At 47.6% G+C, this 59,772-nt stretch overlaps 2 protein-coding genes across 5 annotated transcripts; both read right to left on the bottom strand.

Annotated features, from left to right (window-relative positions):
* Window positions 1-321: 321 nt before the first annotated feature.
* On the bottom strand, window positions 322-22,837 carry PAQR6 (progestin and adipoQ receptor family member 6). 4 transcript variants are annotated; one of them, XM_083478149.1, is made up of 8 exons: window positions 22,568-22,837; window positions 13,103-13,311; window positions 11,888-12,015; window positions 11,183-11,388; window positions 10,925-11,051; window positions 7,802-7,898; window positions 7,084-7,228; window positions 322-6,168 (listed from the first exon to the last, which is right to left on the bottom strand). In XM_083478149.1, the coding sequence occupies exons 2-8, from the start codon at window positions 13,151-13,153 to the stop codon at window positions 5,897-5,899; spliced, it is 1,026 nt and encodes a 341-aa protein (XP_083334275.1). In that variant the 5' UTR covers window positions 13,154-13,311; window positions 22,568-22,837; the 3' UTR covers window positions 322-5,896. The 4 variants fall into 4 exon arrangements, with proteins under 4 accessions (XP_083334275.1, XP_083334277.1, XP_083334276.1 ...); XM_083478151.1 differs by lacking the exon at window positions 22,568-22,837 and adding an exon at window positions 22,322-22,496; XM_083478150.1 differs by lacking the exon at window positions 22,568-22,837 and adding an exon at window positions 21,038-21,615.
* A 3,419-nt stretch (window positions 22,838-26,256) lies between these two features.
* On the bottom strand, window positions 26,257-59,164 carry SMG5 (SMG5 nonsense mediated mRNA decay factor). Its single transcript, XM_083478097.1, has 22 exons — window positions 58,827-59,164; window positions 54,023-54,121; window positions 52,748-52,871; window positions 50,985-51,141; window positions 48,673-48,762; window positions 48,023-48,112; window positions 46,534-46,612; window positions 44,033-44,158; window positions 42,814-42,882; window positions 41,927-42,135; window positions 40,930-41,067; window positions 39,153-39,872; window positions 38,191-38,360; window positions 37,311-37,386; window positions 35,952-36,127; window positions 35,316-35,474; window positions 34,430-34,489; window positions 33,248-33,407; window positions 32,738-32,828; window positions 31,678-31,752; window positions 31,415-31,553; window positions 26,257-30,929 (listed from the first exon to the last, which is right to left on the bottom strand). Exons 1-22 carry the CDS (start codon window positions 58,910-58,912, stop codon window positions 30,846-30,848), a joined length of 3,177 nt encoding a protein of 1,058 aa, XP_083334223.1. The 5' UTR covers window positions 58,913-59,164; the 3' UTR covers window positions 26,257-30,845.
* Window positions 59,165-59,772: the final 608 nt, after the last annotated feature.

Genomic DNA, 59,772 nt, shown 5'->3' with positions numbered 1-59,772 from the left:
ATTTTCAGGGACACTATTAAAGCCTCCCCCCCCCCTATTTTTTGCTGTACATACAGGTGTCACCGCTTGGAAACTGAGGTACATGCAGCACTGGTGGCAGAGTGGGATCCGCAATGTTGGCATCAAACTGCCAGCTGACACTCCCCCCCCCCCGCTATTTTAATTTGTATTTACCCTTTCTAGGGGAAAGCCAGTCTGTTAAAAAACCAAACCAGTTGTCATCTGTTTGTAATATCTGATTTACTTGTTTGTAGTATTATGCTCCATCTTGGAAGCACCTAAATATCTTAATCAAAGAACAGAACAGCAGACAAGCAGGGCATTGTTGGTTTCAGAGTTTATCGTTCTGTCATTCCAGTTTTGAATTAAAGCTGTTTTATTTCAAATACAGGTATTATTATTATTATTATTTAAAAAAACAAAACAGAAAACCAAGAGACAGCATCATTCAGTTAAGGTAGCAAAACATTTTATACAGCTTTTCCATAAAAAGTGGTTTCTCTTGGACAGGGAATAAATATGTAATTTTGGCATCTCTCGTTTCTGCGGAATTCAGGATTTTCCTAGCAGCAAGCACAGATTTGTTAAGGTTACGTGAACAAGGAGAGGTCAATAAAATATTTCAAAACACATTCAAAACACAGTAAAAGGCACATGTCAGCGAAGACTAAGGTTTCGGGACATCCCCTATCCTCAAAGGAAACATTTTTTTAAAAATTGCTATTTCTCCCCACCTCTCCTCTTTCATGACTGGCAGAATTTCTGTCTGCTGCATGCATCTAAGGCACAGGAACTTTGCCAGGAATAAGGGTGGCAACCCTCAGGCACTTTTCCCTTGCACAGCAGGCTGAAATCCAACAGGTGATGCACCTGGTGAATTTCTGTCCATTGCATGCATCTAAAGGCACAGGAATGGCAGCCCTCAGGCACAGTCTAGGAGCAGAAAAGAACACCCAGATGAGCAATCTGAAGCCTCTTCAAGAACAAATAATATTAATTAAGCTTTCCCTCCCTACTTGCACTCTGCCCAGTACAACAGACCACCCCCTCCAAAGCAAACATATATGTGTTTTTAATGTTAATACAAAAAGAGGGTGGGGGACATTTAAATGTTAACCCACCAAAGCAGCAATGTTTATGAAAAGCTTTGTGAAAAACAGAAAGCAAGAACAATGACTAATGTTGTAAACATAAACAGAACTGGTTTTTTTTAAAAAAGGGTGAGTGTGGCTGTCAAAAAGTAGAGCCCTTTTAGTCCAGTTGTTCCTGGGCCTCCCCCTCCTACTGAGACATTAACAGCGCAAAGCTCTGCATGTTTACTCAGAAGTAAGGCCCACTGACCTCAGCTCCCTAGTAAACAGTGTAGGCACAATCAGGCACCAGCAAAGCACTCTCTCACACACGAAACAACCAGAAGAATTGTAGAGGGGACCCCAAGAGTTATATAGTCCTCCCCCATGCCATTTTTATTTTGAATTACGTAGTGGCAGCACCTTTTCAGTGCTCAGGGCCTCTAAAGGTCTCAATCTGGTGCTCCTCGTAAGGGCTGGAGCCTGTTTTGATCATTCCTTAATGCAGGGCTTCAGCTTGCAATATTCAAGCAAGTAGTAACTGGACATCTCTGGGAAGCAGGGGCGGAGGAAGGGAGTAAGGTGGGGGCGGTATGCTGGGCGGCATTCACCACGGAGCCGGCAGCATGCCCGAGCAACGTATCTCTCCTGGGAGTGATGTGGTTGCTTGGGCACCTGCAGGCTCCGTGCTGCCCCAAATGGTCCGCCCGCTGCCTCCCCCCCAGCTGTAGGGCAGCTGAGTGGGAAGAGGCAGACAGACTCTGGAGGCCCCGCGGAGCGTCCTGCCCCGGCTCACCCCAGGCGCCCGATTGACTTGCTCTGCCGCTGCTGGGAAAGAGAGGTGACCAAGAGTAATCTGTTACTGGCCTTTTTTGTTTGCCATTGAACTTACAAGGGTTCAATGAACTTTCTTTCCGAGGTCCTAGCGGGCTTGCGCTCTTATCTCTGTCTGATTTGGGTAGTTTGTTTTACAGAATAAAAGAGAAGGCCTCACTTATCACAATTAAGGAGTTGCTCTCTGCTTATCACTCAAGGAGGCACAGAGAGTTCTAGAAAGAGATCTCTTCCTCTGCCTGGCTTCTCTCCCAACCACAGAACTGCTCCACACCATTAGCAGTGGCATTGCTGTTAAGGCAACATAAGAGCATAACAAGAGCTTGCTGGATCAGGCCCATCTAGCCATAGAATCATAGAATTGTAGAGTTGGAAGGGACCCCAAGGGTCATCTAGTCCAGGCTCCTTCAGTGCAGTATCCTGTTCTCACAGTGGCCAACCAGATGCTTGTGGTGAAATTGGGAAGAAGGACCTGAACACAAAAGCAACTCTCTCTATTCCTGTGGCTTTCACCCCTGCCTGCTGCCATCCACAAAAACTGTGCTTGTTGAGTTTGCATGCTACCTACCGTATTTTTCGCTCTATAAGACGCACTTTTTCCCTCCTAAAAAGCAAGGGGAAATGTGTGTGCGTCTTATGGAGCGAATGCAGGCTGCGCAGCTATCCCAGAAGCCAGAACAGCAAGAGGGATTGCTGCTTTCACTGTGCAGCGATCCTTCTTGCTGTTCTGGCTTCTGAGATTCAGAATATTTCTTTTTCTTGTTTTCCTCCTCTAAAAACTAGGTGCATCTTATGGTCTGGTGCGTCTTATGGAGCGAAAAATACGGTAATTGTTAGTTAGCAGCAAAGTGGATAATGGAAGGCTTTGGACAATTTATACCATTACCAGCCCAAAGCCACAAATGCTTATTCTGATCAATCTAGAAAATTCTATTCACGGTCACTCAAGTTCAGCCTGCAAATGTCCATCGCCCAGGTTGGTTGAACTGGGTGTAATGCAAGGAACAAGCTAAGTGAAGACAGGGCCCCGCTTTCCATATTGGATACCACAACTATTTGCTCCAACGCTAGATCCTTCTTAAAAACACCTCCAGGAAACCGTATTAAAACTCCATCTCCATCATCAGGACCCTCATGCCTCTCAGCCACCCCGGCTCTGATAGTTAACAGTCAAACAATTAGCGCCATCAGCTAATGAGCCACTGGCCTTATCCAGGCTCCACCCTCTTCAAGAACACACTAAAAACAGCCTCAAACACTCAAAAGTATATCGCCCACTACATCCTTTGGACTTTCATTTTTCTGGGAACATCTGGACAGAATTTCCTATCAGGTCTGGGAATGTCCAGACACAATGTCCCACCAGGGTTGTGTTCCTTATAAGCTGGCTAGGACAGCTAAGGATCTGCAATTCTACATCCTCAGATTTGCAAGTCTGGAGTTTCCTTGGTTTGGATCTCATTCCTCGTACAAAATATGGGACATCTTGGGGTTTCTGTAGCGAAAGGAATGAGTTTGCAGAGACTACTTTCCTCTAGTCGTGATCCTGGACCAGCCACAAGCTAAGCATTGTGGCCTTCAGATTCTGCTGGTCTTGGCAACATCTCCATCTTTCATCCCTACTGATGGGCAGCCTGGAAAGACAGGAACAGAAGCGAGTCTTGGCCTCATCCAGCTACCCATCTTGCCTCATGAATCAGATCCACGTCAACGCCACTCAGCCAAATGTTTCCTCAACTTGCGCTTAAAGATCTCTAGCGATGGAGAGACCACAGTACTTTGAGTTCAGCAGTCTCCAACCTTCTCAGACCCAGAACCCATCTTTAGCCCAGACATACATTGGGAGACCCCACTTCTTAATTATTAGTATTTAAAAAATAATAATTGTATATTGTAGCTTTCCCCTCAATCTTCCGCCTGCTGACTGTTTTGGACTACAACTCCCATAAGCCCCTGCCAGCAACTGGTTATCACGATTGTGCTGCTGGTGCAACCCAACTAGGTCTGTAGGTCATCCCAACCCACTAGTTGCAAAACAGGCGTCTTAGACAATGGTTTCCAAAGTGGATGGTACACCCCCTTTGTGGGGGGTGGGGTAGGGGGATTACTTGGGGGGGGCTAAGAAACAAGCATGTGGCAGAGGGTGCTGGAGGTATAAATGACTATCAGACTGTGAAAAGCTGGTCTCCCTGGAAATGTTTAGTTCGGGTTGGCAGTTATTTTAATTTGGGTATAACTGTAAACTGTTTACTATTGTTGCTATTATTGTTATTATTGGTTTCTATTGATTTATTGGTTTGTTTGTTGCCTGTATAGTATATTCTGTTTGATTATATATGCTGTAAGCCGCCCAGAATGGCTGGGCGGGATATAAATTAAATGATGATGATTTTGTTGTTGTTGTTGTTGTTGATTCAAATGAACTACGTAAATAGTTTCAATAGGATTTTGAATAAATACGCAATTAATAGCTGCTGCTCTGATTTTTATTGTGTTATGATCTTCCTTCATGGGCTGTGCAAACTGCTATTCTGAAGGATATTTTTAATGGAGGGGGGGGCCCTCTGGGGATGAGTTTATAGAGCCAAGGGGGCATGGACCAAATATGTTTGGGAACCGCTGGCTTAATCCATCGCAGTTGTGCACCTTTATGGATCGTCCCAGCATCCAACCGTCTTTTGCAATCTGAGCCCTTTCTTTGTCTAATCTTGCTTACAGGAGGCACAGAGAATTCTCATCCTGCTGTTGCTCTCCTTTCTTACAGCAAATGGATTTAGGCTGGGCCCTTCTTGCGTATCTCCTCTCTCTTGACAGGGCTTTCCCAGGGGAACTTCCCAATAATTAGTTAACAATTAATGAGTGCAACTTGGGGTGGGGAGAGATGCCTTTCGGGTTTTTGTGCAATCCAAAAGAAAGGCACACACGCTTAGTTCTCTTGTGGGCGGTGCAATTCTCTGGCGCCAAGTGTGGAGAGAGTCCTCTCTTTCTGGGGTTTTGGCCCACAGAGGATGCCTCCACCCTCTTGTGTCACATGAGAATCACAGGATCGTAGAATCGGAAGGGACCTTCTCATCTAGTTCGTGTCCCTGCAACGCAGGAGCCAAGCCACAGCTGGAGAATCTGAGACAGAATGCAAGAAGTTTGAGGAAAGTCGCTCAAGAAAACTGGGTTGGCGGTAGACGAATAGAAAGGAGGGCCTTCCTCGTACGATTCAGGATTGATGGATGGAATTTGTTGCCCTAAGGTGTGGTGATAGTGTGGGCGGTTTAAAAGGGGGAGAGAGAAATGGATGCAGAGCAGGTCTAGGCTCCATGTTCTGAGGAAGCCTCCCTCAGAATACAGGGTGCCTTCACCCTCTCCCTGGAGGTATCTGCTTGCCATCATTGGAGACAAGAGTTATGTAAGAACATCAGAGGAGGCCTGGAGCTGGATCAGGTTGAAGGCCCATTCTAGCCCAGCATCCTGTCCTCAAAATGGCCGACCAGATACCCACAACAGGAAGCCCATGAGCAGTACTCTCAGTGCAACAGCAACTCTCCTGAGGAGAACATCTGAAGAGAAAGGACGTGGTGCCCAGATATTTAGAATTTAGCACCCCTGGAAGCAGAGCTGAATGGAAAGTGGAAATCAGGCTCTGTGTAGGAGGAGAGAGAGCCAGCAATGGCCGTCCCGGCAGAAACCCAAGTCCACTTCTCTGACATACTGTGGGGGGAAGCATTCAGTTGTGGGTCTCCACACTGCACACCCACGAACAGTTGAGTCCCAACCAAATGTTTAAAGTGCTCAAACTTAGAAGGAACATTCAAAAGGCCCCCCCCCCCTTCTGACGCAGGCGCCACGTTCCTCTGGAACACAGAACACTGAGGTATAAAGTGCGACAGTGGAGAAAACGCTCACCCCAGGGGCTCCCAAAGGAGTTGCCGCCTGAGGGAGGTGGAACGAAGGTCCCTCAGAGAAACCAAAGCCACAGAGCACCGCCAGAGAGGGCGCCATCACTGCTCCTTGGGCCGCTCCACCTCGGGGACGTTGCTCTGCAGAATCAGCGTCGTGCCGGAGGACCGGAGCAGGGCCATGGTGAAGGCAGCCACGAGTGCGAGGTTGCCCAGTAGGGCAGCTCCAAGGATGGCAAAAGTCCGGGTGAAGGTGGCCGCCGGGGCGTGAGCGCTCAGCCAGGCCCGGCGTGAATGCAAGTCCCATAAAACAGATTCCAGTTGGAAATGGGTGCCCACGACAGCGCAGATGTGGAAGAGCTGGTGGCTGTGTCCTGTGGCGGGAGGAAGGGAGGTGGGAGAGAGAAGAGATGGGGCGATAAGAGAAGCTCAAGAGAGAGAAAATGGTGGTAACCTAATAATAATAATAATAATAATAATAATAATAGTTTATTTATACCCTGCCCTCCCCGGCCAGAGCCGGGCTCAGGGCGGCTAACACCAATAAAATCATAATAGGGGAAAAAGAAAAAAATTAAAATACAGGTTAAAATGCAGCCTCATTTTAAAAGAAGCCAGTAAATCAATACCATAAGGGGAGAGAAACATAAGGGTCAGACTGAGTCCAAACCAAAGGCCAGGCGGAACAGCTCTGTCTTGCAGGCCCTGTGGAAAGATGTCAAGTCTCGCAGGGTCCTAGTCTCTTGTGACAGAGCGTTCCACCAAATTGGGGCCAGTACTGAAAAGGCCCTGGCCCTAGTTGAGACCAATCTAACCACTTTGCGACCTGGGACCTTCAAAATGTTGTCATTTGTGGACCTTAAGGTCCTCCGTGGGGAGGAAGAAGAAGAGCCAGGGCTGGATGAAGCCAGTGGCCCACCCAGTCTGTTCTCACAGTGGCCAGCCAGATGCCTTTATCAGTCAAGCCCAAGAGCACTCTCTCCTCCTGTGGTTTCTGGCAAGTGGTATTCAGAAGCATCTCCTGCTTCTGACTTTGGACTTGATTAAGGTAAAGGTAAAGGACCCCTGGACAGTTATGCCCAGTCAAAGGTGACTATGGGGTTGCGGCGTTCATCTCGCTTTCAGGCCGAGGGAGCCAGCGTTTGTCCACAGACCGCAGTGGTACCTATTTATCTATTTGCACTGGTGTGCTTTCGAACTGCTAGGTTGGCAGGAGCTGGGACAGAGCAACCCCATTGCAGGGATTCAATTATCTCCACCCCGGCCCACCCCATCCCCCCTTCTCTTACCAATGTAATCGAAGCGCCCAGGGGCCAGGCGCTCCGGCAGGTGGGAAGCGAAGAGGAAGCCAGTGAGGGCTGCGAAAATAAGGTGGTAGAAGTAACCAGGGACGGAGTCATTCCAGGCACAGTCTTCGCCAAAGCAGAACAAGAGCTGAAAGGTAAGGAAGTGTCATGAGTCAGCCAGGAAGGGTGGCCCTGGAGGGGAGGAACAGCAACACCATGCCACAGGGCAAAGCCACCTGTTTTAGGGGACAGCATGAGGAGCAAAGCCACCTGCTTCCTGTGGCACCATGAGGAGAGGAAAGAAATGAAGGCAGGAATTTGCATCTGCATGGCACAGCAAGACTTGGGTGTGGGGAGGCTCACCCCAAAAACTATCAGGACTAATCTGGATTATTGGTATGCAATTGCAAAGGTAGGGGAAACTGCACATTCAGTCCTTAGAGGCCAAAGTGAAAAAATATATGAAAGCAAGAACAGCCCTGCAGGATTAGGCCAATGGCCCTTCTAGTCCAGCATCCTGTTCTCACAGTGGCCAACCAGGGAACCCAGCAAACAGGAGCTGAGCATAAGAGCCACACTCTCCCCTCCTGCGGTTCCAGCATCTGCTGTTCAGATGCAGTGTCGCCTCTGACTGGGAGGGCAGAGCCTAGCCCTTGTGGTTAGCAGCCATTTACAACCCTCCCCCCCCCCCGTGGCTACATTGCCCCCACCGTCATCCTACCCTGTAGAACAATGGAATGTTGTCGAAGAGGAATGGGTAAGCGAAGGCTGTAGTCCTCAAGATCTTGCACAAAGAAGGACACTCCAGTTCCAGGAATCTAGACCAGGAGACCAAAGGGGGGGGGGAGTTCCAATTAAAAGGTGGTGAAAACAGCCTATGAAGGGAAAAAGTCAGGGTAGGGTGGAGTAACAGTTCTGGCGGTTCCCTCACTGTGAAAAGCCAAGTTACAGGGAACCAGGCAGAGGGCCTTCTCGGTAGTGGCACCCACCCTGTGGAACACCCTCCCACCTGATGTCGAAGAGAAGAACAACTACCAGACTTTTAGAAGAGATCTGAAGGCAGCCCTGTTTAGGGAAGCTTTTAATGTTTAACAGACCTCTGTATTTTAATATTTTGTTGGAAGCCTCCCAGAGTGGCTGGGGAAACCCAGCCAGATGGGCGGGGTATAAATTATTATTATTATTATTATTATTATTATTATCAGTTTTGAATCTCTTGCTTGAAACGGAGCATCTAGATTGGGCTTTTAAACAGCCCCCTGGCACTTCATCTACAACAACCTTGTAAGAGGGCAGCTGCCCAGTTGGCACTGGCCTCGTGACGGGGGACTTTTCAGTGGTAGTTCCCCCAGCGGCGTAGCTAGCTGCTCGGGCGCCCCCTGCATCTGGGGGCAGGGCAAGCCGCCCATGGGGGTGGAGCAAGCCGCCCATGGGGCGGGGCAAACCAGGGCAGAGCATGCTGTGCGGAGCCTCCACAGGACGCAAGTCCCACGCTGCTGTTTCGGTCAGTGTGGAGCCTGAAGGTGCCCAAGCCACTGTGCCCGCCTGCCCCCCCCCCCAGTTACCCGTCTGAGTTCCCCAGGTGCGGAATGTCCTTCCCAGCACGATGTGTCTGTCTCCATCACTCAGTGCGGCGTAGTTGCTGGAGTGTTGGACCAGGATCTGGGAAACCAGGGTTCGAATCCCCCACTCCGCTATAAAGTTAATTGAGTGGTCTTGGGACAGTCACTAACTCTCAGCCTAGCCTACCTCACAGGGTAGTTGTTGTGGAGATTAAATGAGAGGGAGAACCATGAAAGCCACCTTGAGCTCCGTGGGGAAAAAGGTGGGAGGGAGGGAGGGAGGGAGGGAGGGAGGGAGGGAGGGAGGGAGGGAGGGAGATAAATAAATAAATAAATAAATAAATAAATGTTATGTACTGAGTTGAATAGGATCCAAAATGCAGCAGTCTGATTTGTCCTAGAACAATAGGATCCAAAATGCAGCAGCCTGATTGGTCCTAGAACAATAGGATTCAGAATGCAACAGTCTGATTGGTCCTAGAACAATGCAGCAGTATGATTGGTCCGCAGGAGCCACCCAATCCAGCTCCAGGTGGAAGTGAACCCACAACCTGATTAGCCTACAGGAGAATCCCGGAATTAGCCAATCACATGCAGCCCATTGTGTAAATAATGTATATAAAGCAGATATTGTGGGGGAACTTCCATTCCTCCTCACCACTATGAGCTGAATAAAGAGCATGAAATCCACTCTCAACTCAGAGTATATTTCAATAAATAAATAACATTAAAAGCTTCTCAAAACAGGACTGCCTTCACAAACAATGAATGAATAAATAAATATAACTTGCAAGAGGAATTTGAAAACATTCCTGTTTGCCTTGACACTTGGTGGCTGAAAGATACTGCTCCTAGCAACCTCAAGATCAGCGGGCAGAAGGATGTTTTCAAATGTAATTGCTTGTAATGGTTTCATATTGTAATTGCTTTAAGAACATCTTGATCTGTTTTAGAAAGCTTTGGCTTTGTTTTTTAAATTGTGTATCTGTTTGCTACCTGGGGCTCCTTGAGAGGTGTAGTTGTTTATTATTATTATTATTATTGTTATTATTTTTAATCTACATTCTGAAGATAGGCATTGATTAAGAAAATGGAGGCCTGCAGCCACGCAGCAAACTCAGGGCCAGGACGACTTAGGCTGCCACTTAACCTAAAAGTAAACCCCACTGAAGTCAATGGGGCTCACTTCTGAGCAGACGTGTGTAGGGGTCTTCTATAAACCTCAGTGCGTTTGCACAGGAGTAAGCTCTGGGACCTCTGCGGTCATAGAGCCATTGAATTGTAGATATGGAAGAAACCCATGGTCATCTAGTCCAGCCCCCTGCAATTGTGTGAGTCAAAAGGCCCTCTTAGCCACAAACTCGCTGGAGGAATCCTAACCCCAGCACTTTCAGTCCTAGAACTCCACCCTCACCTGAAATCAGGGTGGATGGGTTGCACTTCTGCAGCTCAGATATGAGGCCAGGGACTTGTAATGTCCACCTTAATGGACCCTTGCCCCAGGACCCTTGCCCCAGGCTTCTTTCACCTGGTGATTTATTGTTTATTTATTTTGCATTCTTTCCTTCTTTTTTAACAGCAAAGGGACCCCCCCCCCCATCCCAGGTATATGGTTGGTGGTAGGACAGGACATCTCCATTTCCCCTTGTTCTCTTCCCATCCACCCCCACCTGCCACAAATCCCTCCTGTCATATAACCGGAAACTTCTGTGTTTTTAAATCTACATACAAAACTATTTGCGGTTGAAGGTTATTTAATGATCTGGTGGCAGGTGAATCTACAGACATCCTGCGAGGATGATTTAGCAAAGTTCTTGGTTTGAGCTGAAGTGGTTTTGGGGAAAGAGTGACGCTTTTTGACTCATATTTGCTAGCAAACATCAACTGCATAGTCTCACTCCCTGTTTGATTTTTGACAAGGTTCCGAATTATAGAAAGCGCTGGATCTGAAGCCATAGTTGGCCCACGGTTGCCTTGCTGGCAATAAGAGCTTTAAAATAAACTGAGCTCCAAAATGCAGCCTTTTTTGAAATCTGATATGCCACAACTTCACATCTGTGCAAGATACGCTGTTTTCATTTCAGCTCTGACCTCGGCACGGCACAAAAGCCTTACCCAGTGCTTTTTTTCCTCTGGGGGCACCCAAGGCTATGAAATAACAGCACCTTCTCCCCACCCCCACAAATGTTTAAAGTGTGGCAATAACAGAACAAACTTCATGGTGAGGAACGGCTCCTTCTTTTTCCTTAAAAAAATAAAATAAAAGCACTGGCCTTACTTACCGGGAGTAACAAGACAGGCTGGTGCAGATAAAGGAATTCAGGGCCGCCAGGGGGACAAAGCAGTGGTGCAAAGGGCCATCTACCCAGACGTCAGGCATTGCGTAGGCTCCGTACGTGATAGCGCAGCCTATAATAAACAGAGAAGAAACTTGCGCAACCTCTGTTGGAAAATTCAAGACGGATTAAAGGGAGTCCTAAATGCAGCACATAGTTAACCTACGGAACTCCCTCCCACCAGCAACTTGAAAGCTGCCTCACCCAGACTGTAGAGGCTGAGCGCTCCGTAGTCCAAGAAGTAGCAGATGTGCCTGGCATGGGTGGACATGGTGCTGAACGTGTGGGCACAGCTGGAGGTGAAGGGGTAGAGGCACACCAGCACCATGTAGGCCAGGAAAGGCCAGCTGTAGGTGTCACGCCAGAAGTCCAGGCTGTGGGAGAGCATCAGGAAGCGCCACAGAAAATACCTGCAAGGGGCAAAGGGCATCCAGGAGAAGGACAACGGGACAGAGGTTCCCAAACCTTTCCAGCCCATAGTCCCCTTGGTTCCATAAACACGTCCCCAGTGACCTTATCTAAAAAGCATTGATCAGAATAGTAGTTTGCACAACCCAGTAAGGAAGGTAACAACACAATGAAATCCGAAACAGGAACAATTAAACTGCATCCTTTATTCAAAATCCAAGTGAAACTATTTAATCGGTTCAACAAAATTGATGAAGTTGATCCTGTGGTACCAGCTTTCCAAAGTCATTTACAGACCCTCCAAGCGTCCCTGTTTTCCAAGGACAGTCCTGGATTTACAAAAGCCATCCTGGTTTCTGATTCGATCCCGAATGTCCTGTTTTTCCTTAGGATGTCCCTATTTTCATCAGAGAAATGTTGGAAGGTATGGAGTTATGTGACCCGCAAGCCAAGGAGATAAGTAACTACACAGAACGCGGCTGAAAGACGCTGCAGACTTACCACGTCGGCAAAAAATGTGTCCAAATGTTGATGGTTTCGTTGTTCAGCTGAAAAGAGCTGAGGACGCAATCCAAGGCAGAGCTTTTGGGGTGACGGTAGCCAGAGATGATCCCATCTTCCCAGAAGATCTACAGGACAGGATTTGCCCAATGAGACACTTTTGAGTTGCCAAGACAGAAATTTAGCAGAAGTGAGGCCTGCATGAAAAGCTTTATTGAAGTGTCGCGTCACTACAACTCCACCTGCAGCAACAGACTCTCCTTAACTTTAGTTCTGTTAGTTCAGAAGTAGGGAACCTTTGGCCCTCCAGATGTTGCTGAACTACAACTCCCATCAGCCCTAGCAAGCATGGTCAGTGTGGAAGGGTGATGGGAGTTGTAGTTCAGCAGCATTTGGGAGGTCAAAGGTCACCAGTGTGACCACCAGGACCCCCTTTGGCACCCACAAAAGGTTTCAGTAGATATCCCCTCAAAAATCCACAACTGCTTCTGTTTCCTCCTCCTCCCCCTATATAAGCTCACATTTCTTTGGGTGCCAAGAATGGATGCCCTCCCTCCCTTCCGTTCTGAACAGAGGAGAGGTACAAAGAGCTTGTCTCTAAGAGTCAAGGTGGCAGTGACTGCTGTAGGGGTCTTTCTCCCCGCTGACAGGAGGGCACAGCCACGCCATGTTGTGGTCCTCCTGCCTCTCTTTCTGCTCATTCAAATGTAGCAGCCATAATGCTACGGCCCCACGGCAGCCATTTTGTGTTATGCCACTCCTGCAGAGCGGCCATTTTGTGGCTGGCGCCCACGGCATACTCTCCAAATTCCTAATGGGCCCCACTGGCTCCAAAGACTCTCATTTTATATCTTCCCCATTTCACATTTTAACAAAACACCCCTGGCCAATAACGACCTTCTATCCCATTCCCAGAGTCTATAAGCAGAGAAACGACCCAAACAGGAGGCTTTCAACTTGTTAGGCTGCGTTCGCATGTAACGTGAAAATGCTTAGAGAGTTCATGCTCTTTTAAGCGCGACTTGGAACAGCCAGCCTTCAAACAGAGGACCACCCTGTGGCAGAAATTCAACTGGTGCAGTTTCCTTGACTGATTAGCCACCCTGTTGTGTGTTGATTTTAAGAGACCCTCCTGGACAGAACCATGCATAGTGGGATTGGGGTTGGGGGGAGATGGCCCCTACATCGTAAAAACTGGAAGGATAATTTACTCACACGAGGTACTTGGTGGACCCTGAAGATCTGAGGCAGCTTTATTGTAAGCATTTCCAGTCACAGCGCACGGGATTCTCTTGGAGATGTGTTTTTAAAGGCAACTCTGCTTGTGGGAAGAGATTTTGCCAAGTGGTCCTGGGCAGCTGCAGTCCACAACCCCCTTCCTCCAGGTAGCTCTGGAGATGGGGAAGGGGGTCAACATTTGTGTCCTAAAAATGACAAAGGAAAAAGGAGGATGGGTCCGGGGGATATACGTATGTCCAGTAGCACCTTAGAGACCAACTAAGTTTGTTCTTGGTATAAGCTTTAGTGTGCTTGCACACTTCTTCAGATACACAGAATCAATTTTCAACTGCGTCAGACCAACATGGCTACCTACCTGAATATATTTATACACAACAACTTTAACCTTCCCCAACATAAAAATAAAAAAGGCTCTTTTGAACCTTTGGACCTCCTCCCCTCCCTCCATGGGTTCCATTAAAAAAAAATCTTTTTTCTTTTTTCTCCTGCATCTTTTACCATTATCCATCTATTATATAATCAGAGTTACCAAAATTCATTTCACATTACAAGTGTCATTGTATCCCTGCTAATGATTTTAACAGTCTACAGTGGTCTTTTAGGTATATTAAGAAGTTGTCGATAAATCAATAAATAAAACAAAATAAACCAACATCATAAAATGAATAAGCAGCCACAAATAAAACAGGGAGAAGAAGCAGAAATAGAATCATTAGAATCGTAGGGTTGGGAGGGACCCCCAAGGGTCATCCAATCCAACCCCCTGCAATGCACAGCTAAAGGATCCCTGACAGGTGGCCATCCACCCTCTGTTTAAAAATCTCCAATGAAGCAGAGTCCACCGCCTTCCGAGGGAGTCCCTTTCACTGGTGAACAGCTTATATAAAGTGCCGCCACCATCAAGGGGCAGAGAATTGTGTCCAGACCTGTCAATCTGAATGCAAAAACGGCAGCAGCCTGATGCACCTCAGAATGGGGGGGGGGGTGATTCCAGAAGGCTGTGGGACCCCCTTCCCTTCCAGCTCCAGGGACTGCCAAACTCACTCTGCCAGGGGAGCACCTAGAGGCCTTCCAGCTGTTCCTATTTTCTGGCAATTCAGCACCTGGGAGAGCTTCAAAAGCACTTCTTAGGCATTATCTTGCTGCAACACGACCCCCCAGCCAGCAAACGTCAGAAAGCCAAGCCCAGGGGAATAGTTGTTTACGAGGTCATGACGGAGACCAAGGGTTCTCTGAGGGTTTCCTGATTCACAGAACAGGAATACTGATATACCGGTATGTCTCTCCCTTGCAAGCAATTTGTCTAGTTTAGAGATATTTTGGTCAGGGTTTGCTGCTGGGTGTGTCAGTCTTCGTCCCCCATTCAGCGCAATGGCCAGAAGCTTCTGAAGTGTGTGTTCATGTGTTAGGTCGCAATGGCCCACAAATGAGTCCTTAACTCATCATTTTCTAAGCTTCATAAAACTTTTCAAGTCACATTGGATCTGTTTCTCCTTTATTGTGCGACCGCTGCAGATCACACACATGCAGAAACAGAGGTCACCCAGTGGTTGACGGAGCATTCGAACTCTGGTCTCCAAGGCCACACTCTGAAAAGCCTTCGTCTATTTTTCTGTCCATCCAAAGAAAGGGATGCTTGGCAGGGTGGGAGATTTCTCATAACTCTTAACTGCACTACAGCACACTCTCTAAAAACAACAACAACAAAAACCCCAACAACAACCAGCAAATACATTTGCAGTGTTGCACTCCACCCCAATCTCTGAGCAGGGCGAGATTCCAGGGGTTCCAGGCAGCTTCGTGTTGTTTCCTTTTGGTAATGAGGCACAGCAGAGACTGTGGTGTCTTTATGCTATATGGTTTATTTACACATACATACAACCTGAGCCTACGATGGAGGGGTTCACAGTATTATCACCCCCCAAAAGGAGCTTGTTTCTCCCATAGCTACAGCCCTGGATTCAAACAAAAATCAAACATTGCTTTGCCTCCCAGTTTGCTTCTTTCCCCCTAGGCACACATCACCCCAACTTTCAACTCTCGCTACGCCTTTCTAACTCCCTGTGAGTTGAGGGATTTGCCATCTCACACAGAAGCTCTTTCCTTTTGCTCCCTTTAATGCCCCATCATCCAGGAGCTACCCTGGCTTAAATTTTGACTCTTGCTGGATCCAGGGATTAGCAGGGTCTCAGCGTACAGCCTACCTCCCCACCCCAGCTAATAACAATAGCAAGACTAAAACTCTAACAGGTGGACACTTCTGGTAAAGACCCATTTTTCCTGCTGGGAAAACCTGCCAGAACAGCAATATCTTTGACTGTTTCCTGAAAGTGTGGGGTGCTGTTCCACAGGACAGGCGTAGCCACCCTAGAAGTTTGGAACTTGCAAGAGAGACTCTCTGGCAGACAGCAGTGATCTATTGTGTGCAGAAGGGGGTAGCATCCAAAATAGGGTTGTTGACAGGGGCAGGATGTCCTGGTCTGATCACACCAGCAACAAAACAGCTTCTGGTCCATTTGCAGGCCCAATTCTGTGTATGAGCTTCAATTTTTGACACCCTAACAGCATGGAATTGGTTGGTTTTACTGCTTTTATCTCTGCTGCGGCACAATTTAGACAGGAAATCCATTTATACCATATTGTGCTTTAAACTCTGTCATGTGTGTGTCCCCCTGGAGAAGCTCAGAGTTATGGGGAGGCGGAGAAATATTGGAAATGAATAACTGAAGCCAGATGCATCATGCAAGAACACACCATAAAACCACAAGATGTGATAAAACAGAGACAGGCTCATCAGATGATTATTTAGTCATAGTACTTGAGTTGTTGCACAAAGGTCTCCTAGTGACTTACAGTGTGTTTAAAAACATGAACATCAATGCATTATAATGCTGACACATTCACACATGCAGTTCAGAAAAATATATACAAAACATCACTCTTTTCATCTGCCATAGCAGCAGGAAGTTTTGGCCACCCACAAACAGCATAGGACACAGAGTCACAGCATACATTTAAATCTCAAATAATTATGGGAACTGAAGTTTGTTGAGGGTACTAAGAATTGTAGGTCTGTGAGGGGAACTACAGTTCCCAGGATTCTCTGGGGGGAAATCATGCACTTTCAACGTGTGGCTCTGCCCAAAAGCATCATCATTGGAGTCTACCAAAAATCTGGCGGGGAGTGGGGGGGGGGGAGAAAGTTTTTTTATCTGGCTCTGAAAAAATGCCAGTGAAGGCCCAAGGCTTACCTTGCTAGCAGAGAGCAGACCCTCCAAGTGTTCCTATTTTCCAGGGATGTCCCTGATTTAGAGAAGCCGTTCCAGTTTCTGACTGGATCCCAGAATGTCCTGCTTTTCCTTAAGACGTCCCTATTTTCATTAGAGCCATGTTGGAGGGTATGGAGTTATCCAACCCCTGAGCCATCTGAAGGCAATCCTGTATAGGGAAGGTTTTTTTTGTTTTGTTTTGTTTTAAAGGTTTAATATTCTATTGTGTTTTTATATATTTTGGAAGCTGCCCAGATTGCTGGGGCAACCCAATAAGATGTGTGGGGTATAAATAGTAAAATTATCATTATGGAATGGGACGTCCCTATTTTCATCGGAGAAATGTTGGAGGGTTATGGGAGAGCATTCCACAGATGGGGAGGGGCCCCTGAAAAAGCCCTCTCCCTTGCCATCCCCTTCCAGGCCTCCCTCAAAGATTGGACCCAGTGATAAAACAGAAAAATCAGACAGAAAAACAATAGGCATCTGCTAAAACAAAAGCCTGCTAGATTTTTTTAAAAAAAGCTTGAGCCAGCAAAGAACAGCAAGAGAAGAACGCAACCAACCTCATGAGGCAAGGAGTTCCACAGTTCTGGTCCATGTAAAGCGCTGACCATCTCTATTTTGACAATGAGGGGGGGGGGGGAGAGGAGTGGGACATGGGAGTTGTCCCCCAGTTCTCCCTCCAGAATCTTTTCCCTTTCAACCAAGGAGACCTTTCATTCACAGGGGTGGGGGAAGAAATCTCTCTCTCCCCCCCATTTTCCCCCAAACTAGAAATCAAGTTCTCTTTTGTTCCTTCGCACAAGGCCACCATTGACAGCTGAAGGCCCTCTGAGTCACATGGTTGACCACAGAGGAGTCAAGGCAAAACGATGAAGGCTTTCGGCAGGGATGGAAATAAAAGATTAATTACTTCTTTGTAACCAACCCAGACAAAAAAGATTCTGAGGAAAAACCCGCCGGAAAGATGGGAGGGCACCCAAAGCTCAGAGGTCAGAAGAGGTTCCCTCCCCCACCATCTCATTATCCATTTTTCCAGTTTGGCAAAATGTTGCATCCAATAAAAATCACCAGTTGTGCTTCCCCGTCACCCCATCATCCCAAACACTCCTCCTCTTCTTCCACCCTAGCCCTGCCTCTCTCCCTTCCTTTCTGTCCAGTGTGTGCCAACCAGCACTGGGCTCCCTTCTTGCTGAAAAAGACCCAAGCCAAGGCTGAATTCTTGGGAGATAAAATCACCCTTTCCATCGTTCTAGCAATGTTTTTTTGAAGCGCGGTCTCGAAGGCGTGATGGGTTTGGGAGCTGGGAGCAGAAGGGAAAATGAACATAAAGAGATCCCTGCTGGATCAGGCCAGTGGCTCACCTAGTCCAGCACCCTGTTCTCACAGTGGCCAACTAGATGCCTGTCTAGCAGGATTTGGGCACAAGAGGACTTTCCTTTCCTGTGGTTTCCAGCAACTGGGATTCAGAAGCACTCCTGCCTCTGACTGTGGAGGACAGCCATGAATTTGTCCAGTCCTCTCTTAAAGCCATCCAAGCTGGTAGCTGTCGCTGCCTCCTGTGGCAGGGAGTTCCATAGTTTAACTATTTTCTCTGTTCTGAATCTTCCAATGTTCCAGTTCATTGGATTTCCACAAATTCTATTGTTATGAGAGAGGGAGAAAACCCTTTCTTCTATCCTCTTTCTCCATGCCAAGCATAATTCTATAAACTTCTACCATGTCACCTCCTGCTCGCCTTTTCTCTATACTACAAAGTCCCAAAGGCTGCAACTATTCCTCACAAGAAGGGAGTCGCTTCATCCCCTCAATCATTTTGCTTGGCCATTTCTGAACCTTCTTCCAACTCTACAAGATCCTTTTTGAGGTGAGGAGGCCAGAATTGCACACAATATTCCAAATGCGGTCACACCATAGATTTCTATAACAGCATTATGATACTGGCAAATTTTGCTTTCAATTCCTTTTCTAATGATCCCTAGCATGGAATCTGTCTTTTCTACAACCGCGGCACATTGGGTCAACATCTTCACTGAGCTGTCCACTATGACCCCAAGGTCTCATTCCTGGTCAGTCCCCACCAGTTTAGATCCCATGAGTGCATATTTGAAATTAAGATTATTTTTTTTGCCACAACATGCATCACTACCATTCACCCACTTTGGGGAGGTCCTTTTGGAGCTCTTCGCTGTGGGATATTGCAGTCAAATATAACTAGAAAGCTTAGGGCTAGTTAACGCATGAAGGGGTTAAGACCATGGAACTGTATTCCTAGACTCAGGTCATACCGCTTCACCTCCATTGAAGAAGGAAGTGAAGCTTCCTTTGTTTACTCTCTTGTACTATGTGAAGCTCACCAGGCAACGTGTATGAGCTTGACCGCTTCAAGCCCAGACCACATGCTCAGAAGTACTGTATTTTTTGGTATTTTACAACCCAATAACTTTCTACCTGTGTTCTTATTGCTGCCGCATGGAATAGCGTATGAATGTGACCTTTGGAGTTTGTAAGTAAAGCATTTAAACTTGCTAAATAGTTCAAAAGCAGCTGGAGACCCAAGTCTGGGAAACACTGGTTTAGGTAAAGCCCATCCAGACTGTGGGAGAAGTGGCATGTGCTTTATTTCTGTTTACCTACTGTTGATTCGCCCTACTTCACAAACCAGAAGTATATAAATTTTGTTAAATAAATAGTCCCCACTAGTAGTGCTCAAGGCCTGAGACCCCTCCCCACACATCGCATCCAGTGGTGCCATGCACTTAAAGAACCCCAACAAAATTATCCCCAAGCCCTAACACCCCTGTGGAAAACAGCAGTTGCTTTGAAACCCAACAATGAGCTTCATTTTTCTCCTGGATTTACCCAATACACGCATCTGCCACAGGCAAGGTTTTAAGGAGGTATTTGGCAATTAAAAAAACAAACAAACCTTGAAAAATATAATAAAGCCGGCTTTCTCAGGCAGCAAAAGCTTTTTTAGCGCTTAAGAGATTTTCCATATTCGAAAGCACTTAGCAGACATTAGCTAATTGAAGCCACCCGCTTTCCTTTGAAGAACAAAACAAATCCCCTTCCTACAAGGTAATCATTGCAAATGATGCTGTGGGCTCCAAATTCTGCATTGGTAAGAAGGGCCTGCTGGATCAGGCCAATGGCCCAGCTATTGCAGCATCCTTTTCTCACAGCAGCTAACAAGATGCTTGTAGGAAACTCACAAGCAGGACCCAGGCAGAAGAGTCCTCTCCCCTCCGGCTTCCAGGCTTCAAGAAGCATTTCTGCCTCCAACTGTGGAAGCAGAGCTAGCCACTGTGGCTGGCAGCCATTGATAGCCCTCTCCAGTGCTTTATTCCCCTTAAAAAATGTTTAGGGGTACTCTCATTTTGACTAAAGAAAATCACCATTTTATACTTCAAATTGGGAAAAATAAATACCGTGGTACCTCTGGTTACAAACCTTATTCGTTCCGGGCGTCCATTCTTAACCTGAAACCGTTCTTAACCTAAGGCACCACTTTAGCTAATGGGGCCTCCCGCTGCCACCACACAATTTCTCTTCTCATCCTGAAGCAAAGTTCTTAACCTGAGGTACTATTTCTTGGTTAGCGGAGTCTGTAACCTGAAGTATCTGTAACCCGAGGTATCACCTGTACCGTCATTTAAACAGAAACATAAGATAGCTGGTTAGAGCATTGTGTTGATGATGCCAAGGTTGCAAGGTTGGATAAAATTGGATGTCATTTTGAATCAAGATGGCAGAGGAAGCTATTTGGTTTCTTAGAATTCCACTGGGTATGAGGCTTTGTGTGTGTGTGTGTGTGTGTGTGTGTGTGTGTGTGTGTGTGTGTGTTAGATGCAAATTTAGAAGTAATTACAGTGGTACCTTGGGTTAAGAACTTAATTCGTTCTGGAGGTCCGTTCTTAACCTGAAACTGTTCTTAACCTGAGGTACCACTTTAGCTAATGGGGCCTCCCGCTGCTGCCACACGATTTCTGTTCTCATCCTGAGGTAAAGTTCTTCCAGGTTAGTGGAGTCTGTAACCCGTGTTTGTAACCCAAGGTACCACTGTACAGTAAATGGACAAAAGTACAAAGATTCACAAAACGTTTAGGGGTGTGCGTACCCCTGCACACCCCCAGGAACAAAAGCACTGGCCCTCTCCTCCACAAATGTGTCTAATCCTCTCCTAAAGCCACCTAGGACCCCCCACTCCCAGGTTTCAATCATCCAAGGGTCATCTAAATCCAACCCCCTGTGCAAATCTGCTTTTATAGCTGTCACAAATTCCATGTTCTCATGTCATACATGTCATACAAACACACATGGGTATATGAAATACCCGGTGATCCTCAACAGCTGGTCCACAGCCCCAGATCCCCAAGCCTCCCAGCTTCTCCTAGGAATCGCCGACGCTGCTAGCTGGCATTTGGGTGGGAGACACAAGGACCTCTTTTTCAATGGGAAAGGCAAGTCAACAGTTTTGCTTACCACACTGCTTTTCATTCCTGCCATGCTGAGCTGGAAGCAAGTCGTCCTCCCACCCCAAGTTTCTAGTCCATGTTGAGGAAAGACAAAGGAAGCCTAATAGCTGCGCAGAACAGAACACAAACATCCAACGTGGATATTTCCCTCAGATGCTTACCTTGAGCTGACCCCAAGTCCCTCCTGAGTGATGGCACTGGCATTCTCCATACACACTGGCTTCTCATGCCTAGAAAATCTGATTTTTGACTCCAACCCTCACTTTCCTCTTCTTTATGAGATAAGGAGTGAAGGCTGGTTCTGGCAGTTCCTAAGCAGGGCATAGGGATGACGTCCCACCCCTTATCATTTGTCCTCAGCATCTGGCCTTCAGGGCTGAACATGGAGATTCCATTTCCCTATCATTCATTTTTATTGCCTTTGTAGCCCGTATTTTTCTCCCCTTTCTCAATTTAATCCCCACAACAACCCTGCGAGGTGAGGCTGAGAGGAATAGTGGCTGGTCCATGGTCGCCCATTGAGCTTTGTGGCTGAGTGGGGAATTGAACCCAGGTCTTCCAAGTCCTAGTCACTTCTCCACCCCTGGCTCTCGTAGGTGATAACTATGAACAGTTATCTGCTCCCCCGTGAGTTGTCCAACCCCCCACTTTAAAAAACCCCCACTGCTATCATCACATTTAACTATGCAGTTGTCTGAAATTGTGGATCAGTCACATAGATCAATCACACCATTGATTTATAAATTTCTTTCATGCCGTCCACTCCTCCACCCCCCGTTATCTTTCTCCCCCCCAATCTAAAAAGCCCCCAATAGCCTTAGGCTCTCCACACAGGGGAACTGCTCGAACCCCATCCCATTTGATGGGATGACCAGAACAACACACACTAGTTTTGAAATTTTAATGCTAGAGGAATCATACCAGGAACTCACAGCTAATGGACCAAAAAAGCTTGGAGAAATCCAAATTCAGTACCAGCAGTCAAAAGGGGCACAGTTAAGTCCTATATCTAATTCCATTGGTCCACCTAAATGGGATACTGAAAGCTTAGCAGCTGTGGGTAAGACATTATGGGGATGTAGGTTCCCTCTCTCCTGAGCTGGGCACAGCTGCACTGATTTGTAGAGAAAAAATCCCAATCTCCCTCTCCTCCCCAAAAGTTGTACTGTCTTCAAATTTAAGCCCATTTTAGAGCTGGGTAAACTGAGGCTCTCTGCTAAGAAATGGGTGCAGGACCAGGCTGGTGCAGAGCAGGTGGCTTGATCCTCCTCCTCCTTTTTCTCAACTCTGCCTGCTAAAGTCCCACTTCCTGAGATAATGGCTGGCTACGCCAGGACCTTAAGGCCAGAATCATAGAACTGTAGAGAAGAAAAGGACCCCAGGGGTCATCTAGCCCAACCCCCTGCAATCACAGCTAATAAATCCCTGATAGACAGCCATCCAACCTCAGGCTGAGATCCACTGGGTCCAGAGTGCCAAGGCTGTGAGGACCAGGCACATCGATGCGCCCGGAAAGATTTTCAGCTGCATCCTGAAAAACTTTTGACCAAGGCAAGCTCAAAAGTTAGTTGTTTTTTAAAATAACTCAACAGCTGGCACAGCAGGAAGGAAGGAAGGAAACCACCGCCCAGGCGAGGAGAATGAAAGGCAGGCAAGGAGGCCGAGGAGGCTGCCAGCTTGCAAGCAGTTACCTGCTCCAGAGAGGACGGACCCTGCGGGGCAGACCCCCCAATGAACCGCTACCAGCACTCCATCTTGTCCGAGTTGCGGGGCCTGCAGCCCTGGCTCCAAGCGAGCTCAGTGTGTTTCTGTTTTTCCCCCCTTAGTTTTTACTCCCCCCGCCGTCTTCTTCCCTAAGCTACATTCCTTGCCAGTTCTGGTGGCGGAGTGCCAGGCCGCCCTCCCCGTTGGCTGGAGTTTATGGGCGGAAGGGGAAGAAATGGGCCTCTCTCTCTTCGCAGAAGCCACCACCATCAGGAGCCAGAAATGCAATAAAAGAGCCCTCATTATTCCTCCCTCCTAAAAGGCAGAAACCTAACGTGTCTTTTTAAACAGGGGATCTGCAGCTGGAGTGTGGAGGGGGGGGGGAGATGCGAGCCACAGCAGGTTCCTTGAGGACATTCGTTTTTGGGGTTAGGTTGTGGGGGGAGCGCATTTCGGGAGGTCCCAGAGTTACACAGCCGGAGCAAAGCCAGGTGTCAAGCGGAGAGCCTTTTGCACTTTCTGAAGTGACCCAAAATTTCTGCTTCCAGATTTTTGAATTTTGAGAGACAGTTTCCACTGAAATAAGGCGGGCGTTAACTGAGGACTGGAACTCTCCAATCCAAAATGTCTCATATTATATAACTGAAATTGTAATTAAAAATAGTAACTATTATTGTTACTCCTAGCCAGTGCAGTGGGAGTACTGGGAGTACCGCTCTGCTTTCCTTTGGACCACATAGGCAAGACTGGGGGGGGGGGGTCGTCTTGTCATCTAGGCAGTCCTGGACCACCACACACACTGCCCAGGCTTGCACCCTCATTTTGGTGCTGCTAATGGAGCAGTTTGACTTCACCCCTGGAGGCACATGGACGCCAACAAGTTGTTTTGAACTGTTTTAAATGTGTGTTCTAATATTGCAACCCATCTCAGGGACTTAGGGTGAAGGGTGAGACTGGCTTCGCATTTCTGCCGTAGGGGCAATTAAGGATTTTTAAAGGGGTGGGAGAAGAAACCGCTTTTAAAAAAACTGTGCACTGAACAAAATGTCTGTGGAACGCAGCCCTGACCCAGAATTCACAACCAGCTCCCTTCGAAGGAGGTTGGAAGATGTTTTTGACAAAAAAGGTAACACAAAAGCCTCTTTCTGCTATTGTTGTGCGATCTGGGTCAGTTGACTGGGGAGACGGCTGTGGCGTTCTGCAGTGGGCACAGAGGCTAAGTAAGTGATTTAAGGGCATCGCAGCAAGGCGTGGAGCTCAGAGCTGAGAGAGCTCATTGTAAAAAGGCAGGCTTCAGACCAGCTTCGGAGCAAAATCTTGCAAGAGGGAAAAAGCGACCCAAGTGTTGGGACTTTTAAATTTAGAGAAAAGGCAAGGAAGAGGCAACATGATAGAAGTTTATAAAATAATGGATGTCATGGAGAAGGTGGATAGAGGATTATTATTATTTTTGCCCCTCTTATGACCACAGCTCGTGGACATCCAATGAAGTAGAATGTTGGAAAATTCAAGATGGATAAAAGGAATTCTTCACACAGCACGTAACCTGTGGAACTCTCTGCCACAGTAATGGTCAGCAACCTAGAAGGCTTTAAATGAGGATCAGGCAAGTTCAGGGAGAAGGCTAAGGATGGCTACTAGCGGCGGCTCTGTTCTGCCTCCACAGCTGAGGGCAGGAAATGCTTCTGAATACATGAGGGAGGGAGGGCTCTGGGGCTCGGGGCCTGCTTGTGGAGTTCCCAGAAGGGGCACCTGGTTGGCCACTGCGAGAACAGGATCCTGGACTAGATGAGATCCCACTAGGTTGACCCAGCAGCCAGGCTCCTCCTATGTTCTTGAAGTGCAACCAGCAGAGCTTATGGGAGAGAAGCCACCCGGCATATTCCCCTTTTTCCAAGTGACAGGCATAGTGCTGGCTGAGACTGTTGTGAGTTGTAGCCCAAAACATCTGGAGGGAATTAAACTGGCCAAGGTTGGGCCAACTGAAGAGGTCGCAAAGCCAGAGTAACGTACACAGCAAGAATTAGCACAACGGCACAAAAAACCCCTATGATCTAGCAGGTGTTGGCTAGGGCCAAGTCCCACTGAAATAGTGTTCAAGTCATGCCTAACTTAGAAGCACCACCGGGCTCCAGACCTGGTCTTGGTTGAGCTCAGCAACCCTAAGTGATAGAGCTGTTTTCTCAAATCTCTAAAACTTCCCAAATTAAAGTTGCAGGTCCAATTCAGTTGCACTCAAACATGTTTCGAGTAAGGGTGATCTGCCCCTCAAAGGCAACACAGGCTGCACATGCTCAAGAGTGCAGAAGGCCTTCTGGACGCCACAGAAACTTGGCACACCCCCATGCCTTAAAGAGGAAGTTGCATCTTGCAAAGGGACACAGCATGCCTTAGAGAAGTGGTTTGTTTTTAAGCCCCATGGGAGTTCCACTTTGGTGGAAACTTAATTATGTTGCACACCCACATTTTCAGGGATTTAAAGTCCTGTCCACCCCTACAACAACAACATAATAATTTATTATTTATACCCCGCCCATCTGGCTGGGTTTCCCCAGCCACTCTGGGCGGCTTCCAACCAAATATTAAAAACAATACAGCACCAGACATTAAAAACTTCCCTAAACAGGGCCGCCTTCAGTTGTCTTTTAAAAGTAAAATAGTTGTTGCCTTGACATCTGCTGGGAGGGTGTTCCAAAGGGCAGGGGCCACTACCGAGAAGGCCCTCTGCATGGTTCCCTGTAACCTCACTATACTATAACCTATACTATAGGGTTGGGGCAGGATCCATCCCCAGATGGCAAGGAGGCCAGTCCAGATCAGAGAATCGGGCAGATGCCACAAGCAGCCTTCCTATGGATGGGCGATTTGGACTAACCCTCTTTTTTAAAGTTGGGCATGGGCAAACTCTCTTGGGTACGCCCTGCTTGTTTCAGAAACAACTGGAAAAAGAACAACTCTCTTTGTAGAGGGAGAGGTGGGAGGAAATCAAGGGGTTCCCCAGCCCACCTTTGCCCCATCATATCCCCTATAACTCAGACCACATGAAGGCTCAAGAGCAGGCATCCCCAACCTTCAGCCCTCCAGATGTTTTCACCTACAACTCCCATGATCCCTAGCTAACAGAACCAGTGGTCAGGGATGATGGGAATTGTAGTCCAAAACATTTGGAGGGCTGAAGGTTGGGGATGCCTGCTCGAGACACCAGCAAACCAGAATACAGGGAAGAGTTGGAAGCCATAAGAACCTGCTGGGTCAGGCCAATGACCCACCTAGCATCCTCCTCTCAAGAGGCCAAACAGATACCCCAAAGGGAAACCCCCAAGCAGGACCCAAGCACAAGAGCCATCGCCCTTCCTCAGGCTTCTAGCAACTGGTATTCAGAAGCACTGCTTCCTCTGTCTGTGGAGGCACAGCATAACCATCAATAGCCCTCTCCTCCATGAAGTTCAATCCTCTTTTAAAGCCATGCAAGTTGGTGGCTATCTCTGCCTCCTGTGGGAGTTCCATAGTTCAACATCCAAGCCCCCTGGCTTGGCATCTTTGCTTAGTTGACCCAAGTTAGGGCGCAGGTTGTGTGGACCGCTGATGGCTTTCCCCACCTCAATGGAACACACCATCGCAGGAAAAGAAGTATAGACCGATCCCTCCTCTCCAATAAAATACAAGTGACCACAGATTAAGATTTACAAACATCTTGCATTTTTATTAAGCCAGTCGATGTGTTCCAATCTTACATAGTGGAGGGCCGTATACCAGTAAGTCAGGAGCCAGTTCACATCTCTTCCTCCTCCCGCCCAACTCATACTGAGAAGAGCTTTATATGGATGCTCAGATATGGCTCCTGGCCACCTTAAGGACTGCAGATCTCGTAACACGCCCCCCTTCCCACCGACTTTTGAACTCCCCACGCTTTTCAGAGAAGCTGCAGTTTGGGCCATGCCCCACACCGTTTCTGCTGTAGTCCAGGTCTTTGGAAGCAGCCAGCTCTGGTGCGCAAACTGGCATCAGCGGCAGCTCCCCCCCCCCCCAATTTCTCTCCTGCCACGTTTTCCCAGCCAGAGAATCTCGGCTGGATTTTTTTCTCCCTTTCTAGATGCAGAGAACACGCACACAACATTTAAGGAACAGAGTTAAGCGATGGAAGCAGGAAGAAAAGAACTGGAGGGCTATTTGGCACAGCCTACAAGGGTATCTATAGAATTCAAACCCATGTTTCCACCCATGGCTAATGTCCCATGTGAAACACACACACACACACACACACACACACACACACACACACACACTTCTGATGACAGCCCAAAAGATCAGGTTTACTTGGGTGGATGAGCAGCAGAAACCCCAATTTCTGGGAACATAAAATATTAAGATGGATTTCCCATATGGTTTCTCTCTTCTTGCTTAGCCAGAGTTGTTGGGGCTCTCGAGAGTCATCACCAGGGCCAGAGCTTGGTTGTACATCATTGGGTTAGGAAAAGGAACTCCCCCCCAAAAAAAAAACAGTAGACTCAAATGTGCCCGCTGTGCCTTTGACCTTTGTCATGTGCTAAGCATTAGGTAGAAGCAGCTCATACAAAGGAGACCTTACACATTTACCATCCCTTCTTCCTTCTGTCAAGCCAGTCACAGATTCCCAACAAGTGAGGACGGAAAGAGGGAACCTTTTTAAAAAGAGAGAAAATCCAACCAGAATTGTTTTACTGCTTACTAGGAGTTAGGCTACACTGCAGAGATGGTCTAAAGGTGGGTGCGATCCTGATGGTGTAGCCCAAGAAAGATGTTTCAAAATCCCTTTACTCCTCCATCCACTTAGAGGAAAACAAAGGGCCTGGCCCCATCAGCACCTGCTGCTGAATGTTTGATGGGTAAACAGGTTGGATTTCAAAGCTGAAGGCCACAGGGGCTGCTGTTGGAAGCCAAGTAGGGTGCCGACAGAGCTGGTTGCAAATTTGGCAGGATCTGTTTCCTCAGTAGTAATAATGATGATGATAAATTTCCACACTAAACCCTGCTTCCAAAAGAAACAAGGCTCCAGGCTTGAAACCTCACCTTTTCTTTTTCTTTAGATCAGCCTGGACCTCCTTGGCAAGAGTTACTTTTGGGTGAAGTAATAATCTCCAAATGGAGGCAGAAATGTCAGAATTTACATTTAAAACATCCAATTAGCTTGAGCCGATTATTTTCCCCCCAAGTGCTTTTTGGGGGGTTCATTTATAATTTGTAATCTAATTTTAACTTCTCCAAAACAGTGGCCCAACAAACAGCACATACACACACGCGTGCAAACACACACATACGCAATGCAGAAAATGTACAGAAGTACTTTTTGTTGGAAGCTCTTTCGAGAATTCTGGTGGGCCATTCAGACCTCTGTTGATACTCCTTCAAATCCTCTAATACCGATTTGCTCTGGCAGTCCAGCTCACCATTTCTGTAAAATCCCTGTTCAATTCACAAAGGGTCCACCTGCACCTTCTCCAGCTGCAGGAGGAGCAAGGGAGGGAAGAGAGGTTCTGCCAAACCTTACCCTGCAGGATAGGAGCATTCAACTGCCTGCACTTCAGAAGGGCAGGATTCTTCCCATAGCCGAACCCTTGGAGAATCCTTAGTTACTTGCTTCTCAAAGTACAAAGAGGACTTCAGTGCTGCAAAAGTACCTTACACAGCTGGTGGGCTGCACTCAGCTTGCAGAACTACATACACTCTTCTTTTTAAAAATGCCCATTTTATGTCGAGTCATTTTGCCCTGCCCCCCGGTTTTAAAACATATCACTCAGGTAACAACTCCATTTCTTGATTCCACTGCCTCTTCCACCAAGGCTAAAACTTGCCCCTCACAACTACAAAGTGGTCTAGTTTGCTGGCATTTCTGAAGTCTGCACATGCTCATGTAACTTCCTCTCCTCGGCCCATTTTGCATCATGGAAGCTCTTCCCCTGCCTTCTGCTTCACCATTTCAAGCAGAACAGCCCAAAATCCCTTAAAAAAAAACATAAAACCCCAAAGCAAAACCAGGAGGGAGCAGGTGAGGAACAAAACCCCCTTTTTTCAGTGTATCCTCTTGGAGGCAAATGATGGGACTCGTGTTCGGTTGCTATTTTGAGAGTGCTAGGATGGCTTAAAAAATTATCAAGCACGTGCTAAGCCAGAGAAATCTAACCTATGGTTCCCAAGGGGTGGCGGCTGTGCTGTCGCCTTCCTGCCAAAGGTAGGGGCATAACGGAAGCAGTGAAGAATTTCATCCTGGGTGCCTTGTTAGGGGTGGGAAGGACGCCTGGGAACAGCATAAAATGTTCGAATGTTTGGGGCAAAACCCCATTAATGGAAAACTCAAAAGCTTAAGAAACACAACCTGATTAAAAAGAGATCGAGAGAAGCAGGCGGCGAGGGCCAAATACAGAACCTGCAGAAAACCATCCAAGATGGCGGGCACTGGATGGCCCACAAAGCCACCAGAGGCATCGCTGCCTTGGAGGGAACCACACCTGGCTCTCCAAGAAAACAAGAGTGGGGAAAGGGGGAGGCCTGGCTGGCAACTCACCCATTTCCTATTTGCCTGGCGGAAGGGAAGTAGAATGCAGAAGGAAGTCCTCGCAGGAAACTGCTTCCAAGCCCTTCCAGTCTCTTCCCTTCCCAGAGGGTGTCAAAACCAGGCCTGGGGGTGGGGAAGGAAGACTTGGGAGGTGTATAGGGCAAAAGCTTATTAGGCCCTGAGGTGGTCCAGCCCCCATAAGAAAAAGCTAGCTTCAAGAAGAAATGGTTTGCCACTACCTGCATCTTTCCAACAGTGACCCTTTGGCAGGCTCAACATAAAACACTGGCAAATGCGGAAGGGAGTCAGGCGTAGAGAACCCATTCAGGAACCTCAACACTCAGACCTTAGTTAACCCTTCCTGGTTTATGGTATTTCAGAGGAGGCAGAGAATACTAGGGGAAGGGAGGCCCCATGGCTTTCTCTGTGGCAAAGGGATACCGTCAGGATTCCTCCTTCTCCTGCTTAGCCTGCAAAGCCCCCCTTCACTCCTCTCCAATAGCTCTGCACAAGAGCTAGGCCTTCATCCCTCCTACAACAGCCACAAGGAGCCAGAGAAAATAGGGTCTGTTTGTTTTTCAGGGCAAACCAAGAAACCCAAAGCAAGCCCAATAGAAGGGCCACCATTTTCTAGTTACCTGTTGTCTGGTGAACAGGGGAATAGAAAGGGGAGGCAGGCGGAACAGCACCATGCAGACGGTCGCTTAACCCCAGGGAATGAAAGGAGAGCTGTCATGTGGGGTTTGTTTCCTCCCTGGCTCAAGCAGCCCAAGATGGTCTATGACACCACTCACAAAACGCAACACTTTATGAGAAAAGCAAGGCGTGGGAAGATGGTGCGGTTTTTGGACAGGCAGAGTGGAGGGTGCAGAAAGGGAGGGGAATGAGGCCCACTGTTTCCTTTTCACAGCTAACTCTTCCCACCCCCACCCACAAGGAAATAAATAATGTTTTCATTCGGAAGCTTCTTATAGAGAGCTGTTTTGCTTTGCTGAGACAGGATCACTGTTCCCCTGCCACCTTGACATCTTTCAAACACTCAAAGGTGAAGAACCCTCCCCGGTTTTTGGGGGAAGGGGGAGACAAGGGAGGGGAAAGGGGAAAAAACAACACAAGAGGCATGGTCACTAAGCATAAAAAAAGAAAAACACAATAAGGGGAAGGGGCGGAAATGAAATAAAAATGGGAGAGAAAACGTCCTCCTCCCCATCACCAGATTCTGAAAGAGCCTCCTGCAAATCCTGATCCCCTCTCTCAGGATCACCGGCTCTTTCGCAGCGTGGATCCGGTGGCAAAAAGTCACAAATGTCGTGTTTTTGTTTCAAGCGTAGGCGACAAGCTGCCTGCAGGATCCTGGAGACGAGAAACCAAGCAAGCTTTTTGGAGATGAATGGAGGCCCTCCCTCCCACCGCTCACACCCGTCCCCATCAGCTTGGAGAAAAGGAGACCACCTCTCCTCTGTCCGGCCGAGATCCGTCTCTCTTCCCCAAGCGGCTGCGTGGTCTGCCACAGACGCCGCTCGTTGGGTGAGATGGGGAGGGGATGGCGGGGGTGTGGATGTGGGGTGGTGTTTCGTGCACACGCCCAGCTGCTTGTTTTTCATGGATTGCCGCGGCGGCGGCAGCTGCTTCGTGTCCAAATATCGCCTGTGGTTTTGACTTCTTTCGTTCCAACGCTGCGCGTCCAAAGACGGGGAGACAGAGCTTCAACCAACCCAGCGGCTTCTCTCCCCTCAACCCATTTCCTTCCACTGCTTGTAGAATTCCAGAACGTTCTTTATCTCGACGCTGGCGTTGGCTGCCGCCTGGATCGCAGACTGGGGAAAGAACAAGGGAGTTGGGATCCAAGTGCAGTAAGGCCCTGGAGGGGAGGTGCTGGTCTTTGCATCTCGCCCAGTAACTCTTAGCTACCCATGATGTAACCATCCTCACCACCCTGAATCTCAGGCCTTTCTAGCCCTGAATTCTGTCTTCCGACAGCTGAATCCTGGGGAAATCACAGGCAGAACATGGTGGTGAAATTGCTCACTTGCTGCCAGCAACAATTAAATAGTAAAAATGGAACCTTGCCTCCTGGCAGATTAACCAGCTGCAAACCTACCCCACCATGTCCCCAGTTACTTTCAACCACTACTTTGCACTCATCACGTGGCACTGAGTTCTGCAGGGATACATTTTGTTTTCGTGAGTGGTACTCTCTCTCTATTTCAATAGACAACACTGCTTTTAAAAAAAGTATTCCATACTCCAAGTCAAAATATCATCACGAAGCCGGAACAGTTTGGTTTCAGACCACACTCACCTTCATGGGTGCAGAAAGCTTGCTTGGGTCATCCAGCTGGAAGCCTGTGAGGATGGTCACCATCCCACTGGAGTCATCTTCGCTGCCCCCTTGAGAGGTTGTCAGCTGCTTGCAGCTATCGAGTATCTTATAGAGGTTCCTGTTATATTAGTATTGAGGCAAAAGAGAGAAAACAGTGCCACCATTTGGCTTAGTGAAAACAGCTCTCTGCTTGTGAATGCAGCTTTGCTTAAGATTTGAGGCAGGTTGAAGCAAATGCTTACCAAGCATCTAGATCTTGCCTCTTCAGTTTATGCCTCTCAAAGCTTTTCCCAACTTCTTTCTGGCAGCGGATGTACCTAGAGACAGAAGATCACACATTGGGTGGATGTGTGCGTGAGTGCAATGCTGATCAGGCTACTTCTGCAGCACAGCTGAAATTGCAAAGTAATTTGCAGTACATTTATGCCTATTTATCCCAATAACCCTGCTAACCAGTGTCCGTGTTTTGCAGGTGAGAGAAGCCAGTTGTTAAAGGAAGATTTGCTCAATGACCAATATCAAGCCGAGAGAGAATCTGAACCCAGCTCTTCCCAAAAGCTTCATCAAAGTTAAAAGGCTCCACCTGGCAGTGGTGGCCCTACAGTTGTGGGATCCCTCCTTGGAGAACTCTGCTCAAATCCCTTGCTTGAGGCCCTACAATATTTTACTGCAATTTTATCAGAAGCTGCTTTTTACTGTATGGTGTTTATTCCACTGTTGTACTGCATTTAAGTTTTATGGTAAGCTGACTTATAAAGACTTGACCTAAAAGGTGGAGCAGAAATCAAAAGAAACAAAATACAGTGGTACCTTGGTTTACAACCATAATCTGTTCTGGAGGTCTGTTTGTAAACCAAAACAGGTTGTAACCCACGGCACGCTTTCGCCAATGGGGCCTCCCAAAAAATTTGTTCGTAATCCAAAAAAAGTTTGCAAACCAGGACACGCACTTCCAGGTTTGACGTGTTTGTAATCCAAAACATATGCAAACCAGACTGTTTGCAAACCAAGGTACTACTGTAAATATTTATTATTATTAAAAACATCAAATGCCTGCACACCTATACTGGGAAAGGGATGGAGGTGCAATGTTCAAATTTTTATTGCAAACAGGTATTCACATTCAAGGGCAGGACCCAAACAGCTGTTTTACATATGAGAACTGCAGCCTGGTCAGGGTGTATATGTAAAATACAACCTAACGACCCATCCCAAGAGAGGCTGCTTCTTAAACACGGTTCTTTATTACCTGTTCCAGTGTACAATGAAAATGAATACTGTTGACCAGGGGGCTCAACCTACCTGTTTCCCTTTTTAAATTCTGCCTCTAGATATCGGATGCTGTCACGAGCTCCCGCATTCTCTTTCTTCAGGAAGTCTAAGCCATCAATTACTAAGGATCAAAGAAAAACAAGGTGGTTACATCTTCTGCTTCCCTTAAGGCAGAGGTTCCCAACTTTCCTGGTCACTGCCCCCTTGGTTCCACAAGCTCATCCCCAGTGCCCACTACCCTATAAAAAGCATTGTTCAGAACAGCGGTTTGCACAACCCGCTAAGAAACACACAGTAAATAGTTAACAACCACACATTTATTAAAGCTCCAATTTAAACTGGTTAGTTTAATTGTCAACAAAGTAGATGAGCCTGCACTGGTTATACAGCTGCCCAACTGCCTCTTAGCACCCCCCCCCCAGGTAACCCCACTGCTTGGCTCACTCACCCCCCCGCCCAGGGCAATCAACCCTTTCACTACCTGGCAACAGCAATTGTCCTGCTCAGGATACTAGCCCTGTGGTGGGAGGGGCCACTTACCTGTCCGTGGGATGATCACAATAAACCTTCCACTGGCAGCCAGCTGCCTGATGGTGCAGAGGTGCTGGCAGAGAGCCTGGGTGTCGGGGACCAGGTAGGGCGACATCACACACTGTGCTTTGGGCTGCTGGAGGCTCCCTTCCAGCTGCGACACCTCCAGCTGGGGAAAGAGAGAAGGAAGCAGGAGACTTTAGGGAAGAAGCTCTGAGCAAGAGCACCAAATCCATTAAGGAGTGTTCTCAGTGGCCCACCCTGTGTTGTCAGATGACCAGCCCATCCAGCAGAGTACAAGACGTTTTATGTAGCAGGGTGCAGGTTCAACCCCACACAACTCCAGGTAGCGAAGCTGGGGAAAAGACTCTTCTCTGCTAGAGACTCTGAAAAGGGCAAGACTATACTGGGATTTGTATGGTTTGACTCAGTTCGTGGCAAGATTTCACAGAACCGGCTTCAGCAAGAATCCAGAGTCTCAGGCAGGAAATCTTTCTCAAAACGAACTGCTCAAGATCATCTTTTAACAGGATAAATCAGGGACTGAACGATGCGTATAAAGCATATGCTCTGGCCTTCCCTCTCCCTGCATGGTTGTGTAGGTCACTGTATTTTTTAGTTATTTCATAAAATGTATTCACTGTTTGATTTTTTTTTTCATTACTCCTCAGAGTAGTTTACCAAAAATTATCAATAGCAAAAATTAACAATAGTTTAAATACTTTTGAAAAGTTAAAACAGACTAAAAGCAGATTAAAACTCACACCATCTTTTTAAACCACTTGGTAGGCTTGACTTTTAGCTGGCGCAAAAAAGAGTACAATGAAAAGAACTTGCCTGCTGTCAATAGGCAGGGAGTTCCCAAGTGTGGGTGAGGCCACACTGCAACCCTGAGTTCTTACAAACGGGGAATGGGTATTATGAACCAGTTCCACCAATCATGAAGACTCGCTGTTATTGGTACCCCAGGTTCTGACCAACAGAGCTGATAGGCCTGACCAGTTTACAGCGCAGGATGGGAACCTTACCTGCTGGCTTTGTCCTCATTCAGTCAGGTGCTTTAATTGCAAGCTATGTCAGGCGCAAGCACAAGCGATACAGCCTCCCCACCCCACCCCCCACCCCCGGTATTTGGAGGCCTCCACTGACTTGCACTTGCCTCCCCCATCTATGCACAGTCCATCATCATACCTGCAGCCGAAGCTGAGCCATGTCTCTCATGAGCCTGTTCCGGCGAGCTTCCTCAGCGGCCTAAGGGAGAGCAAAGGGAATGATGCACGTCAAACTGCCTTTGCACCTATGGTCCCATTCCACAACTCTGGAATGGTTCCTCCACTTCCTTTCGCTATCCATGGGTGGTGAGATGGTTAGAGGGTGTTGGAACTATGACCTGGGTTCAGATTCCCACTCAGCCGTGGAGCTTACTGAGTGGTCTTGGGCCAGTCACTACCTCTCAGCCTACCCTACCTCACAGGGATTGTTTTGAGGATAAAATGGGGAGCAGGGGAAGAACTATGTACAGCCCCTTGAGCTCCTTGGAGGAGGTGGTGGCATATAAATATAAGAACTAAATCTACTGTAAGGTCACAAAGGCCTAAATATGCAATACAATATAAACAGTGTAAAATTGCATGCTCTGAATACTCTCCCCATCCCCTAGTTGAAATGTAGTCTGCAAACAGTCTAAAGGACCCTTCTTTTTGCTGATAGCCACAGAAATAACACTGTAAAGTATTTTTACACTTTCCCTAGTTTTTTTTTTTTAATGGGCAAAGAAAGTGCTAAGTTGAGGACTAGAAACTTGGCTACTACAAGTCTTTTCTCAGCCACTCACTTCCACATCACCCCTGAAACTTCCATCAGATGCTTCCCATGCATTTTCTGATATTTTCTCAGACTTCACCGGTGACATAAACTCACAAATGGAAGAGAAGAGCTGTGCAATGCAATGCACAGGCATGTGACAAGACAGGGAATGCAAGAGGAGGTTCCTGTATGGCTATCAAGCCTTGCTCTTCACTGGAGCATGTTTGTTCTATCCCACTACTCCCCTCCAGCCCACCCTGGAAAAGCTCACCATGCGGAACTGGGCCTGGGCCTGCTGGAGCAAGCCGTCCTGCTCCGACTGAGCGATGCTGATGAAGATCCCAACCTCCGGGTTGAACTGCAGGATACTGCCTTGCAGGTGGGTGATGAAGTGTCCGAAACTCCGGATGCAACAGATGCGAACCACGGACTGTAATGAAGAAAGAGGAGGAGGACCTGGTGGGTGGGGAGGGCAGGGAGCGCGTCCACTTGAGGCCGAGATGGGAGCTCACACACACTAAAGCAAAGCAAAAGCTCCCCTCCTGAACACCTGAAAGGCTACAGGAACAGCTGGGACTTGGGAGGGCAAAGGATGGGCCAAGCTGGCTGACCTCTCGCTGCAAAGGATCAAAGGGAATGTTCAGCCCTGCTCCCTGCAAAGAGCTCCTAGGCCAGAAGGATCAAACCCCACCCAGCGACACCAGCTGACTGACAGGTGGGCGTGGTTTGGGAAAATAGCCTCGCACACCAAACTGGGCTCCTTTGGTGGGACAGGACTGGCCTGCGAACTAGAGGTTCCCCACCCCTGAAGTCCTGGAGCAAAGGTTCTACTTGCCCTCACGTCCCCCCCCCCAGTCCAGAAGCCTCCCATGACTTCTGAAATCCAGCACCAAAACCAGCCTCTTACCTCCTCCACTTCTGCAAGGAGGGGCCTGTCCTGCTCGAAGTTGAACCTCTTGTGTGCGTTCTTCAGCGGGGGAAGGTTGCGGAGGGCCATGTCCTCTGGGAGCAGCAGGCAGGCAGGCAAGTCTGGCAGCTCACACCCAGGCAGCATGCTCTTCACCTCGTTGCAGAGGAACAGCCCTGCGCATCAGCAGTGGGGATGGGAGGGGACAGAACGGCGGCTTTATATTTCTGGGTCACAGAGGCAGAAGGAGCAACTAGAAAGTCACACAAAACGCTAGTCCTCAAGGGCACGTCTAGTCTAAAACTGGGACTTCCACAACTCCTCATGGTGCCAGCTCTGACTCTGCCACGCACGGGAGTCGGCCCAGCAGGAAGCCCAAAGGGGGAAGATGCTCCTGGCTTGGGATGCTTGTGTCTCCTTCGAAGAACAGGGTTGTAGCTCAGTGGAAGACAAAATGCTCTGCATGTAGAAGGTTCCCCAGATCGACCCCCAGCATCTCCTCCAGGAAGGGATGGGAAACAAACACACACACAGAGGCTGTTGCCAGATCAAGGTAGACGGCACTAGGCTAGATGAGTAACTTGACTCTGTGTAAAGTGGCTCATTACATTTCCATATCATGACCAGCTGTGACAGTAAGCGCTATTCAACGGTGGAACGGACAACCTTGGAAGCTGGTGGACTCTCCATCATGGAAGGTTTTTGAACAGAGTTCGGGGGTGGGGGCATCTGCCAGGGACTCTGCACCTGTTATTTGTGCATTGAAGGACATTGGCTGAGATACCCCTTGAGATCCCTTCCAACTCTACGATCCTGATTCTTTTCATGAGGCATACAGAAGACCTCAGCAGGAGCTTCCCTCTCTGAATCCAGACAAGCCACCATCAGGTAAGCAAGTGTGGCCTTGAAGGTGGAACTGGTGGAGCTGCTCCCACAGAAAGGGGCTTTGTGCTTACTCCACTGCATAGCATACGAGCTTGGTAGACTTCTCACGTTCTTCTGGAGCTAAGCAATGGAATTCCAGAAGAACGTAAGAAGTCTACCAAGCTCAGGTATTGTCTATGCAGATTGGGACAGTAGGTCTCCAAGGGTTTCCAGCAAGGGACATTCCCTGGTTCACCAAGAGATGGTGGAGACTGCAAACTGAAGATTCCAGGTTCAAAGAAGTGACTAAACTTTGTGTGACTAGACTTCCCACCATCTCTCCCCATTTAAAAACAGCAGAAAAACTGGGTGTAAAGCAGGAAAAAGACCCAGGAAACTAGCAAGAGTGCCTGAACTGCACAGGAAGTTGAAATTCAAGTGTCAGGGGTGGGGGGTGGGGGGACATTAGAAAAGGAAATTTCTTCTAAAAGTTACCTGAGTCCTGAAGGTCTCCAGCTGAAGGAAGCAGGTTCAGAAGGACAGAAAGTCTGTTCCATAAACTCTGAGAACTCTGGAGAAGGGAAAAAGCACCGCAAACAAATGGAAGTTGAGCATGTGTTGAATATTAGGACTTGGGCCAGAGATCCAGGTTCAAGCCCTTGCTCAGACTGGCCAGCTGCTACCACCTCCCAGCCTAACCTACCACACAAAGTCAGCACCAGGATAAAATGGGATGTCCGTTTTACTACAGCTGAGAGCAGGGGGCCCTTGAAGGTTGCACTCGAAATAAAGTGCAAGAGGGTGTGTGCGTGTGTAGATTTAAGGTAGCAATGGGGCAAGAATAGGGCACTGAAACACTCAACCTCTCCCACCCACCTTTCTTCCCCAGCTTGGCTTTGACTGTGGAATAAAGCTCAGCTGGGAGAAAATTACCTGGGAGGGAAGGGTTCACAGTTCCCCTTGCTACTTTAAATCACAAGGATTACATGAAGTGTGCATTTGAAGGCATGGGTCTGTCACCCTCACATTAGTTTGAGGTCTACTTGAAATCCCATCCTTTTCCCTACGATTTATCTGATAAATATCAGAACTGTGGGTCATTTACACCTCCAGCGCCCCTTTGACTCTTAGCGCGCATGCGCACCCCCCCACACACCCCCGGTAATCCCACCGCCCCACCAGGGCTGGTACCACCAACTTTGGGATCCACTGCTTTTATCAGTTACTTCTACTTTTAGCAGTTAATGGCAAACTGCTTTATACAGGCTGGCAAGTGCAGTGGTTGAGTGCACAAGATAGAGGCTCATTCAACAGCCCAGAGGTGTAAGCTGAAGAAGTATTGTAAGTGGGATTCTCCCCCATTACCCCTCCCTACCTGTGCACACATGATGATGAGATCAGTGTTGGTTCTCAGCCAGTCCAGAAATACTTTGACAGTCGGCAGCAACCCCTCATTGGTGATGATCTCCAGCTTCTCCTGGAGAGAACGCTCGTTCCTGCAGGATTTACTGCTAGATACGCTCTCTTCCGACTCAGAAACATCGTCTTGGACAAGACAAACGGATCGTTAAAAACAAGGAACTTAGATAATTAAACAAGGAGTGCAGATTGGAAAATGCAATTCTCCTCCAGAGGAGAGACACCCACCTACCCTGCCAAGTGCTTTTTATCTGGCCCCTGGGAATCAAGAGGTTTTATCAAGTTTTAATCTAGAGGTGATGAAAAGCAGTAGCTGGCACCTTCACAGAAAAGAAAATCACTCCCTACGAGTAGGGATGGTGGAGAAGGAGATTTAGTGCACAATTTAGTACACCGCCCTGCCTCAACTTCCTTTCTGCCATGCTTCTGCCCCCATCTGCAGTATAAATTTAAGGCAGCACCATACCATTTTAAAGAGTCATGGCTTCCCCCAAAGAATCTTGGGAAATGAGGTTTGTTCTGGGATTCTTAGGAGGAATAAGCCACGACTGTGATATGCTGCTTTGAATGTATAGTGCAGATGGGGACACAATGTCAAAGATTAGAAGACAGGTTTGTCACCCCACTTTAAGACAGCAATGTTTTGGGGGCGCATAGCTAATGCTGGCCTTGAAATGGATATCAAAGGAGTTCTCATCTTGCCCCCTTCCCCACTTACACCTCTGCGTTGGCAACCGGGATCTGTGTCAGCCAGATCTCACCCACAATCACCCTCTACAAAATCCTAAGGTCTTTCCACCCCACTTCTGCTCACACACCCTTTTCTCCACTCATGGAAGGGACCTCCTTTCCAATCTAGCGTACATGCTTTCTCTCTCTCTCTCTCTCTCTCTCTCTCTCTCTCTCTCTCTCTCTCACCTTGCTCAGTCATTTTGGACTTCTCCACGTCCCCATTGACACATGGCTTGCTGTCCGCCACCTCTTTCGGGGCAGGCAGCTCACAGTTTGGTTTGAGGAGGACGTTGCTGAAAGTGGGGGCCAGTCGGAAGCAGCGCTTGGTCTGGAAGAGCTGCGTGGACATGGCCTGGAGGTTGCTGGCTATACTGGCATCACTGGCGCCCAGCAAGCCTGGCCCGTTGGCCGCAGGAGGCTCCAGCAGGGGCTCAGTCTTGGCAACGCCAGGGCTTTTCAAGTCCACCAGCCTGCCAACATCCCCTTCCGCAGAGTCCAAAGCCTCCGGGGCGCCGTTCTTCATGCCCTTGGCTTGGCTGCCCCCCTCGGCGTCTGGCTCGTCCTCCATGTCTTCCAGGTCTGAGCGTGACTCCTGGCTGTTCATGTCCGAGTCGGTCTCCACGTCAAAAGCCGCCTCGGCCTCCTCGTCGCTCTTCTCTGAGCCGCTCTCTGAGCCGTCACTCCCTTTGGTGGAATCCGGGCTAGAGTCGGAGTCGAAGCCCTCGCTCAGGTCACTCTCGTCCACCTTCTGGACATGGCGGCGACGGCGCAGGCAGGAGAGGCGTGAGTATTTCTTGCCCTTCTTGCTCTCGCTCTTCCGCTGCTCCTCGCTGGGTCGGTGGTTGGCCAGGTCCCCTTCGGCTTCTCTCTCAATGGAGTTCAAGGATTCCCGGGCCTCCAGATCCTCTGCAAAAGAGCAGCCGAACACACATTTTTGGAAACTCTAAAGATACACAAACCGGCTTGACTACTGTTTCGTTGCAACACCTGCCACAAAGACGTTATATCAGTGGTTCCTGAAGTTGGCACCTTGGGTGGCGGTAGGATTACCTGGGGGGGCCGCAAAGGGGCAAGAGATGGAAGGGGGTGCTGGAGGTGTGAATGACTGTGTCAGATTTTTGGAAAGCTGGTCTCATTGGATCAAGTTCATAAATTTTGTTGAATTAATTAAACTAAATAGTTTTAACTGAATTTTTAATTACTGTGCAATTCACTGTTGCTGTTCATAGTTTTACAGTGGTACCTTGGTTGTCAAATGGATTGGCTCCCAAACAAATCGGCTCCCAAACGCCGCAAACTTGGAAGTGAGTGCTCTGGTTTGCAAACGTTTTTTGCAAGCCGAACGTCTGACACAGCTTCCACGGCTTCCGACTGAGTGCAGGAAGCTCCTGCAGCCAATTGGAAGCCGTGCCTTGGTTTTCGAACGGTTCTGGAAGTCGAACAGATTCCCAGAACGGATTAAGTTTGACAACCAAGGTACCACAGTATTGTGTTATTATCTTCATCCGGTGAAGCTGAATGGTGGGAGAGTCATGACAGGCAAAAGGAAAGACTTCTGCACACAGAACGTAAGTTAAACTAAGGTATTCACTCCCACAAGATCTAGTGATGACCCCCAACTTGGATGGCTTTAAAAGGGGTTTGGAAAGGCTATCACTGGCTTCGATTACTATCTTCTGCTGGGGTTGGGTCCCGTCTCCCTGCTTCCTATAGGTATTTGGCTGGCCACTCTGTAAACAAGGTGCTGAGCCAGACAGGCCTTTGGTCTGATTCAGCAGGGCTATTTTCAAGTTCTTACAGACTCTCCCCAAAGAACTTCCCAGGATCCCCTAGGAAAAGTAAATAACTGTTAACCAGATTATTTTCACCACTGCCTGCCTCGTCACAAGAGCAGAACGCAGTGTGGAAGATGGAAGGCAAGGATCTTAGAATGGGCAAACTTAACCCTTCTTGCAGCCCTCACCTGTGCCATCATTCCGAAAGGCTGGAACTGGATTCTCGCCTTCTTCCAGCTCTGCTTGCAGGCGAATATTGACGTGGTTGATGAGGTGCGAAAAGAGGGCCAGTGTGAATGCAATGGCTGCACTATACTGCTTGGAGCCTGTAAGGAGAGAGATGAGGAAGCATCAGCGTCAAGGGGAGCTGGCAACTGAATGGGAAAAACAGTGCCTGCAACGTCCGTGGGGGAGCAAACTCCATAATTATGCATTTACCTTTATTCAACTGCAGGCACCCAAATGCCTTTGGGCTTCTTTTATGTGATCAAAGTTAAAATTCTTGTCAACTCACTGTTATTCAGAGATTTAAAAAGCCTTTCTGCAACAAAACTAAGAACTCCATTCAGCCACTTGCATATATCATGTGCCCCCTTCCACAGGAGGGTCCGGAGGGTGGCAACTTGAGATCAGGCCTTTTCAGTGTTGGCTCCCTGTTTGTGAAATGCTCTCCCTGAGAAGGCTCACTTGGTGTCATCATTACATAGGCTTCAGTCGCCAGGCAAAAACACTCCTTTTAAACCAGGCCTTTGGCTTTGAACTATCTATGGCCTTTTAGAGCGAGTGGGATGTTTTAATTTATTATCCCATCCTAGTTGCTTCAAATTGCCATGGCAAAAAGGCAACTAACAAATTTAATAAATGCTAATGATGATATGCTAAATATCCAGACTCTTTGAGTCTATGAACTCTATGAAAATACAAATTTAAAGTGAAATGAAAAGAAAATGCTTTGATCCCAGATTTACTCTTGTGAGCACCTGAGCCCAGGAGTCAATGACTATGTTTTATGAAGTGGATGCTGAAGCACCTCATCTTTGCTGCTGTTCTGGAAACAGGAAGAGTTTGAGAGATGCTAGCTCAGTGCAACCAATCATATTATAATGAGAGGCCGACAGGGCAGCTTAAAACCTGCACACCAAGTCTGCAAGAGGAGGACACACCACACACAGCCACGCTGCTTACCTGCCCTCTTGAGGCTGTGGACGCTCATCAGACAGACAATGACCATCCGGAAGATGAGGAGGTCTGGCAGGAAGGAGTAGCCATTCTCGCACTCCTCTTCGTCGTCATTGGCAGAGCTCGTGTTGGGCGAAGAGGGCAAGTAGAAGAGGCAGAGGTTGAAATCCTCCAGTACTGACTGGCAGAGAGACGTCAGCTCAGAGTCTGCAGAACTGAGAGGTGGGTGACAAGGAGAGATGAGCCACAGAGGATTGTCCCACAGCAAACAGGAGGTGCAAGCAGTTGAAACAGGTCAAGCCTCTCCAAACCCTAGGCAGCCACAGTGGTTATGCAACCCCCATAACGAGCTATCAGAGTCCTCATCTGCAGAGGCTGAGCTGACAAGTGGGTAACTAAGAACCAGGCAACCCTGATACTTGATCTGAGGGCACATTCTCCCCAAGGTGCTTTAGACTCGCCCGACAAATTAGGAACTTAAGAAGCTGCCTTATATGATCAGTATAGTCTACACTGACCAGCAGTGGCTCTCCAGGGTTTCAGGCAGAAAGCCTTTTCCAACCCTACTTGGGATTGAACCCAGGACATTTGGCATGCAAAGCAGATGCTCTACTGCTGAGCTATGGCCCTTCTCAAGGGCCAAGGGTGATGCATCCTCCCTAGTGGTGGGAGACTCTCAACCGGTGAAAAGGCAATGCTGTCAATCCATGACAAAAATGCAGAAGAGTGTTGGAGCAAGGAATTCTCCTTCCCCTCATGGGAAGTTATTTCAATGCCCTTGAGATTGTTTGGACCAGTATATTATCCCAATGTAAAAGTGCTTTGCTTCAGCTACATAATCTACCAGGAGTTAACAAAACAGCACAGCAAGAATAAAGACGCAGAAGACTCACCTGCTCTTTGGCTGAAGGAGGCTCTGCAAGTACATGAAACTCACCAGTAACCTCTTAATGTCTTTGCACCTGCGGGGGTGGGGGTGGAGTTGGGAGAGGGAAAGAGAGGAGGAAGGGCACAATTATCCCAAGGAGGTAGTCAAGGAAGATTTTTCAGTGGTTTCAGATAAGGCCTAAGTGCCCAACAGCTCTAGCTCCACTCCCAAGGCTACTAGAAACAAAGTAAGTTCAGCAAAGGAGAAGGCATTTGTGCAAAATAGGGAACTGTGGCAAATCTACTCAATCTACTTATTTTCTAGAGATTGCATTCACTTTGCTTGGCACAGAATCTGGACTGTTCCTTCTCTTTCTTGTCATTTGGTCATTTTCACCCCTTGTAATATAATGCTTCTTAAGACTCTGAGGAAGTCCTATAGCTATGCAGCCAGCACCACAAAGGCAAAGGAAATTTCAGGCACAGCCAATATTAGTATGTGGCAGACACATTCTCCAATTTGGAATAGGAGGGAGTTGAAACCAAACAGCAGCAGCTTTGGCAAAGGACTACTTCACTCACCAAAGTGCACTGGAGCCTCAACTGAAGAGCAGTCAGGAAAGACAAGGAGTGAGAGTCCTAATTCTGAATAAGCCTCAATTGCACAAAGCCACAGTTTTTCATCTCTCATAACCCCTCAGTTACCACGTTCTTAATGCTGAGAAAACCTATCGCTAAAATTTAGTAGGGCCAGGCTTGGACTGGCCAAGGTGTTGCATATAAACCTCAGCTCAGGCTGGCTTTGAACCAGACATTTCTCTCTCTGCATCACTTTCCCGATTCATGAAATAGGCTGTTATGGTAAACAAGAGGGCAGTAACACACCTTTGCACACCCAAACAGCCTGCACTGTCTCATCCACTTGCATTTCAATTCTCACATGCAGCACCACACAAATGGTGCGTCCCTCCTTCCCTTCCCCCTTAAGGCTCAAATTGCAAGTGTTAACTCCAGATGACTATTAGGAAACCATCACAATCCATCGAACCAATAAATTCGGGGGGGGGGGGGTTACATGTGCTCATTGGCATGTCATCCCGCTGGGGTCAGTCACAGGTGTTTCTCTATGGAATTAGGTAATGTTCACAGAGGCTGAATAATACTCTACCTCTGGACATGTCTACAGAACACTGGACAGATTTTGAGATTTGCTCACCGCAGGACTGAACCACATTACGCCCTTACCTCTTTTTGCTGGGTGACAGTTTCCTGGTTTCACATTTCTTCAGCTGGTGATACATTTTGGCCGCCTTATCATACAGGCGTTTGAGATTCCCATAAGCACCTTCAAAGGACACTTCAGACTGGATACTAAACAGGCACAAAACCCCAAAAGCAGAAATGTTAAATTCTCAGTAAAACCCCAAACAAGCAGCAGGTTACACTTGACAAGGTCAAAAGTGCAGAATTTCGCCACCTGTAGAATTTATTGAAATCAAGCAAGTTTGCACCTCTTGGCTTGTTTCACTTAACTAGTTTTACACTTGTAAGACTTTGAGCAAAGCTCTGCAAGGCCTTGGCTGCATCCAGATGTCATATTTTGTTAAGAATGACATTTCCTTCCTCCTGGCATCCAAGCAGAAGTTCAGAATTTTTCACTTCTGGTTTCAGTTAAACAGCTTAGCATTGTATTTGATGCCTAAAGGTAAAGGTACCCCTGCCCATAGGGGCCAGTCTTGACAGACTCTAGGGTTGTGCGCTCATCTCACTCTAGAGGCCGGGAGCCAGCGCTGTCCGCAGACACTTCCGGGTCACGTGGCCAGCGTGACGAAGCTGCTCTGGCGAACCGGCACCAGAGCAGCACATGGAAACGCCGTTTACCTTCCTGGCGGAGAGGTACCTATTTATCTACTTGCACTTAAGGGTGCTTTCGAACTGCTAGGTGGGCAGGAGCTGGGACCTAACGACGGGAGCTCACCCCACTGCGGGGATTCGAACCGCCGACCGTGCGATCAGCAAGTCCTAGGCACTGAGGTTTTACCCACAGCGCCACCCACGTCCCATTCGATGCCTAGACTGTGGCTAATCATAACCATGGCTTGCTAGCACAAACCAGAGTTTGAAGCTGGTTTGTTTCAAACAAACCATAATTAATAATAGTTTGCCAAGTTCAGGCAACATGACTAGCTGCACTGAATTGAAAACAGAAGCTTCAAAATTCATATTTGTGGCTGTGCCGGAAATGGGAGAAGGTGCAATCCCTGTGAGGTCAGACTCCTTCCCTTCACAATAAACCCAAGGTACAGCACTCCCCTGTCAACCACTAGAAATCTCATTCAGTGTCCCCTCTGGTTTCAGTCACTTCGGCAAGCATCACTCACACACCCAAGCGTGCAGGCTGATTCACACCATTCCAGAGCAAGAACCCCATGTTTGCCACTGAGCAAACCTCAGCTAATCCTCTCTCATTCATGTGCCTGTTCATTTGACAAAATTACCAACATCTCTCTCTCTCTCTCTCTCTCACACACACACACTCACACACACACACACACACACACACACACACACACACAGCTTTTGGGTATGTATCTAAAATGTAACATGAGAGAGGCAGAGTCGCTCATGTTTTTAAGTCACAGAGCTCCACATACCCATCAACTAGGATAACTTTCCCACTCTGTCTAGCATAGTCACCCTCCTCCACAGAGTTCTGAAAGAAAAGCGTGGGATTCCCTACTTTGTATTGTCAGAAACAGGACTCTCTCCAATGACACAAATTAAGAGAGCAAGTGTGATATAGTGGTTAGAGTGTCAGACTAGGACTGGAGAGACGAGGGTTCGAATCACCACTCAGCCATGAAGCTCACTGGGTGACCTGGGGCTAGTCACTCACTCTCAGCCTAACCTACCTCATAGCGTTGTGAGGATAAATTGGGGGTGGGTGGGAGGAGAACTATGTACGCCACCTTGAGCTGACTGAACAAAATGTGGGCTATAAATGTAATAAATAAATAAACAAATGATAGAATGCCTTGCCTCTTCACTGAAGCTCCTGTGCATGCCACAGGGTTCAGAGTATGAATGAGGTCTTCCCACCTTTTCAGGAAGGTGGTAAGAAACAGCTTTAGAGGGGAAGAGGAAAAGCCACCGGAAACTGTTATAATTTTGCTTTTAAAAGGTCTAGGAGGGAAGGGATATTATGCTTCTAAGCAAGCCTAGAAGCTCCAACATCTGCGGAGTGGAAAGACTCGATCAACAAGCACATTTCCAAAACAAAAAATGAACCCCATTTGTACAATATTGGAACCAACTTAGATCTGGAGAGGTGACAGCACTAGACATACTAGCAACGATGGAATCTTCTGAGTTGGCAGGCCTCTTTGGGGAGACTTATTCATCTCTCACTTGAAGTTTACAATGTATTTTAAAAATAATTAAAGCAGAAATTCTGTGGAATTTGGTGCCTAAAACCGACTTGAAAGCTACACAGCACCCCGCTCACAAGTTCCTGGGATTGATTTATTTTTAGCTGCTTTTCAAGGACTGACAGCCCAAGGGCACAGGCTGCACGCACACTTGTAACAGAGCAACCAGCATCCAGGCAGTCAGGTTAGGCAGCTATGGGAACCACATTCCAGCTATGCACAGAGCAAGAAAGTCAACAGGCGATACACTGCACAGTGAAAAGTCCTCTCTGCCCCAAAGCAACAGGTGGACTCGCTCTCCTTGGGAGTCACACTCACCAGCGCAGGTAGCAGTAGGTGGCTTCCACGTTGTAGTAGTTGCTCCCCGCCAGTGTCCCCAGCTGGTTAAAAGGCATACCTGTCCCAAAAAGGCAGAAGTGAGTCAGCTCCACATGTGCTTGTCCAAATCTCCCAACAGCAGCCAAAAACCCTGGAGTCTAGAATCCCACCTAGCATCTGCGGCTGTACCTGACCAAGTCATATTCAGAACAGTCCCAGTGAAATCAGAGGGCACGATCAGCTTAGCCCACTGATTTCAATGGGTCTACTCATACACTTGTGGGGGGGTTATTGTTTTTATTTGTTACTATGGTATGCAATTTTTAGTTTTTATATTGTAAACTTCCCTGTGATCCTCAGATGAAGGGCAACATAGAAATTTCATACATACATACAACCCATGGCCTTTTTGCAAGTACAAGGGGCTGCTCTTCCTTACTTTGCAGGAAGACTGCAGAAGGAATTGTGTTAGAGCCCATAAAGGACCAGAGGAGATGGGCTCCTTCCAGAAAGGCATATCCAGTCATTTCCACCATTTGAGCAGCTGGAAGGCAGAACTTAAGAGGAACCCAAAAGTGACAGGGAGTGGGAGCTTGATCATTCATCCTGCAAAGCCTGAATCCCTCAGGCCTTCCCTTTATGGCCAGGCTGTGTCTAAAGCCCTGGAAGCAGCCAAAACACCTTTCAAAACATCTGTGCAGCCTGGTCCTACAGCTGTCATCAAGATTTTACAGGCAGGATACACACTGGCTGAGCTTCCACAGACCCAAGAACATCGTTTGAACTGTGGAACTGTTTTTTATTGGACACAGGAAGCTGCTTTGTGGAAACAGTTCTTCAAAAAGAAAGGGACACATTTTTAAATACATAAAAATTGGCTGATAGACTGGCAAGGTTGGCTCTGCCAATTAAGTGACTTCTTGTTGTGCTAGCTGAGAGAGAGAGAGAGAGAGGCACGGGGTTCTCCACCGCCTTCCTGTCCAGAGTAACCAGGAAGAGAAAATAGCTGCAACAGTGGGAAAGGTTACTGCCAACACCACCACAGCCCTCTGAATCCAGGGAGAGAAGTCATGGAGGTACATTGCGATGCTATCGTTCTCCCACATCCATGGTTGACGGGCTGGGTGGGCCCAGAGATGTGCTTCCACAAAACAGGAAAAGTCCTGAAGCTGTTGAGTACTGGGGATTTCTCTCAGCAGACAACACACAGGAAGGACAGTGTGCATGTACGTGATACATCCACTTTGCTTTCAGCTTGAGAGATAACCATCACAGGCCCAATTTAGCTCAGATCTGTCAAAGAATCCCTTGCTCCATTGCCTCTAACAAGAGCCAAGAGCAGCCCGAGGCAGGGCAGTAGTTTACAAATACTGACCATCTTAATTGTGAGCAGGCTGGCAAACATTCCAATGGGCTAGTAACTTGAAGACAAAATTGCCTGGTAGACAAATCTGGGGGAAGGATCATAAGACATGGACTAAACACTTACCAATTTGTGGTGCAACAGAAAGGGCTTGATAGTAAAATCTCTCGGCCAGCAATTCTGTGTCCACACCTGCTAATTCGTTCTGATACCGAGCTGATGAGGAAGAAGCACACACAAGAGACTTATGGATTGCAGTAAGAAAAGGTATAGAATTGCAGCACAATGCTATAAAACCATGTGGGAGGCCTTACGGGCAAGTGAAATGGTGAGGCTTTATTCAATAAATGGAACAAATTCACATCTCTGGGTAGTTGGAAAGTATAAATAACTTTTCACAATCCTCTTGAAGTTACCAAAGTCCAATGCAATATCTAAAAACACAACATAAATGCCTCCAACTCTACTAGGATAACTCTAGTTCCCAATCCCCAGAACTTGGGGGGGGGGGAATCCTGGAAGAGTCTTAAGCTGAGGTTAAGGAAAAACCACAAAAGGAGGAAGCCCAGCAAGCATGGAATATCATTAGCACATCCTTGCCATCTACACAGAGTTCACATAGGGAATTATTAAAGGGGCTTTTGATGAGACAGTCCGAAGCCATTTAGGGCTCTGCTAGTTGGTAATGAATGGAGTCTGCTTCTCCTCTGCAATGTAAGAAAACTGTGGATTCACTGGGCCAGAGCAGCACCCCAATTTCCACTATTAGCACTCACCTAAATCCCCCAGGTAAACCAGACACCGGTGGCAGGCCATCTGTGCCCATTCCATCTCCTTCTCCGATGCAGATACAGGCTTCTTGCAGCCTACGGAAGACACAAGGAATATGGTAACCTGGGGTGGGCACTGCTCAAGAACAAGGCAGCTGGGGCTCTAAACCGATGGTGGAGAGTCTGCCTGCACCAGAACCATCATGCTTGCCTTTGCTCATATGGCTCGGCTTCTTCCACAAATAGACCACACAAACTGCAGATTGTGATCTCCTGAAAGCCTCTGCTTTTATTTTTGGAAAAGTAAAAAGCTTGAACAGCCTCAGGGGGGCAGAGATGACCTCATGTGGCCAAGGGGGTGGGGTTTCAGTCCTATGCTGTCCACCACCCGGCTTCAATAGCCATGACAGCAAAACAGCCTTCGGCAACCTGCTGTGCACCAGATGTCTTAGTTTCACTGGCTGGAGCCAGCTGAGTTTGTAATCCAGAACATCTGGGGGACACCAGGTTGGCAAAGGCTGGAGAACAACATGCAATACAAAAAGGTCCCCTTAATTTCTGTACTAGAGTACTGTAAGAAATGTTTGGAACAAAAATGACATCCATACATACTCTGGACATCTATTAAGCCCCAAAACCATGGATTTTAGTTTGCCCCTACCACAATAGCAACCCAGGTAAGATTTCAAAGTGCAATTAATGTGTCAAAAGCTACACAATCTTAAGTGTGGATTAGAAGGCATTCTGAGGGCTTAGGTTCTGCAGCAGTATTAATGGGATTCTCTCAGCGATGGTTGCCAAGGACACGAGTCTCTCAGTGCATCATTCTGGAAGGCAGCCATCAAGAAAGCGATGGACTCCCACCAGTCAAGAACTGAGCATGTCCAAGTGAACAAAAAAGCCGTTTCTAGCCATCTCACAGAGGTCAAAGGACTCATCTGGCCATCTGATCCCACTCCTCCCCCAAACGCCTCTGCAAAACCAGATCCTTCACAAACTATCTGGAAAATTCTATGTTATGTCATTTACTGAGAACTCAGCAGCTTATAATGCAATCAAGATTAATTACACCAAGAGCAAAGATGTAAAAACCAACCCAGATGCCATTTTGTAAAGCCCCATCTAACAGATGGATAAGACCCATACGTGTTTAAACGAAAGAAGTGAATTATGTAAGCCCTATTAGAAATGCAAAACTCACAACACAATTCTATACAAAACAACACCTTACCTCATATTTTTCACTTTCCTAGATTTAAGCATAACACTGATAACACCTTAAAATAAAATATCTGTATCTAAACACTTTTCAGTATGGACTCCCTTTTTTCAAGGAGTCAGTCATCTGACTGCCAATCATGTATAAATTTCTGAATTCTGATTGTCTTGCCCAAATGTGTGTTAAAATGCTGCAACAGCCCAGTCAAGAAAGACCATCGTAAGTGCTCCTGAGAAATACCAACATGGCCAGGATAATCAACCCACCTTGGATATGGGGAGGAGCAATGACGTATGTGTATGTTATGGATTGGAGGGCATCCCAGAGGTGGTTCCTGCCACACTAAAAGGTAACCTCTGCCCTTGTTCTTAAAAGCTGGGTGCTCTCATCGTTTTCGTAAGGTTTGTGCAAAGTTTGCAATGGGAGGGACATCTCAGATACTGAGCTTTTCCGTTACGTAAATAAATGGGTAAGTGCAGATGATCTGAGTAACCATTGCATTGAATAAAATGTTCTTAAAACAGAGAGCCTGTGTGGAGTAGTGGTTAGAGTGCTGGACTAAGACCTGGAAGGGAAGGGCTTGAATCCCTAGTTGGCCATCAAGCTCATTGCCATCATTTAAACATAATGTGTGCCTGCTCAAACTGCAGCCGAGGTATTTCAAGGTTCCCCACAACCACCCCCACTTGCTCTTCTCAGAGCTCTTTATTTTCAAACTGGACTTGGACTGCATGCTCCTTCAGAGGACTGCCCCCCCCCCCCCCGTAAAGTAGGACACTTGGCCATCCTAGGAGCCATACGGCTCAAGTGGTTGCAACCATTCCCACTCTGGCCAGATATAGTGTATGCCCATTGAAATTATAGCTTTGGCTTTTAAATCTGCCTCCATTGCTAGGGTTCAATTCCCTACTAGGCCATGATGCTCACCGGGTGACCTTGGGCCACTCACTGCCTCTTGGCCTAACCCACCTCACAAGGTTGTTGTGGGTATTCAATGAGATGGAAGAAAACCACGGATGTTACCTTGGGGTGAAAGGTAGGGGTACAAATGCAATAAATGAATGGTAAATAAAATGCATGCCAACATCTGGATACTGACCTATCAGAGGATCCGTAACATGTGTCCAGTCAATACAGCCCTGCAGCTCTAACTGATAATGAGACTGGATATACAGAAGAAGGTGTTGGTAAAAGCCGATGCCAGCAATAAGGTGAGTCCGGTAGGCACACTCTAGGGTGCTGCGACTGTGAATGTGCTGTGGGGTGGGGAGCAAAAAGAAGAGGGGAGGGGAAAATAAAGTTAGAACACATCCCCAGTTGCTTCACCATCACCTTCATCCCCCTCCCTGTTCTCAAAAGGTAGCTAAGTTCAGCAGAAAACTCTTTTTTTTCTGGCCACTCTATGGCACCCCTCTTCTGTAGAACTTGCAATGTGTAGGCTGCCACCGGCATTTTGCTACTTGTCGTCTCCCTACCACGGATGAGCTGTGCCAGGCTGAGGGCTACTTTGCTGGTGAAAAGTCAGTTTATGGCTTTTACGCTTTGGAAAGTGAGTACAACTCCGCTATTCTCCAATGGTGGGCTTACGAAAAGCTGCACCCTCCCTTAAGACAACGGAAGGGGATTTGGGGTAGTGGTTGCTGCTGTTCTCTCCCCTCAGCTGATAATAAGGAGCAATCACCAACTGAAAAGTTAGCCTTCCTCTGCATGCTGCAGACAAAAGGAGTTTTGCATGCAAGTACACCGTCTGTTGCCTCCTTAATTAGGCTTCCATGACCGTAGCCATTTCTATGCACTATTCACTCCACAGACTTGAAGCAAGGAAGGAAAAAGTCAGGAGAACCAGGGGTCATGTGGGGTGCTGCTCTGTGTAATCTGCAGCCAAGGCTGCAGGCAGCTTAAGAACCACCACTGTGACCCCACAAGAGAAGTAGCTCATCCACTTTATGTTGCTGCCTTTACATGTTAGAGCAACAAGATCAAGGATGAGATCTGAGTCATGGGATGAGGTATTTGTAGAAATAAAATACTGGGGAAATCTTTTTAAAAGAAACCCATTGAAATAGCAGTGTTGAGCATATTCAGTGGAGACAACCAAGGGTTGAGTACAAACATTTAATTGTTTACTTATTAATGGCAGCAGGAATATTGGTAGCTAGAAACTGGAAAGAAGCAACGGGTTCAAATCCGTGGTTCCCAAAATGGGCGACACTGCCCCCAGGGCTGATTACTAAGGGGGAGCACTAGGATGCAAGGGGCAGCATGGGGGCACTGGAAGTGTAAATGACTATCAGTCTTTGAAAAGCTGGTATCACAGAATGAAGTTCATCCATTTTGGTGAATTAAGCTACATACTTTTAATTGGATTTTGAATAAATGTGCATTTGATCGTTGCAGTTTTGAATATGATTGTGTTATTATCTTCCTGAATGGGTTGTGCAAGCTGCTACTTTGAATGTTTTCTATATGATACGGGGCACTGGGGGTGAATTTATGGAATCAAGAGGGAGGGGGGCCAAAAGTTTCAGAACCAGTGGTTTAAATGCAAAAATCAAGGGGGAAACGAAATTTGGGACATAACACTTTCTGAAAAACTGACACAAAAACATCATGTGGCCAGAAAGCAAACAAAAATCCCACCAACTTTTATGATGGACCGGTGGCCATACAGTTGTGTTAACATTTTCCTTCATACTGATATTACCAACTTTCAGTCTCTCTACACTTCAGGTCTTGTAGGAACTTTGCTATTACTGTTTACATCTGAACTATGCTTCCAGGCTGGGGAAAGCAGGAGTACATTATTATTTTCTATTTTCAATTTTAACATGCTTTTTTCAAAAAGGTTCAAAGACAGCTTGCCTTTTTGTTTGTTTTAATGAGCTGAATGACTTCATAGTAAACTTTCCTCCACAGCAGCTCTTCTGCTTTCCTCCCATAATCCACTGGGTGCAAGAACATCAGCTTCACACATAGTTCACGTAACCTAGAGCAGGAAATTGGAGAGTGGGCAAAAGAGAGGGGGGTTAGCCTTCAACTTAGCAAGAACAGCCACTTAAGCTATGATCCCTTCCCAGCAGAACAAAAAGATGTGCAGTCTGAAGCCACCCATCTTCCACTGCATCCTGCAATCTGGGTCAATGGCACAATACAGCTTAGCAAAATACAACTTAACACAAAATGTCAGGACAGGGCAGCCAGAGGCCAGATGAACCCTTCACTTTTTACAATACCTGGCATCCCATATGAGACATAGCAATCATTCAAGACAACCTCCCCAACCCTTAGAAACATCTGGAGGGACTTACTGAACTAGAAACTTTAATATGCGGTATAAACTTGTTTTAAGTAGCAGTTCCAACTTTAAGCTGCTCTTATGGCATTTCCCCTGAGAAATGACTAATTAGTATTGCTGTAGTTTATTCTATTTTAAATTTATTTTAAAATTTTAAAAGCAGTAAAATATTTTTTATACTAAAAAAAGAAGCCCCACATAGTTGAGGCAACTAAATAGCCAAGGAAAAAGCAGGACATGGTGGCAGTCAGCCTACCTTCCAGACTGCCTGGTCACTGTCTCTAGGCAAGATAGCTTTTTAAAACTGGGAGAGCTGGAGCAGTCTGTTTGGAAGCTTCTTCTGTGCAAGTTCCGCTGAACTCCCAAATGCACAAGCCCCTTGTACACACACCCACAAACACACACACCCATAGTTTTTTCAGGCTACTGCTGTGTCACATAATTAACAAAGGTATGTGCAGGTGAATAGGCTAGGTAAACTTTACTATGGGGTAAATTTTCTGCAAGGGTGTTCCCAAACAACATTATGTGTAAAGCAACAGCTCTGACCACAAGTTTGAAATTTGCTGCAGAACGAAGCAATATCCTGCACTGAATAATCCACTGGCCCGATAAAGGGCAGGCTTATATATCATATCATTAATATAAAGCTTCCGCAAGTATTTTTTTTATTCCATTTATATCCGGTCTTCCATGAAACTGAAGGCAGTGTGCACAAGTCCATGCAAAGCGTCCCTCCCATACCTGCTTAGTTCCAGCAAGGGTAGATCTTGTGCCTTCAAGACCATGCCCCTAAGTGAACTACAAAACTTAAAAAAGGAAGAGAGACTCAGCTTGCTTACTTGTTTCTCAGGCTGATGTTCTCTGGTTTAAAAACTTCTTGATAAGCTGCCTTGTTTCCAAGAATGAGATCCAGTCTATGCACGGCTTCTACCACAGCTCTACAAGAGACACAGAAGAACAGCAAGTATTAACATAAGGAAGACACAGCTTTGAGAGCTGCATGGGAATTCTGTATTGCCATGATCTTCCTCCTTTCCTTGGGTTTCTTAAAGCTTGTTCACCCAATCAAGATACATGGGGGACAAAATAATACTGTACTGTGATAAAATAAAAGCACATTTAAAACATTTTAAAGCATCTGAAAACATTTAAACACACTAAAACAAGTTTAAAAACAGATGTAACCAAATCATGTGCCTGGACAAGCCCGCTGAAACAGAAACATTTTCAACAGGTGTCTAAAATAGTATTGTGAGGGTGCCCGCTTAATGTCAATTGGCAGGGAGTTCCAGAGCACCAGTGCAGCCACACAAAAGGAACGACTCCTCACAAATGCAGAATGAACAGCATGTGGCACTTGCAAAAATGCAAGTTCTGAAGATAGAACTCTGGGGTGCAATAGCCACACCACCTGGCTAGTTACCTTTGGTCACTGTGTTTACCTTTACTGCAAGGTTAAGCTAAGAGGCAAGCCTCCAGTTTTAAGCAATGCGCAGCCAGTTCAGGTGCTTGCTTGCTCCTTTCTCCAAGCATCCCTCAGAATTCAGCTGCATGGAGGAGCTCAGGCCTGACCTAGCACGTCACTTGCTACTCCCTGGCCGTCAATCCACATCAGCAGCAGCTGAAAATGTATCTGACAAGGGGCTCTAGTCCACAAATGCTTGTAGCATAATAAGTCTGTCACGGTGTAATTAGACTGTTTTCAGGCAAGAATCTAACAGAGCCACCCACCCTTTCAGAGTCTATACTGTTAGGAAGAAAGAACAGCCACATTTGACAGGCTAGTCTCCACTGATGGAGACAGTCCATAGCTCCAACTGCCAGTGGCTGAATCCTGACTAGAGAGTACACTCTAGTTGTTCCCTCCTTTGCTCCCACAGAATGTTAGCTACCTACTTCCAGATGAAGATATTGGAAGCAAACCTCTTGAGGTGTATGCTTTTAGGTCCAATTTTTATAGTTGCAAGTTGTTGGGCTTTAATGTTAAAACCCACCCCCAAACCTTAGGTTGAAGGGCAGGCAATAAACACACACACACTCTGGGTATGTTTGTGTGTGCAAAGGGTAGCCTATACACAACCTATTCCCATAAAGCAGCAACTCCCAAGCAGCTTCTGCCCTCAAGTTCTGAACTTGCTGCCACTGCTCTGGAAGGAAAGTCCCACTCCAAGATATAAAAGCTTGCACAGGTGCCAAATACCATGTGGTTCTAAGGCTGTAATGTAAGGGTGGGCTCCATTCTCTGGTGAGAAGCCTTCCAGGGGCCACATGCCAGTACTGGGTGGGGCAGCTCGGGCCAAAAATGGGCATGGACACAGGTAACGTGTCCACGTTAATAGACCCACAGTACCCATCCTTAAAAAATGAAGGACGTTCTGCAAGCAAGATTCCGCACAGGGAAAATTTGAGCTTGGGGACTGCACAATAGAAACAAAACACAGGCAAGGTTGGCTGGGGGGCATGGAATCTAGCTGTGACTTGGGCTCACTTGACAGTGAGAAAGACACGTACTGTACAGCGCAACTTTGTGCAGGGTACCTTGAAGCAGGAAAGTTAGCTGGAGAAACCTGCAAGGAATACGAGAAGACTATTTGGGGCAGTAGTTAGCCATCTGGTGCTCAGCACCAGGCTTCAAACACACCCTTTCCCCTTACTCTCTAAGCAAACCTAAAGGCTTCACAGTTAAGAAGCACTGACTTTCCAACTACTTGATATTTTCAATATAACTGAAAGCAGTGCCACTTTGGGGTATTAAGAGGTTGGCACTGGACCTGGCTGACGCATTTCGATACCTACTGCTGGGTTTTCTCATTGGCAGAAAGCAAGTCTAATGCCTCAGTCTATTAAAAGACCCGAAAATGGCAATGCATACCATGCTCCATGAACACAAGCCAATGACAAGCATTTTGACTGTAGGGAAGAAGGCAGGGAAAGCTGTTTGCATCTCAAGCCTCAGCTGTACTTGGCCAAGGATTCAAACTCAACCAAAGGCTCACTAAGTGACCTTAGAAAAACCACTTACATCATCAGTTTTCCACCTTCACTCCGCACTGCCCTCCACAAAAAGACAGCTATGTGACCTATGATGTGGCAGGGAAATGCCTAAACCATAGAAAGCTAACCTTGAAAAAGGCTGACTTACCCTCCAAGGGTCACGTGCCACTCTCTCATGAGCATTTTCACAAACCATTCACACCTGCAGGCACACAGCACACATATCCTTGTCATAGTACCTGGTGACAAGGTTTAAACCTCTAATTTCATCCCGGCACTGCATCGGAGCTTCAGATCACCCCATCACCCTGCTGGGCTATATGTAGAGCTTTAAATATTTCCTCCCAACCCAGCACTATTATGGGGAGGAAAATGAGTACTGGTGGGCCTAATCTGCTTCATGGGTTTGCCACTCCGTCTCAAACCAGATGTGGAAAACCCTTGGCCCTCCAGACGTTGCTGAACTCAAAACTCCCAGCATTCCCAGTCCTTGGCCTAGGGCTGATGGAAGTTGTAGTTCAGCAACATCCGGAGGATCTAAATCCAGGTTGCTGTCTAAGAAAATGTCAGGAAGGAGACAGGAGAATCTATGTGGAGCCACAGGGAAAGCAGATGAGGTGGGGACAGAAAGGAACAGAATTATTTACTCTGAAGTGATATGCTATGAAGCAGAGGGACATGGCAACAAAGTGCATCCAGCATTCAACTTGCATGCAGTGGCCTGGGAATAGCCACTGAGAGTTGCCATAATCCATCTGTGAAGTAACCTGCCTCCATATAACGTTCTGAAAATTATGATGGAGGGAATGCAGCAGACAGGGCTTTGTTAAGTGCCACAGAAGAGAATCACTTAAGAGTGTCTGCCTTTACTGCCCTGCCAAAAAAAGGGTTGGGATGGAGAAACTGTCAATTTCTTTACACCCTTGACTCTGGGTTTCCTGCTCCATCGTACTCTGCTTAAGTGGGAATGGGAGAAGAAACTGGCTGATAGGGTCAGGGTGGATTAAAAAAAGGGCAGGGCTGGACCTTTTAAAAAAAACAACAGAGCAAGGTGAAATAAAATAATTGCAAATGCCTCCTATCACCCAGTGGAGAGAAAAAAAGAATGATGGATCCATAAGTTTGCGAGAGTTTGCCAGATTTAAGGAAAGCTTCCTCCTTGCCAAGCTCCATCAAAGACAGAAAGCTATCTGTGGGATCAGGGCAGAAATGGGTGGCTGGGAGAGAACCAGGTACAAATCCCTGTTGCCATTGGGTGACCTTGGTCCAGCCTCTCTCTCACAGCATACCCCTTCACAATAAGATGGGGATGAAGGGATTTGGCACATGTTCAGCTCAGGCTTCCTCACAGGGTTGCTCAGAAGATGGGGAGGAGACCTCGAGTCATTCAGTCACCCTGTTCCACCTCAGAACCATTCAGTCACCCTCTTTCATCCTCACTTAAGGATTGCTGAGGAAAAAAACTGGGAAGGAGGGGGAGCACCGTATGTCATTCAGTTGTCCTCTTTTGACCTCATGGGGAATAAAGAGAATAAAGGGTGTGTGAGAGGTTAGAAAGAACCTTGAGCTATACAAAATAAGTTTTAACTATTTTAAATTTCTGAATTTGAAATTGCTGTAATCTGCCCCGGGACCTCCTGGTGAAAGGTGCACAATAATTTTAGTAATAAGAATAATAACAATGACAACAACTTTTACCTAGCCTCTTGTTCAGGGCTGCACATTAATCTCTCAGACTTCCAATAGATATATTATAGCAATATTCTGCCTTATATACATTAAGATTAAACTGACCAGGTACCTATTCAAGAGAGGTGAAGAGGGTGAAGACAAGAGGATTAAAGGTGGGGTGAGAAGGCACCTTGGCCTTTACAGCTCCCCTCACCTATACAATCCCTCTCAGGGTCACTAAAAATACAAAATAGGGTGGCCACCTCATAGGGTTGCAAAGGAAAATGCAAAGGAAGATAAAAGATAATGGGTGGGTGGATGAGAAAGATCCTTGGGTTTAAACAGGTGTAACCTGCTCTGGGTCCTTAGGTGGGGAATTGATCCTCACCCCCCCTTATCCTCTCAGAGACCCAAAAGGGCAGCAGGATGAAAAGACGGATATGAGAAAGATCCCCAGGTCATAATATTGGGCGTTAATTGTAACCCACCCTGGGTCCGTAGGTGGCTAATAAATAATGGTGACCATCCTATCCTCCCTCCTCAGGGTCGGTGAGAACATAAAACGGGGGAGGGAGAGGGGGCACCTTAGGCCACTCAGTTGTGCCCTTTCAACCTCACGAGAGGATAAGGGGGGGGGGCAACCGTGTGTGTGTGTGTGAGTGTGTGTGTGTGTGTGTGTGAGAGAGAGAGAGAGAGAGAGAAAGAAAGAGCCTTGGGTCCCAGTATTGCGTTTTAATTCTTGTAACCCACCCTGGGACCGGGGAAATCACCACCACCCCCGCCCCGAGGCTGGTTGTGGGGCGAGTTAGAAATATGAGCGGTCTGGGGGGGGGACCCATGCCCGCCACCGTGACCTCCGTAGATATAGTTGGATAGATATATTAACATTTGACCAGCGAAAGGGAGCGGGGAAGAGGCCCGGATCCAAGGGAGGTAAACCGGGGATGGGGTTGGGGTCTCCCTGCCTTTCTCCCTCACCGGTAGAGCCTCTTGGTGTGGAGAGCTTTGGCCTCGGGTTCCCCGCCGCCGCCGCCTCCTCCTCCGCTTCCGCTGCCTTGGCTCATGGCGCCCAGCCGGGCCTGCCTCGCGTGTGGCCGGCGGCTTCCGAAGGGCTCCCTCAGCAGCTCCACCTGCCGCCACTGCTCCAGGCCCAGCCTTCCCCGCGGCGCCGCTCCAGCTGCTGCTCGTCCCGCCGCCCCTGCCTCAGGGGCCGCCGCCGCTGCTGCTCCTCCTCCGCCGCCTGCCTCTCGAGACTCCCCCGCTGCCGCCGAGCCTGCTGCTGCTGCTGCCGCCGGCGGCCCCCTCGCCCGGCAGCCATCGCGCTGCGGCTCCTCCCCCGCCCCGCCGTGCGCGCGCTTCCTCCCTTCCCTCCCTCCTTCCTTCCTCCTTCCTTCCTTCCGCGATCGGGATCCCGGGGGCTGCCGCGGCGGCGGAGGAGGAGGCTGCCCACCTCAGCCAAGTCGCGCGAGAACTCGCCCGCGCCTCTCGCGAGACCGGCCCTGGCGCGCGTGAGCGCCACCCCACGCCGACCGCCAGGGCCGCATAGATACATACATACATATACATGCATAGATCTAGAAAAGTGAAGAGGGAGCATTCGGTGGCCTGATGGCAAGCGGTGGATGCTTTGCTTTGCTGTCTTTTACACCTTTTCCCCTCAATCTGATGTACACGTTTCTACACACACACACACACACACACACACACACACACACTTAATCCTCACAACCCTGAGAGGTAGGGCAGGACCGGCCCAAGGTGAGCTTCATGGCTAATGAGTGGGGATTTTTGAACCCCTGTCTTTCCCAAGGTCTGAGTCTGACACCACCACTGACTCTCAATGCCGAAGGTCCCTGGTTTGACCCCCAGCAGCACCTCCAGGTAGGGTTACAAGAGCCTGTAACTCTGAGGTGCCACCTTACGC

The sequence above is a fragment of the Podarcis liolepis genome (genome assembly GCF_965112155.1).
Source record: "Podarcis liolepis genome assembly, chromosome: 15".
NCBI classification, from domain to species: Eukaryota; Metazoa; Chordata; class Lepidosauria; order Squamata; family Lacertidae; genus Podarcis; species Podarcis liolepis.
This window is presented reverse-complemented; position numbering and strand designations above follow the sequence as displayed.

What these genes read in the sequence shown, in the direction of transcription:
- PAQR6 (XM_083478149.1), bottom strand. Translation starts at nt 13,153, where the DNA reads ATGCTTACAATAAAGCTGCCTCAGATCTTCAGGGTCCACCAAGTACCT. An exon ending in GGGTCCACCAAGTACCTCGT is followed by an intron (nt 12,016 to 13,102) that starts GTGAGTAAATTA and finishes CCTGTCCTGTAG; the next exon opens with ATCTTCTGGGAAGATGGGAT. An exon ending in AGCCTGTCTTGTTACTCCCG is followed by an intron (nt 7,899 to 10,924) that starts GTAAGTAAGGCC and finishes CTCCTGGTCTAG; the next exon opens with ATTCCTGGAACTGGAGTGTC.
- SMG5 (XM_083478097.1), bottom strand. Translation starts at nt 58,912, where the DNA reads ATGAGCCAAGGCAGCGGAAGCGGAGGAGGAGGCGGCGGCGGCGGGGAA. An exon ending in CTTTCGGAATGATGGCACAG is followed by an intron (nt 39,873 to 40,929) that starts GTGAGGGCTGCA and finishes GCTCTTTTGCAG; the next exon opens with AGGATCTGGAGGCCCGGGAA. An exon ending in GAATTTAAAAAGGGAAACAG is followed by an intron (nt 31,753 to 32,737) that starts GTAGGTTGAGCC and finishes TTCTGTCTCTAG; the next exon opens with GTACATCCGCTGCCAGAAAG.